This window comes from Patella vulgata, chromosome 6 (assembly GCF_932274485.2).
Source record: "Patella vulgata chromosome 6, xgPatVulg1.2, whole genome shotgun sequence".
In the NCBI taxonomy this organism is placed as follows: domain Eukaryota; kingdom Metazoa; phylum Mollusca; class Gastropoda; family Patellidae; genus Patella; species Patella vulgata.
The window spans coordinates 12,472,622-12,527,195 of record NC_065884.2 but is presented as its reverse complement, the minus strand read 5'-3'; the positions used below and the strand labels follow the sequence as shown (position 1 = coordinate 12,527,195).

Here is a 54,574-nt window from a genome sequence, read left to right as displayed (position 1 = left end):
TGATGCCTTTTTCTCATTTTATATACCCAAATACACTAAATAGGAAATAGCTTTTATCGAACACCTTTATTTCTTTTTTTTTTAAAATTAAAAATAAAAAAATAAAAAAAATAATTATAAAATTTAATTTGCAGAAAAGTTAATATTGAGTAGCTAATTAAGCGACGTCATCCCTCTCAATGTTTTCACAAATAAACTAATATTAGTATTATATTTTCACCAGAATTACTATTATTTCAATGTTGCTTTGAAATGAGTATATTATGCCGTGTGTATTTCAATCCACTGCTGTCGTGCAAAATAAAACGGGTGTGTGATTGGTTGGAATAGACTATTTTGACGAATCGCAGACTGAAACAGATATTGAAACAGTAATTTTCAGCAACAAAATATTGATGCGCATGGCTTTCAAATGAATGGGATAGTTGCTTGCTAAAAAGTCAAAATAGAAAATGGCCAATATTATTGCGAAGGCATTAATAATTGTAGACAATAAAGCATACATAATTAATACACGAGGCGCAATTATTTAAACAGCCCTTCACGAAAAAGACAGTTAAGGGGAGACAACTACATTTAAGCGCGTCACTCGACTATAATTACTAACAACAAATCTCTTTCTTTGAGTTATTCTAAAATAATTATAGCCTAACCTGCTTGCCACATTTTAGGTTTTGAGTATGATTTGCAGTTGGTAAATCATACCAATGGCTTAATTTAAATCTTAAAAAAGCCATTTATGCTTTCACAAAAACATCATTTTATATTAGACACCCCCCCCCCCCAAAAAAAAAAAAAACAAACAATATTGTACTTTGTAAAAGTTGTATAAAAAAATATTGCGTTCTTGAATGTGTCCAATTTAACAGTGAATTTATTATTATTATGTAACATACTAAGAACCTAACTACATTTTTTGGACACCAACCACCAACGCCCCCCCCCCCCCCAGTCAAAAATTTTTCCGTACGCCTATAATCAGAGATGTATTATCTCAAATTTATATGTCTAGTATGCTATTGTGAACATTGCGATAATTTTCATTCTGTCTTAAATAGATAGATGTTTAGTTGATTAACTTTATTTTCAGCTTATATTCACTTTATATTATCTGTTATCGAAACATTCCAAAGTAATATTACTTTTCAGATTTGAAATATAATATATATATGATACTTCACTATTATACTAATAAAACATGAAAATGTAACATTGATTTGTACATGTAGATATTTCCATAATAATTTTATAAAAAATACAACAATTAAGAGTAGGCTGTATCGCAGCTTCCCGGTCAAAATTTACCTCATTTCAGGCGACATGGCGAATGCCCGTCGTTATTAGCCCGACTTTGCGTTAAACCTCGTTTTAATTCATATAAATCTCGTGTATTATAAAGCAGAGATTATATGTATTTTCGCTATAAGTGACACATTTACTGGGGTTTACTGGACGTTAATACAGTTACATGTATAACTGTTAAACCATGATAAGGTCCATGGTTAAACTAGGGTTGGGGGAATCCGGGTCGACTTTAAATGCCCGATATTTTCTAATGGGGCTTGGTCCGAGAAAAACGATTTTGGACGAATATTTGACCAAAAATGTATTTTTAGGTTGGTGCGGGCCGTTTTTTTTCAAAATGGCGGCCAAAATGGGCAGAAAATCGCCTTTTTTTAGTCAAATGCGTCATAAATGCTTCTAATACCCTTTGTAATATGTCATTTCTATGGTTTTCAGGGTGGCCGATTGTGTTTCTGACCTTGAAAATCAATTTTAATTTTCCAAGATGGCGGAAATCCAAAATGGCTGTTTAAATTACCCAAAAATCGAGTTTTTCTCAATATATCTTCAGGAATACATTTAAGGCATTTTGTAATAAGTCATTTCTATGGTTTTTGGGGTCGCCGATTCCATTTCTGACCTCGAAAATCAATTTTGATATTCCAAAATGGCGGAAATCCAAGATGGCGGCTAAAATTACCTAAAAATCGAGTTTTTCTCAAGATTTCTTCGGGAAACATTTAGGGCACCTTGTAATATGTCATTTCTATGGTTTTTGGGGTATCTGAATTTCTGATCAGAAAAATCAATTCCGAAATTCCAAGATGGCGGAAATCCAAGATGGCGGTCAAAATTATATTTAAATCGATTTCTTTTCTTTTATTTCCCCAGGAATACATTCTGTATCCCTCTCTAATTATCCACAAACTATATATCTCGAAAAGTCTCTGGATTTCCGATCTGGAAACTCTATTCATTACATTTTTCTTAACCGGCCGCAATTATTATATAACCGGTAACTGCAGGAAAAAATCCACTAATGATTCGGTGCAGTCGATGTATTCCAATGTGTGGTTTCTATGTAAATTCACCGTGTTTTTTTGGGCCATAACTTTAAACACTGTGTATTACGGTGTGGTTTATATGTGTATTCATCGTGTTATATTGGGCGATAACCATAAACACAGTGTATTTCAAGGTGTGGTTTATATGTAGATTCACCGTGTTTGATTGGGCGATAACTTGTATTACAAGGTGTGTTTGAGATGCATATTCACCGTATTTTATTGGGCTATATATATAATAATATATCTAAATAGATGGGTGGAATTAATATAAAAAAATAAGTATTTTTTGTCCTCACATGTTGGTTTTTTTTTTACGGCAACAAATCTACCACAGATTAATGGAAATAAATAAATAAAATTCCAGAAAACATGAGATCTAGTGAGACAGCCTAAAATAGTTATACTTGAAAGAATTGTCTCCCCTTCCATGTATCAAAATGTCAGTCGGATAGATATTTCGTTTGTAGCAATGTACTACCAACGTTATTGATTTATTTTTTTCTCGATTGACAAGTTGTATTTTTACTGTTATAGTGCATGTAATAAAAGACTGGTAGATCAAGCCAAAAGATGCAGAATATGATGATTATGGACCAATAATATTGGCGAAACACAATAGTTATCTTGATCGAATAGAAATGGATGCTTCGCTTTAACAACATAACGATATTTTCATGGCATAAAGTAGGGTGCTTTAGATTTTTAAAGGCGCAAATATGATGAAGGAAGGCGATGCAAGATTGTTACAAGAAACAAACGAAGAAGATTTGTGCATATTCTTGGAAAAAATAATTTCCGAGGTGAGTTTTCAGTTGCGCATGATAGAAACGGTCCATCTATGACGCTAATAACGTGCAGATCTGTTCTTATTTACCGTTATTTTTTTTCGAGAACCACATTTCATCGGAGATTCCTAGGTTTCTGTTCCACCTAATTGCATTTTCTAATGGACCAGTGGTTATATAAAACTGCGTAAAAAGCAGCTATTGCTATTCTGCTGTTATTTGTAGCACCTGTATTTGGCGGTGTCAATGTGACAAGTCGGATATCTTGACAACGACTATTGGAGTATTGCAATTTACGTCATATAGAAGGTCGTCAATATGTCGCCGTAACCATGCAATGTAAAACAATAATACTCATGCTTTCATTTTCATTATCTGATTACAGATCGAATATGATGGCATTCAGTAAATATCAAGGCCATTCGTATTATTAATTAAGATGGATGGGTTATTTGTATAAATATGACATAATAACAAACATGTCATGTCTATCCACAATATGCATTCTTTCTTATAGAGAATAACATTTTAAGAACTGTTTAAACCTATAATTTTCCTTATGACTTATAAAATATAGAATATATATCATGTATATGATCAGTAATTTAAAATAGATGCATTATGAACAATGAACATATTACTAATATTTTAATAGTATATTGATATAATACATGTAATATAAAACGTACATAAACATATTAATATTATTTTAATAGTACAGTCAATGTACTACAGTGTAATCATATAAAGCATAGACATATTATTGATGTTATTTTAATAGTACAGTATACATGTAATAGTTTAAAACATTGATTCTATTTAAAAAAAAAAAAACCCAAAAAAACCAAGCCAGACATGTACATGTAAAATGTTGATAACAATGTTTTAAGCTGTAACACATGCTTGTGTAAGAACAGTTTTTAATTTGATTTAAGCAATGTTACTCTATCTATGATTATTGTCCTTACAATGGGTTTTTTTTTTTAACTGGGGGGTGGATAGTCGAATGGTTAGCATGTGCACGCTGTATCATACAGTCTGTCATTGAGTCATCAAGGAGTAGGGTCACCTGTTTAACCTTGTGGGTTTTCTTTGGGTCCTCCAGTTTCCTCCCACTGCTAAAGACCCCTATGCGCAAGCGAATTATTGTAATAAAATTAAACCATATGTTAGTCCCGAAATGACCTAGTTTGTGTCGAGTGGACGTTAAACCCCATTTCTCTCTCTCACTCTTTTTTTCACTAAAAGCATTGAATAAAGAAAACAGATGATCTGGATATAAAACTACACTATCAGTAATTGATATTATACAAATATCAAACAGTAATTGATATTATACAAATATCAAACAGTAATTTCAATATACAATTGCCCAGTTCTATAACACATCCCGGGTTGTATGTGACAAGGAATAGGGTCGCCTGTCCAACCTAGTGGGTTTTCTACGGGTCCTTCGGTTTCCTCTGACTGTTAAAGATACCTATGTGCAAGTGAATTATTGAAATAAAATTGAACCATGTCTTAGTCCTGAAATGAAATAATTTGTGTAGGGTGGACATTAACCCATCTCTCTTCCCCCCCCCTCTCTCTCTCTCTCTCTCTCTCTCTCTAGCCATATAATTAATATTTCCCAAGTATGGTATAATTGACTATGTATTTTACTGCACACTGGATTTGCCGATATTCAAGGACAGTTTGTTACTTCTTAAAGTAACATTGCATCTTTATATTTTTTGCTAAAATCTAACAACTTAATCCACGCTAATATGTACTCAGATTGATTATTTAACAAAATTAAGCTACAAACACTAGATATCTACCAGCTTGGATGCAATCAGATTTAAGCTATGCCCATTAGGTTTCTTGGCTACCAATAAATGATACCAGCATCTTGTTACCCTCAAGCAGCTATTCCACTTACTCAGACTCCTCCCAATCGCCCACTCTTATGACTAAAGGAAGATAAAAGTTTTTTTTTTTAAACACTATTGAGCAGCAGGGGGTTTGGGATGGCCTAGTGGTCTAGAGTGTCGCGCTTCAACCTCTAGCTGGTTGGTCACCTCTGGCTTGCGGTTGTGGTTTTCATCCCCGGTGTGAGTGTATGTGGCTTGGAGATTGGGGCGCCCTCTCAACCTCATGGGTTTACTCGGGGTACTCCGGTTTCCTCCCATAGGAAAGACGCATGCGCTAAGATAATGAAAACGACAAAAAAAAAATAACTTGTCTGCAATATCACCTTTGGTGGAAGCGAACGTTAAACACTAGGAACAACTACAACAACTGAGCAAAGTTGGGGATAATGACGCATGTTTAAGGCTACATGTACAGTGCTTGAAAGAAGACTTATGATAACATGTACTGTCAAAAATACTACCCACCTTGGCCAGATAGGTAAATCCGGCACTGAGCTTTTCCAAATTTAGATTAATCCTAAACTTGATGTTTTTAGTAGTTTACTGCGTTAACTGTTTTAAAAAAGAAGCCAGTTGACTGTTAAAGTGTCATAGGTCAAGGACATTGTTTTATTTAATTAACATATTGGATATTGTCTATAAATAAAATATAAGAATGCTATTAAAATATAATGTCAGCCTCCTGAAATATAGATAATCTGATAATTGAATAACGATGAAACATAATAAGAGATAATATGGAAGCCAGTAATATTTAATGAGTTCTCGCTGCAAGCTACAAATGTCAGCAGATAATGAGCAAAAACTAATCCATGTTCATGTAGTTGGTGTATGTATATATGTATTGGAATAAAAATTATGATAATTGGAAATTGGACAATCAGTATTCAGTATTTGAAAAAGGTGGTAATTTAATTTGTTGATCAATTTATCAAAATGTTATAGAAACAAATAGTTAATTAACACATGTGGGAGGTTGGATGGCTGAATGGTTTGCATGTGTGCGCTGTATCATAAGGTCTATTGTTAAATCAACTGACGTGGTTTCGATTCGCCGGTTGTACTTGTACGTGACAAGGAGGGGTGCCTGTCCATTGTCCAACTTCGTGGGTTATCTCCTGGTCTTCCGGGTTTCCTCCCACTGCTAAAGACGCCTATGCGCAGGTGAATTATTGAAATAGAATTCAAACATATATTAGTCTTGAAATGACCTAGTTTGGTTCGAGTGGACATTAAACCCCATTTGTCTCTCTCTTTATAACACACGTAATCTACATGTATGAACATGGTGATTGGGTTGAAGGGACAATGTGATGCAACTCTGTTTCCCAGTGGTAATGTGAAAGCCTTCTTTTAACTCTGTACAAGATGATTGACCTTTAAGGTCATGGCAGTATTGGTCGAAGTTTGAAGTCAAATCATACGGCTTCGATAGCTCGTGCGTTGTTTACATCAGACGTAGTAACACAAACTGGTCCTGGCAGAATTGGTGCCTTTTACTCATTTTACTATTTTATATAGGCTACATGTATATAAGAAGGGGGGGTTGGATGGCCGAATGAGTCTATCATTAAGTCAACTGGCGGGGTTTCGATTCCCCGTTTGTACGTGACAAGGGGTAGGGTCGCCTGTCCAACCTTGTGGGTTTTCTCCGGGTCCTCTGGTTTCCTTTCACTGCTAAAGACCCCTACGCGCAAGCGAATTATGGAAATAAAGTTGAACTATATGTTAGTCCCGAAATGACCTAGTTTGTGTCGAGTGGACGTTAAACCCGATTTTTCTCTCCCTCTCTCTGTATATAAGAAATTGACTGTCACTACTTAGAAGAGAAAACGAAAAAAAATAGAAAAAGTCTGTGCATTACCATGTTTTTATGTACAGCCTATTTCTATTTCTCTCGTGTTCTCTTACCTAGTGACATTCAATTACTTTTTTGAAATGTCAGATATCCTCTCATAGTCTCACATAACAACTTTTGGTCTTCGAAGAAATTATGAGTGAGCAGAAATTTGCCCGTGTATCTGTTATCACTCGTCACTTCAGTCACCTACATAGATTGATAACTCTTGTTTTCCTTTTGCGTTCGTCACTTCCGTTTGTTGAACCCTTCATTACTCATCTATCGTAGCAATGATGTTAAAATAATAATTGGAACATGTTTAACCAGTTCTATAACATACATGTATGTGATAATGACTGACACCAATATTGTCCTTGTAGGAAATATTTTGTTATCCAGATATACGTCCAACACCATTATTATTTTTCTTAATAATTTAGAAAAATGTTTTAGAAATTAATTTGCAGAATAAAAAGAGTTATTATTGATAGCTAATTAACTCACGACGATGTCATCCGTCTCAGTGATAGTAGTGGCCAGGCGAATATTTACTGCTGATCAGTTTGGGGTTTTGCAACTGTCTATTACCTCCCTTGTGTTAGGTTGTTCTACAGTAGTGGGAGGGTTGGATGACTGAATGGTTAGCGTGTGCGCTGGCGCTGTATCATACGGTCTGTTATTAAGTCCACTGGCGGGGTTTCGATTCCCCTGTTGTACGTGACAAGGAATAGGGTCGCCTGTCCAACCTCGTGGGTTTTCCCCATGTCCTTTTGTTTCCTTCCACTGCTAAAGACTCCTACGAGCAAGCCAATTATTGAAATAAAATTGAACCGTGTGTTAGTCCCGAAATGACCTAGTTTGTGTGGAGTTGACACTATTTTCCAAACGTCCTAAATTGTCCGACCAGGAACATGCCTAATCAGACTTCAAGACATGGTGAATAATATTCAAATTTCCAAAATTGATATAGTGTACTGAGTGCATATCTACCACTCAACCGAATTATCATTGATAATAGGATGAATTGATTCAGTAATTAAGTGATCTACATATTTACCTTGTGATACCGTCTTTACACCTACATGTACATACTAAACTTACGCTGTCTGTCTACAATTAGCTTCGCTTAATAACAAGCACTAAGCTAGTTGTCCTAAATCGACGATTTTACTTAGTTTAGTTCAAGAATTTTGAGAAGTATATATTCTTTAATAAAATTGAAAAGGTATAATAAATCGTTCTGTGTATAACCGGTGTAGGGCCGCATTACAAAACAATATACTAATTGTTGGATATGGCAGCCATTTAGGGTAGAGATCTATTCTCAAAGTAGAGTAGAGTAGACAGTTAGCGCAGGACTAAACAGTTAATACCCAGGCGTGTATGTCCTGTACTTGAAAATTGCAAAGCCATATTTTCAGATTCCTTGAGAACGAGTATGGACTTGAATGAACGGTTCTGTGTACATGTAATATGATATATGCACATTGGTATTAGTCATAGTATAACATGATAGTTCATTAGTCAAATGTAATTGGTTGACAAATGATAATCAAACCAATCAGATTAATTATATATTCGATCACATGGTTAATTAACCCAATACACAAATTGTATTGGTTGACGTGGTGGTTTAAGGGTGAAACTGGATGTTTAATTTTTTTGGGTTTCTTTAGTAGGGGAATGGGGGAGATTCTAGTGGTCTAGAGTGTCGCACTTCGAGATCTAGTTAGCCGATCTCCCCTGGTTTTTGGTCGTGATTTTGATCCCGTGTGTAAGCAGATGTGGCTTGGAGATAGAGATACTTCTCAACCTCGTGGACTTACTATGGGTACTCTGAAAGATCCCTACTCATGCACTGAATATAATAAAATAAGACAACTTATCTGTGATAACACCCTCAGTGGAAGTGGATGTTATACCCTAAGAACAACAACATTGAATTTACTATATCTTCGGTTAGTCTTAACCCTATGTGGGTGCTCAGTGTCTTACAGTTCACATCAATTTTTATCCCAACCATTAAAACATAATGGAGTGAATGCAGATGATAAGTGAGATGCGATTTTGAACTAAATACATGTATACTCATTTGTGGCAAATTTAAAATGAAACTACATGTAGAATGGATATGAATTTTATATCAAAGTTATTGTTTTTTTTCATTAAAATTGTCTAATGCATGCATATGTTGTTTTTTTTCTTCAGAATGCACAAGTATTTACATTTCTGGATCTAACCACCGAAGTTAAAAAGGTACGTTAATGGTAGTTTTTGTTATTATAGCCTATGTTACCCAGACTATATTTATAATCTGGGCTAGTATTCAAGAAAGCTAACACAACATATATATAGAAATTTGTGCCACCTTAAATGTTCAGCTCAACTCTCTATTGTCCATGGGGCTGAGGGGGGTTGGATGGCCGAATGTTCAGCGTGTGCGTGTTATATCATAAGGTCTGTTATTGAGTCAACTGGTGTGGTTTTAATTCCTCAGTTGTATGTGACAAGGAGTAGGGTCGCCTGTCCAACCTCATGGGTTTTTTCTGGGTTCTGCGGTTTCCTCCCACTGCTAAAGATCCCAATGCTCAAGCGAATTATTGAAATAAAATTGAACCATATGTTAGTCCTGAAATGAAGTAGTTTGAGTCAAGTGGATGTTAAACCCCATATCTCTCTCTCTCTCTCTCTCCCTCTCCATGGCACTGAAATGAAATTTATATTTCTGTTAGGTACCAATGCAAATCGTTCCTACCGTCTTACATTACCGTTATTACTAGATCACCATGATAGCACCTTGAATAACATACATTGTATACAGTGAGTTAATGTCTTACGAAATGTTTCAAAGGTTAATATGACCCGTTTGCTATTTTATGTCTGGCAGAAAATTTATTTTTGCTCTTCTGTAATGAAATCAATGAAAGATTAGATATGTAATGAATCTAAATTGTAGATTTAACTATATATTAAGTCCATCTGGTTAAAACACAGATCCTATTTTGTTTCGTTTTTATAGTTCAAAATTTCGTTTTACTTGTCTTTACTACACTAGGATCTGGAACTCCCACTATAACTTGTCAGATCTTCATATAGGTTAGGCCATCGAAAGTATAAAAAAACAAAATGAAATATACATGTATATCTGTCTTTTAATCGGGTTGATATTAAGTAACACGTTCTAGCATATGTTTTATTTTGAATAACATTATTGTTGTGGGGATCACATGGCTAAGTGGGTAAGACGCTGGCTCGCTACCCTGGAGGTCGGGTGTTCGATCCCTGCATTGGCTGAGAAAGTTCATCCAGATTTTCCGGCATGGTTCCCCCTTGTCAGGGATGCAGGATGGAGGGTCTGACAAGGACAGCTGTCTAGTCCTTCGGATGAGATGAAAAACCAAGGTCCTGTGTATACATTGGAATGCACATAAAAGATCCCTTGGCAGTTGGAATTCGATATAGGAGTAGGAGTAGGCGATAGTGCCGCTGCCCAGGCAAAATTTCCCTCATAGCACACTGTATGGTGTATGCCCGTCTTCATTAGCCCAGCATACATGTAGGAGCAGAACAGTAGGACGTTAAACCCCATTTCATTTCATTTCATTTTCATTATTGTTGTGTGCTTTCAATTCACAGAAATGTATTGAAGCTATTTTGGAGAGACTGCGAGGAAATCTTGCATCCAGATGCATAATCCTCTGTCTACAAACACTTCGAATCTTCAGTCGAGAGAAAGAGAGAATGGAGACGTTGACGTCAGATGAGAGTATTAGATTGATGATGACGTTAGCAGGTTTGAAGAAATTTACGGAAGAGGAAGAAATGTGTACGAGTACGATACAGTACCGAGATCAAGATGGTGAGAATATGTCAATTTAGTTTTTTGTGCAAATGTTTAAAATCATTATTTTCTGGCGTGGTTTCTCCATGTCAGTGGTGCAGGATGGAGGGCCTGGCAAGGGACAATGTATAGTCGTTCGGATGGTATGAAAAACCGAGGTCCCGTGTACATATTGACGTGCACGTAAAAGATCCCTTGCCAGTTGGAACTGATGTAAGAGTAGGCCGTAGTGCCGCTGTTCAGGCAAAATCTCGCCCATAGTACACTGTATGGCATATGCGCGTCGTCATTAGCCCAGTCAGAGCAGAACAGTAGAACGTTAAACATGGCCGTTGATTGTCATTTGCAATTTTGGAAAATTGTCTTTTTTCACATCTAAATCAATGCTTAAGAAAATGCACTAAAGTCTGAAGTTCAGACTTTGCTGAAAAATGTATCGACTTATGATCCGAAAAATACGGTAATTTTAGGGGAATTTGAAACCGGTACCGATGGGCATTAGTCGGCACGCTTTCATTCTATGGTATTACAATGTCATGTAATTTTATAGGAATATTATTGACATAAATTTGAATTCTGTACGGGAATTAAACATGAAAAATAACGAGGTGCACCTATTTTTTTTATTACGTATCAATTTGAATATTTTGTTGACATGTGATTCTTAATTGCGGTTTGAAAACGCCTGCTTAAATAACGATAAGAGTTATGTCCCTTTATTTTTGGGAAGAAAATGTCTGACAACTAAAATTTTGAAATCCCATCACTGGTCTGAACCTCATTTGAAGGATTGTTAATATCTTGCAAACTACAATATTGTGAAAGTTGCATCTCTAATATCAATCCAAAAATTCCAATTCCGTTCATGTTGTTTTCTTTATCAAATGTTAATTAATCAATCTGAATACATCTGAACATGGATTTAACCGTGAAAAATGAAATATTGTTCAAAAAATGAAAATGATGATCAGTGAAAACCAAACGATTAATGGTAGATCATTTTTCGGCTTGGATTCGATCAGATTAGAGAGAGGCCCATCAAAATATTTAACCCAACACTTAAGTTACTAGGGTGTTTGGTGGCCGAATGGTTAACACGTCTGTCATTGAGTGGTATGCTTTTGAATCTCCGGTTGTACGTAACAAGGAGTAGGGTCGCCTGTCCAACCTCGTGGGTTTTCTCCTGGTCCTCCGGTTTCCTGCTAAAGACCCCTATTGAAATAAAATTGAACCATATGTTAGTCCCGAAATAACCTAATTTATGTTGAATGAGTGGACATTAAATGACTTAAACCCCATCTCTCTCTCTCTGTGATGTTACTTAAAACTCATCATACAATTTCGATTGCATGCATGGCTCTTGACCTAGAATTGCTGGTTGGGTACTTCATTTGATGGGTTTAGTAGATTTTTCTGTGAAGGATATATAACAGATGTAAATATATATATAGAAGCTATCAATGTTTAAATTTGAAGTGGCTTTAGATGTTTTAATTAAACCATGAAAAGGAACAACACTCTCTACTTGAAATATGCTACTTTAGTTGATAGATTATAAACCACTCAAGTTTAGATTGTTGTACTCATATTTATAGGCCCACACTGAAATGTGATTGTAAACATGTGTTGCCATCGCCCCTCTCCGACTATATTTGCCATCTGATCTTTTTTTTATGTATACTTGTATGTGTTGTAAGGGGTGTTGGATAGCTGAATGGTTAGCGCGTTGTATCATTAGGTCTGTCATTAAGTCAACTAATGTGGTTTCGATTCCCTAGTTGTACGTGACAAGAGTAGGGGTCACCTTTCCAACCGTCGTGGATTTTCTCTGGATCCTCCTGTTTCCTTCAACTGCTAAAGACCCTACGCACAAGTGAATTATTGAAATAAAATTGAACCATATGTTAGTCCCAAAATGACCTAGTTTGTCTTGAGTGGACATAAAAACCCCATCTCTCTCTCTCTCTCTTATGATCACTTTAAGAGCAACAGTTATTATCTGATCTACTTTTTAAAAAAAAATTGTTTTTCTCAAATATTGTGATAAATATTTCTGATAATTATTCCTAGAGTGATTGCCCTTGATCACTTTTCAGAGTATTGCGAAAACTATTTATTTACCCAGAGATTTACAATGCAAAAATATTTATAAACAGCTCTGATGGCTTACCTGCTGTGGCTGTATGTTTCATTGCCTGGCAACCTATTTTTGCTCTTTAATGGAGTGTGGGTTATGATGACAAAACTGCTTATAATAATTATGCAACCACTTGAGATCTGTACTTGAGATCTATATTTATTCGTACATGTATGTAATGTTGTGTATTATATACATTAATGTGTATTAACTATTAATATGTGATGTTTGTTTTTGAACGATGGTTACATATGTGACCCATGATAGCAAAATGAGTCAAAAATCGCTTACGATATGAACAACCGAATGGTTAGCATGTGCGCGTTGTATTATAAGGTCTGTCATTGAGTCAGCTGGCATGGTTTCGATTCCTCGGTTGTACGTAACAAGGAGTAGGGTCGCCTGTCCAACCTTGAGGGTTTTCTCCGGGTCCTCCGGTTTCCTCCCGCTGCTAAAGACCCCTACGCGCAAGCAAATTATTAAAATAAAATTGAACCATGTGTTAGTCCCAAAATGACCTAGTTTGTGTCGAGTGGACGTTAACCCCTTTTCTCTCTCTCACGATATGAACAAAAATATTAAAATAAGCTCAAGATGTATTTTTAATCATATAACATAAAAGGTAAAAGTTAAGATTTGACAAATAAAGCAAGCTAAATTTTTTTAATATTTTTATTTTGACATTAAGAATGCAGGAGACTATTTATCCTTGGTTTCCCCAATGGTCACATTTCTTTTTACTCCACTATACTTTGGGTTAATACAGTCTTAAGACCAACTAGAAATCAGCCAGATTTCTTCAAGTTTGGGAATGTGACCTCAAAGATTTGTTGAAGAGAATCCTGTCATCAACCTCTCAAAGACAATAAATTGTAGCCCAATTATTATCTATTCAGATGGTGTATTGTATAAGTGTCATATTACACTGCTTTATATTTAGAATGTAACACTAAAGCTAGATGGGTTTGGAATCAGATTCTATGAAATTTGAATAAGAGAATAAGAAAAACTAATCAAATTAAACACAGAAATAAACAAATTTAATAACAATTTAATAAAATTTAAAAAAATTGATTCAAATATTACATAATGTAATAATAAGCTTATTAATTTGATGTAATATCTACAGCAGCTTGTCTAAGCCAGGGTATAAAATATCTTACATTATTTTACTCATATACTTTGATATTGACCAATTTGATGTTAACCAATTAAATGATTTTGGAACTTTTTCTTGGGGAGATAAATATTCATAAGTAAAACAAGGGTTGTTGAGCACATTACCATTGTATAACTCTTGCCAATTATATATTGATTGCTATAGAAAGGGGCCAATATCGAAATATTAATGGCCTATTGATCCATCGTACAATACTATTTACGAACTTATCAATTATCAGTAAAAGAAAATTTGATCCAAAATTATCTATTTTGGTGCAAAAATATGAACATTTACTGATTATTTACATACAGGGAAAAGGTCACCCCAAAACAATCTACATGTATTTGTTATTTAAAAGAGCTAACTCGCTAATATTTAGGACCTAGAAATTGACACAAATGGTTTGCAACACAAATAATAATGTAATATGAATGTACATAAACTGATTTAGTATTTATTGCGCATGCTCTCCAGATAGGAATATGACGTAACCGTTTGAGTTACTTGTGGAATATATCTAGCCCCATCCTTCTAGTCCCTTGTTATAAATGGTACTTAAAGGCATTCGTGAACCGATGGTAAAATGTTTATTTTGTCTTACAATCTTATGGAAGCCTATAACTACCATTTATAATTTCTACTTTTCGCCCCTTCAAAACACGAAAGTCGAAAAGTGACCTTGAAAGTAGAGACTACATCAACTTCTGAGGCGAAAAGACAACAGTACGACAGCAAGCCAAAATCAAAGGTCGCTAATATCGCCATCAATACTAGACTTTATAAACTATTTTGTTTATTGTCAATGTCAACAAAACAGTACACCTTTAATAATGTATTATAACAATATTACTTATATTCTCTGTCACCACAGGGGGATCACGTGGCTAAGTGGGTAAGACGCTAGCTCGCTAGCCTGGAGGTCGGGTGTTCGATCCCTGCATTGGCCGAGAAAGTTCATCCAGATTTTCCGGCGTGGTTCTCCCTTGTCAGTGATGCAGGACGGAGGGGCTGACAAGGAAAGCTGTCTAGTCGTTCGGATGGGACAAAAAACCGAGGTCCCGTGTACACATTGGCGTGCACGTAAAAGATCCCTTGGCAGTTGGAATTCGATATAAGAGTAGGCCGTAGTGCCGCTGTCCGGGCAAAATTTCCCTTATAGCACACTGTATGGCGTATGCCCGTCTTCATTAGCCCAGGTTAGGAGCAGAACAGTAGGACGTTAAAACTCCATTTCATTTCATTTCATTTCTGTCACCACAGAGTTCTTGATGTGGAAATTTACACGGAAATATTTATTTATGGCTAGGGATATGATATCATATCTTTCTTATCTAAATTAGATCTTGCTTATATATATATATAACCAGGATATAATATATATAACCAAGATATAATTTAGATAAGAAAGATATGATATCATATCCCTAGCCATAAATAAATATTTCCGTGTAAATTTCCACATCAAGAACTCGTAGTATTATTCTTACAATTTCTCGTACAATAGGGGCCACAAGGCAAGAAGTTAGGCCCGATATACGCGAACATCAAACCCAGATCTTTGATACATAAACATATAATATTAAGTTTTTTTCAAAACCGGATACAAATCGTTAGAGGGACCACAGCCTTCGATCCGATTATCACAAAATTCAAACCCAGGGTGTAACGGTGTATATTTAAACGGTTTTTAAAATCGGGTATAAACTGTAATTTTTGGTACACCCGGGGTCCATAATCTAGGAGGTTACGGACCGATATGTGCGAATATGGAAAAAAACAAAAATCCGTGGAATATAGACATATATTTTAAGTTTGATCAAAATCGGATAAAAAAATTGTGACTTCTACAGTGTCCACAACCTTGGTATTATATACTTTTATACTATTTGCGAACGAGGAGCGGGCAGTTTCAATCCGATTTTCATGAAATTCGAACTCAACCATCATAAGGGTGGAATGGTGATATGTTAGAACAGCTTTTAATATTGGATAAAATGCCAATATCAAAAGGAACCGCGTGTCCACAAATAAATTGTGGGCTGACAGGGGCGACTCAATACACGTCCACTTGAAAATATGGGCGTACAAAAATATCTCAGCATGATAAAACTTGGTTTTTGGAAGACTAAACAACTGATATCAAAGACTTTATATGAAATGGGATTTTTATTTTAGAAATTAAAATGTTAAGTTATTTGATACTCCCACTGGCAGGTTAATAGTTGTCAACGCTTATGTAATTTATATTAGGGCAATACTACTCAAGACGGACATGTTGTTTAGATCAGCATACCAAGCAATTAAAATCAGTGAACCGGACCAAACCCAAACATCCAAAATTTAGCACTTTTTCCTAGAAAGTCCTAGCACTGAATACATAGGTTATTCACGATTTCAAATTGTGTGCTCTGACCTTAATCGTAGCTTGAGTCTGCGAACCAATCAAAAAACAGTTTACAAACCAGTCTTACTAAGACTCTTTCGCCTCTTTTTGCAACACAATGAGAGTTATTTCCCTTCGCCAACATCCTTTGCAATTAACGATTTATGGGATTGGTTGATAAAAATAGCACAATTAACAAGGGCAGATAACTTGAATACGTGCCCTCCCCCCCCTCCCTCTAGTGGAGTAGATCGGAATAAGACCACTGGGGATACTGCTAATGGGGATCATTAAAAGGTTAATAAACAAATACGTGGCAATAAGTACAGGTAAATGATTTTTTTGGGGTGTGTGAAAGCATATAGCCAACCTGGGTAGTAAGTAAAACATTGTGTGAAAGCAACCAAGCCAACCTGGGTATTGAGTAAAAACATTGACTCCGATATGATATTAATGAATTTATTAAATGATATTTTACAGTGATTGTTGAAGCCCAGAAATGTTTGTGTAACCTGATATTTAATAGTACAGCCGTACAGAGAAATTGTTGGTGAGTTTATTATATTTTAAAGGGTTGGGTGGCCGAATGGTCTAAGGCACATGCTTTAGATCATAAGGTCTGTCATGGAGTCAAGTGGCGTGGTTTCAATTCCTGAAATGATCTACACCCCACAAGACATACAGTAATCACCGATTGTAGCAGCTATGAATTACCAGAAAGCAACCTCACCACAGAAAATGAGAAAGCACAAACCACTAGTGCTGGGTATTGCCACTGCAGTCACGATACGATACGTATTGCGATTCAGGTGCTACGATACGATTTTATCGTGTTACCAAGAAAATAACAGGTTAAATGAATAATTAATATTTTTAGTCCTGCCGATGTCGAAGAAATAAAACTGTTTTATATCACAATATTGATGTGGATCAAAATAAGGACCGAAATAATTTAAGCGCGTGTGTGTACCTATGGATAATTTGTGACATGGATAGGTTACTTACTGGAGCGACAAAAAAGTAATCACAATACATGGATGCAGCATCTCGCAGTTCAATACATGAATCGCGATAAGGTGAATCACAATACATTGATTCAATGATATATCATGTCAGCACTACCAACCACCAGCTTTTTGTGCGCTGTATCATACGGTCTGTCATTGAGTTAACTGGCTGGGTTTCGATTCTTTGGTTGTACGTGACAAGAAGTAGGGTCGCCTGTCCAACCTCATGGGTTTTCTCCGGGTCCTCCAGTTTCCTCCCACTGCTAAAGACTCCTACACGCAAGCAAATTATTGAAATAAAATTGAACCATGTATTAGTCCCGAAATGACCTAGTTTGTGCCAAGTGGAGGTTAAACCCCATTTCTCTCTTTCCCTCTCCAACCACAAGCTTTATTGATTTATGAAACTTACTAGTATTATTCACAGAAAATCTCTAAAAAATATAATCTGATGTTTTAAAAACTTTAATATACACAGCTTAATTTTTGATTTTTTTCAATTTCATTTACTCAATAATGCTTTTAATGTTACTTTTAATAGACTATAAATTTTTTTCCAAAATTATTATTATGATAATAGAAATGTACATCAACAGGATTAACGATAATCATTTTTAAAATTCATCATTTTAATGATTATTCTCACTCAAAGAAATTACTTATTACACAATCGTGTTCTATAACTAAAAAAAAAATTGTCAATCACCTGTTTTATGGAATAATTTACCATTTAGTTTAAAAGAAGAGTTTGAAATCAATCGATTAATTTCCGTCCTGTCATACTCAAGAATAAATAATGGCGTAAATGAATTAAAGTCTCCCATTAGCATAATGATCAGAGAATATATGTAGATACAGACCGATCATTAAGATGTTGTACATCTCTCTATTCTTTTAAAGAAACAACTTAATACACATTTATTTAATTAGGCTTTTAATGGACTCTGTATACAACTGTTAACATGTCCATAATCTTGTTGTTTATTTATGATACATTGTCACTTTGTAAAGTGCCCCTGAACATGTTATATGAAAGGGCGCACTGTAAATATGCTGTAATAATAATAATAATAATAATAATTAATATGTACATGCATATGTACAGTCTGTTATTCCTGAGTTCAGAGGACCCTTCACTGTTGAAATAAATGCATAAAAAAAAAAGAACAAAGAACATAAATACAGGAACACGAAAATATAAATGCGCAAAGGTCTAACACAGAGTATGTTATTCCGGAGATCAAGGGGAACCCGTCACTGTTGAGATATAAAAAAATAAAAGAAATAAGAACAAGAACATAAATGTGCAGGGATGTACTGGGTTTTATCGGCCCGGATTGGAAAAAAAATAAATTGATATAATATTTTTTGAAATAAATAAAATTCGTCTTTGCATCCTCTGAAAAATATAATTACCTAATTCCGAGGAGAAAAACTGATCTATGAATAAGTTGCTGAAATAATGTGTATTGAGCTAGTTTTGCTTTCTGAACAGGTCTCGTATTCTTTACTGCGATGGGGGGCCAAGTAAACCAGTTGGTCCAAGGGCCCAGTGCTACCTAGTTCGCCCTTGTATATGCATGTACAATTTTTACAAGATTATTGGAGTAACAGAATATTGGGAACAAGGGGCTATATATTTATAATTTAATAAAGTAGTACTCGTCCTATCAACAAATGATTTAGATGTGTTTTATAATGTGTGAACACTATATAAAGTCAATATTTATTTTAAAGCCAATGTGGTTGTGTAGAGGCTTTAGTACAAAGGTTAAAGACATATGGTGATCCAGAGTTGAGATTTGATGTAAAGGTAATGACAATTTATATAATCTTATAAAGGCATTTAGTAACTGAATGGAGAGTAATAAACTATAACACATACTTATGGAAAACTGCTACTAATATATTTGGGTGACATTTCGAAGAGTAATCACTCAACGTTATAATGATTTATATGGACGTTGATATTTAACATTAAATTTTAAGCATGAATTACCCTTCACACCATTAAGCTACACAAGTTCTGAAATTTAAATAGTGTACATGTTATCATAAAACTTTTAAGAAAAGGTTGTATTGTTGTCATATTTGTCGATGGTTTTCTAGACTGGCCAGAATAGGGTAGAAGGGGTGGGGGCAGGTGGGACCCTAGTAGAGACAGAAGTGGAAGCTTTGGTACAGATTATTGATATTGTAAAGAGAGTCATGGGGAATCCTTTATCATGGCAACCACTTGTTTTATTATAAAATTTCTCTCTTCAAGGTCAATATGTATCTTTTTTATTAATCAAAAATCACTGTCACCATGATTGTATCTAAAAAGTTCCATTGTCCATGCGTAACTGGTATTCTTTTTTTTATGTGGTTGATTATCCAGTAAATTTTGCCAAATGTTGACAAATGACTCTGACCCTCCCTATATTGGCGGTTCTGGGTGACCGAGACTATATCAAGGGTAATCTGTATCCCTGTACAACCCACCGCTGGTAAAATTTATGACCATATTAAGGTTAGTTAATGTTTTGTTTTTATTTCAGTTTTTTGACATGAGGATGTTATTTTTGTTGACTGCATTACCAAACTGTATAGAGACGAGGTAAGATAGCCATATTCTCTCTCAAATTTAATGTACAGTAGTTCACTAGTTTTTCTACGCCCATTTATGTGGAGGGGGGTTGGATGGCCGAATGGTTAGCACGTGCGCGCTGTATCATAGGCCTGTCATTGAGTCAACTGGCGTGGTTTCGAATCCCCGGTTGTACATAACAAGGAGCAGGGTCGCCTGTCCAACCTCGTGGGTATTCTCCGGGTCTTCCGGTTTCCTCCCACTGCTAAAGACCCCTACGGGCAAGCGAATTATTGATTGAAATAAAATTAAACCATATGTTAGTCCCGGAATGACCTAGTTTGTACCAAGTGGATGTTAAACCCCATTTCTCTCTCTCTCTCTCCATTCATGTGAGCGTACACTGTTGTCGCCTCTGTCTGTCCGTTCACATTTTGTTTGTGGACACTCTACAGTTCACAATCTTTATCAAATTTTGACAAAACTTGAATTGTACATACAATTTTGGTTCTTTTCGATATTGGCATGAATTGTACAGTAACTTCATGGATGAAATCATGCATGTCAACACATAAATCGCTTTGCTTTATAGGTGGCCCTTTGGCGCAATGGTAGCGCAGCTGATTCCAGATCAGAAGGTTGCTTGTTCAAATCACACCAGGGTCCTAGACATTTTTTCCTGGAAAGAATAGAAATGATTTTCTTAATAAATAGTCCAATTTATTTATAGGATAATATCACACTGTTACAGTGTATATTTCTCTGGGAATTAATTCTATTGTCAATGTCTGTTTTTCTCTGGGAAAATTACAATGAATAACTAACCTACACCTTACATTTTAGTAGGTAATTCCCCACAAAATCTATATTTAGTAACAACTCATTCATGTCTTTATATAAATTCTACTATTGTATCGGAGGCCCTATGGTAGGGTGACCCATGTACTCACAGAAATACAGTCCACCGCTGATAGTTTGAGACTACCACTGAAGCGTGCACATTCGCCGTGCCGAGACCAACTTTCTGACAGTATGATACTATAAATAGCCATGGCACGTGCAATTCTCTACAAATCTATCAACTATTACAGCCGTAAAAAATTTATTGTAGACGATTTTGAATAGCAGTAAAATTAAGCTTCTTGGTTATTACAGCAGATTTAGAAATTACTTTCGTTTCATTTTTTAAATCGCTTTATCATTAACTGTACCGTTAAGAGCGGCATCTTTTGGTTTAGTACAAATAATATCTCTGAATCACTCGGGTTAGACAGGAACATGATACTAGCAGTAGTTTCATTTACTTTTACAAGCTTCTTAAAACGATTGTTGAGCTACCTAACGTGCTTATTTCTAAATTCAATTTCTTGTTCTAGCTTTCTGTTATGTTTCGTAAAAAAGGAGTCTTGATTATCTACTCAAATTATTACTTATAATAAATATGTTTTACTGAATGTCACATTAACCTCAGTAGTATTTTCAAAAGGACTGTGGACTGGGTCATCAATAGAATTCAAAAGGTCCAGGGACCAAGTTTTTTTTTAAAAAGAAATTCACAAGGCACATGATAGGATTCGTGAATCAACATGCAATTGCAACAGGCCTGTCAATAATAGAAATTATTTTATTAATCCAAATAATATCCTTGTACTAATATTTTGCACTTTAAAAAAATCATGAAAAATGTTTCAAAGAGATGTATACCATTTTAAAAAAACCTTTAAATATATCACTGTTACATCCTAATGATGGGTTAGTTCGAATTTCGGACTGAAACTGCCAGACAAAATAAAATGGCTGCTCCTTGTATGCAAATAGTGTAAGAGTATGTAATTTGAATGTTGTGGACCCTCTAGAAATCACAATTTTTATCCGATTGTGATGAAACTTAAAATGTATGTTTATATCCGAAGGATTTCGGTTGCTTTTGATATTCATGCATATCGGACCGTAACTTCCTGGATTATGACACCTGCTTATTCTCTGTCCATCTCTTGCGAAATGTGGGCCTATCATGCATGGCAATCGCTTGTTGTCAACATGGGGACATTAACCCCATTATGTACTGTACTATAAAGTGCCCTGAGTGGTTGTCACAAGTATACTGTTATCTCATATCTTTATGGTAATTAAGAATTGTAATTAAGAATTGTAATTATATTTCAGACCTAAGATACGATATGAACTACATGGTTTTACATATTTAATGGAGGTTCTTGATTTAACTCTGCGTGCTGCTGAAGAAAGAAAGGCAGGACTTGGTGACCAAGATGTCGAACTTTGCTCAGAAATATTGAAGATTTTGTTTAATTTAACAATAGAGAAAAAATCCGCTGATGAGGTGAGAACTTATGTTGAGTTAGAAAAGAAGGTGGGGATTGGCACTGAGTCAATTTGAGTGAAATGGCTTTTTTTTTAAATAACAGTTTTAGTTTTACCTGACAAAATGTCAAGCACTACAGAACTAGTAGCAGACATTTGAAATTAGTGCTGGAAAGCTTGTTAGTAGTAATGGCTGTATGTCATGAACTTACAGGAATCCTTTGTCAATATCATCATTCTCCCAATCAGAGTTGTCTTTCACACTAAGGGGGTGGGGGTCACGGTGGCTTAATTGATAAGAATCTGGCTCGCTAGCTAGTCTGGAGATCTAGTGTTTTATTCCTGCATTGGCCGAGAAAGTTCATCCAGATTTTCCGGCATGGTTCCCCCTTGTCAGTGATGCAGGAAGGAGGACCTGACAAGGACAGTTGTCTAGTCATACGTATTGGATGGAAAACCGAAGTCCCGTGTATACATTGGCGTGCACATAAAAGATCCTTTGACCGTTGGAATTTGATGTAAGAGTAGGCCGTAGTGTCGCTGTCCAACCTTGTATGTTTTCTCTAATTCCTCTGGTTTCCTCCCACTGCTAAAGACCTCTACACACACACAAATTATTGAAATAAAATTGAATTATATGTTAGTCCTGAAATTACCTAGTTTGTGTCAAGTGAACGTTAAACCTCATTTCTATTTTTAGGAAGAGGAAGCACATTTTATGCGATTAGTGAGTATACTTCGTGATTTACTCATGTGTAAAACTTTATCTAAAGATAAACAGGAAGAACTTCACAGGTAAATATCATTTAGTATGGCTTTTAATATTTTCTCTTAAATCTGTGGGAGCTGAGCTGGCACGATAACCTGGTGGTCCCGGGTTCGCTCCAGGTGTTGGCTGATAAAGTTCCTCAGGTTTTACTGGCGCGGTTTCCTGGTGTGATTTGTGGACGGAGGGATGGCAAGGACAATGTATGATCGTTCGGATGGCACGAAAAACCATGGTCCCACGTAAAAGTAGCCTTGATATTTGGAATTTGAAAATAAGTGTTGGCTGTAGCGCTGCTCTCTAGGCAAAATTTTCCTCATAGTACACTGTATGGCATATGCCTGTCTTCATTAGCCAAGTCAGAGCAGAACAGTAGGGTGTTAAACCCAAGCCTGGACATAATAAGGCACCTGTCAACATATATATGTTGTGTGATAATTTGTACTGGACAATTGTGCTGGGTATTGCCACTCCAGTCATGGTACAATACGTAATGCGATTCAAGTGCTACGATACGATTCATATCACGAGTTATAACCAGGTCGATATTTACCAAGAAAACAATAGGTTAAATGAATAACTGATATTTTTAGTCCTGCTGATGTCGAAGAAATAAAACTTTTTTAATTTAGATCACATTATTGATGTGGATCAAAATAAGCACCGGTTAGTTACTGAAGCGACAAACATCCATAAAAATAGAATTGAGATACATCGATTCAGCATCTCGTGATTCAGTACGCGAATCGTGAGAAGGTGAATACGTCGATTCAACGAAATATTGTGCCAGCACTACTCTACAAGGTCTGTGACAGGTGCCTTAGGTCTAGTCTTGGTTAAACCCAGGGGCGTCCCCCCTCCCCTCTCAGCTACATAAAAAAATTTGTAAAACAACAATTTTATCAGAAAATGTCATGGTCGTGTGCTTTATCCTTGATCATCGGATGGTGGGATGGGATGGGCATTCAAAGTGCGAGATAATGATACTGAAATAGGCCTATGTGATATCACAATTAATGAAATTGAATCACAATGTGATCCTTTTAATTCATTATAAAAATTAACTTCAAATGAGGTGTTTGATTTCTCTCTTTAAAAAGCTCAGTGTGTATGTATGCCTACGTAATCTGGAGACGATGATAGCATCATGCATTGTCAAGTGTCCAATTTCCTAAACAGTAACCTGGCAGACCCCCTCCTGCAAAGAATTCCTGGATCCGCCCCTGAAACCCCATTTTATTTCATTTCATTTATGTTTCATTGCCTATGATTACGTTGATTTCTTTCAGTCATACTATAAATCTGTTGATCAATATACCAGTTGATTTTTATGAAGAGTTACTGACACCATTAAATGAATGTGAAGTACGAGGTATTGAAAATAAAGAAGTGGAATATGATGGTAAAAACATGGAAGCCATTATCGTATTAATTCACTTTCTTGATAGACGACTTGATCGGGTGAGTTTTACTGGTTATTAATTATATATGTGACCCATGATAACAAAATGAGTTGCAAGTTTTTATACAATTATATGAACAAAAATGTTAAAATAAGCTAAGAATAACTTTTTAATGATATAACATGAGAATTGAAATTTTTAGATTTGACAAATAAACCAAACTTTTTTTTTATACTTTTAACCTATTTCTATTTCTGACTCATTTACTTGTCACATTAACAAAAATAATCTTTTAGAGGCATATACATTAATTTAGCATTTGTTTTTATTAAAGCCTGCCAAGAATATGAAAGAGAATTTAACTCCAATTCTGCATTGTTTATGTGAAGCTTGTAGACACATCAGACCCATCCGAAAGTTCTGTAGATCAAAGGTGCTGCCCCCGTTACGAGAGGATGTTAGAAGGTTACCAGAAGAGGGAACATCATTTAGAAATAGGTATTTAATCCATTTGTTCTAACTTCCTGAGGGTGGGGGGACAGGGTGGGGGGGGGGGCGGGGTTGTTGAATGGTTTGACGTGTGAGCGTTAGATTATAAGGTCTGTCATTGAGTCAAGTGGCGTGGATTCGATACCCCAATTGTACTTGACAAGGATTAGGGTCGTCTGTCTAACCTCCGGTGTTTTTTCTCCAGGTCCTCCAATCCTCCCATAGCTAAAGACCCCTACGCGCAAACGTATTATTGAAATAAAATTGAATCATGTGTAAGTCCCAAAATGACCTGATGTTGAGTGGACATTAAACGCCATTTCTCTCTCAAACTTCTCGATTACCACGGCCTCTATTCTAGCAAATTGGGGGGTTGGATGGCTGAATGGTTAGCGTGCGCGCGCTGTATCATAAAGTCTGTCATTGAGTCGACTGGCGTGATTTCGAATCCCCGGTTGTACGTGGCAAGGAGTAGGGTCGCCTGTCCAACCTCGTGGGTTTTCTCCGGGTCCTCCGGTTTCCTCCCACTGCTAAAGACCCCTACGCGCAAGCGAATTATTGAAAAAAAATTAAACCATTTGTTAGTCCCGAAATGACCTTGTTTGTGTCGAGTGGACGTTAAACCCCATCTCTCTCTCTCTCTCTATTCTAGCAAATTAAATACTTTTATGGGATGATTTCAAATTAACATTTCCTACATTGTAATTAAGAGGTGGCCATTGTCTAAAATTATTTCTGGAATTATTTTCAGATTATGTAAATTACTAACATCACCTGTGACAGAAGTGAAAGATTTGGCGGCACATTTTCTCTTTGTTCTATGTAAAGAGAATGGTAAGTTAAATTCACTAGTCTTTATCTATCTGGCTGTTCAAAGTCTCGATTCATCATTTTAAGCAATAGGAATCCCTTGAAAACTAAAATATTGTGAACAGTGAATCTCTAATAGGACATCTCTAATAGGACTATCAGCAAAGTCCAGCTTGGGCCAAATGAGCGCTGTGGGGCCCCTGTGTTTTAGGGGGCCCAGCAGTTCATGGCAAAAAGAGAAAAAAACTATTACATTCCAGATGAAAGTTCCACTCAGAGGTCTTGCAGCGTTATGGGCGGAGACTGGACGAGTTTGGTCTAAACCTTTAACGATCGCGATAGCTTGTATGCTAATTATGAGCCGTTATAAGATATAAGGTATAAGATAATCTTTTCATAACAGTAGGGGCTCCGTCATTCTAATCTGGCCAAGGGCCCACGCTCTGGTTAAGCTGGACTTTGACTATCGGTCCAAAAATGATTCAGTTCTGTTCAGTATTTACAAAGTTACGCTGAATTGAAGTTTCTTTGATCTACGCTGCTCACTAGGCAATAATCTCTCCGCCATTTTGTTGTGGGCGAACATAAATGATAGTCATTTTTTCAATCTGTTTGAATCCATGCCAGGATGTTATCTAGGATTGGTATTTTGATTTTGTTTTCTTAATTAAATGTTAAATAATCAATCTGAGTACATATTAGTGTAGATTAAGGCGTGAGAAATTGGATATTTTACAAATAAATGTAGTTTAAAATACCATGACATTTTCCCTTTCACATATCCAGACATTTTCCCAAATCAAGGGCAAATGAGATAAAAAAAAAATTTCTTTAAATTATTTAAATAATAAGTAGCAAAATTAAAATGTGTGGAAATGCTTGGTTGATCATCCTACATTTATTCAAGGAAATTCCAATGATTGAAAGGTTTATATAAACATATAAAAAATATAGGCCTAATCTGTTTCTCAAATACTCCCATGTCACTTAGAAGAGCCACTTGACTTGCTTTTATTTTAAAAAAATAAGAAATAAAAAAACAGTTTATTTAATAACTGCAATTAAATATTTTCCGCTGGTTACAGGAAGCAAACTGATATGTTAATGTTTGTATATTCTATTTGATGGATGATACATGATATTTTGTATATTCTATTTGATAGAAGCTACATGCTAATGTTGTATATTCAATTTGATAGATGTTCTATTTGATAGCTGTCATTGAGTCAACTGGCGTGGTTTCGAATCCCCGGTTGTATGTGACAAAGAGTAGGGTCACCTGTACAACCTCATGGGTTTTCTCCCGGTCCTCCGGTTTCCTCCCACTGCTAAAGACCCCTACACGCAAGCGAATTATTGAAATAAAATTAAACCATACGATAGTCCCGAAATGACCTAGTTTTTGTCGAGTGGAAGTTAAACCCCATTTCTCTCTCTCTCTCTCTATTTGATAGATGTTACATGATAATGTTGTATATTCTATTTGATAAATACTACATGTCAATATTTTATATTTTCAGTAACAAGAATGGTGAAGTATACAGGTTATGGTAATTGTGCTGGACTATTGTCTCAATTTGGTCTGTTAAAAACAGACCCAGCTAAAATCATGGGAGACTACTCCAGTGATTCGGAAGATTCAGAGACTGAAGAATATACACAGCTTAAAGACAAGTAAGGAAGAAATCTCTTAATATAAGACAGGACTGTTGTAATCGAGAAAGTAGAGAGAGAAAGAGAAATGGGGTTTAACATCCACTTGACACAAACTAGGTCATTTTGGAATTAACATTTCATGAAAATATACGCATTGGTGTGCACCTAAAAAAAAAACAACCTTGATCATTGGAATTTGAAATAAGAGTTAGCTATAACGCTTCATGCAGGTAAAATATCCCTCACAGCACACTGGATGGTATAGGCTCCTCTTCATTAGCCCAGTCGGTGCAGAAAAGTAGGATGTTTAACCCCATTTTATTTGATTTATTAATTTGTTTTATAGAGTAAATCCTGTAACTGGATGTTATGAAGAACCACGAGCTGATCCAATGGCTGGTATGTCTGATGAACAGAAAGAATATGAAGCAATGAGGTTATTGGATGCAATGGATAAATTACAATTGTAAGTAACAACAATATGTGAGCAATGACAACAAAATGAGTCTTAAGTCGCAAGTCGACGTTTACGATAATAATAATATATGAACAAAAATAATGAAATTTAATTTGCTTTATTGACAAATCTGAACTTTTATCTTTCGTGTTATATCATTAAAAATAATTTTTATCTTATTTTATCAATTTTTTTTCATATTGTAAGACTTTCGACTCATTTTGCTATCACAGGCCACTAATATATTATATTATTAAATTTATACATTTTAACACACAGAAAATTGAAACATAGTTTCATTCTTACAAAAAAAAAAGTTTGCATTAATTTAACAACTGTTATTACTCAGGATTTAATTGTTTAAATCATGGAGATCAACTCTTGATAGACCAATGAGTAACAAAGAAATTATAATATTGGAGTTGTTTCCCTTGACTCATTATTCGCCCAAGAAATAAAATCTATTTCTCTATCTTGGTAACAAAATTGGTGATAGGTTTCTGAGAAATTAAGAAGAATTAGCTATGTCTGTGCTGCATTTCATTTCATTGTGCATGCCCAGGAATCGCAATAAGTTTGTTTCCCTTCATTAGAGGGAGCCACGAGGCTAAGTAAATAAGACGCTGGCTCGCTTTTCTGGAGGTCGCGTATTCGATCCCTGCATTGGCCGAGAAAGTTCATCAGGATTTTCTGACTTCGTTTCCGCTTGTCAGTGTTGCAGCCCGGAGGGCCTGACAAGGACAAATGTCTAGTCGTTTGGATGGGACAAAAAACTGAGGTCCTGTATATACATCCGCATGTACGTAAAAGATCCCTTGGCAGTTGGAATTTGATATAAGAGTAGGATATAGTGTCGCTGCCTGGGCAAAATTTCCCTCATAGCACACTGTATGGCATATGCTTGTCTTCATTAGCCCAGTCGGTGGAGAACAGTAGGATGTTAAATCCCATTTCATTTTATTTGTTTCAATATGGATTATCTCTCCTTTTTAATCTACCCAAAAATCCATTTCGCAATAATTTCAATTTTTACAAATTTAACTTCATTAATGTTATCATTTGTTTTGTAGACAAGGCATAATTCAACCAAGTCGTATAGGACCAGATGGTAGACCGGTTCCTATATCTCATGTACTGGAACTAACAGAAAACCAAGGTGCAGCAGCCAATAATGAGTCACAGAAGAACGATGCTGATTAATTTATACATATATATATCTATATTCTATTAACACATACATACACTTTCTGCTATTTTTAACTGAGCTATATGAGATTCATTTAATCTGTTGTCTTTAGCTGTTCGTTTGTCAACCCTACTCAACTGGACGTCATCTCCTTTAGTTATTACCAACCGGGGGAGGACTAGGCCTTGAATCGTCAGATGTGGTACTAAGGACCATAGGGGTAAGATACCCATCAGCCCTCGATTGAATATTTTTTTCTTCAAATAAATAAAATTTATCTTTCCATCCGAAGAGGAAAATGATCTTTGCATGGGGTGTGGGAAAGGTGAATCAAGCTAGTTTCTATTTCTCATCATGTCCCATATTCTTAGCCGCAGTGAGGTCCCAATTAAACCAGCTTTGATTCTGCTACCAAATAAAATAAAACTATCAATTTGTGATGAATAGATATTTGATACATGCCACTAAAAGGGGGCATGGGTGGCCAAATCGTTAATAAAAGGTCTGTCATTGAGTCAAGTGGGGTGGTTTCAATCCCCCACTTGCATGTGACAAGGAATAAGGTCATCTGTCCAACCTTAAGGATTTTCTCCAGGACCTCTGGTTTCCTCCCACTGCTAAAGACCCCTATGTGCAAGCAAATTATTGAAATAAAATTGAAATAAGTCCAAACATGACCTAGTTTGTGTCGAGTGGAGTTAGACCTCATTTCTCTCTCTTTCCCACTAAGAGAAGCTTGACATGAATTTTTAAGTTGGTTGGTATTAAGAAGATGTTGAGTTGAGTAATAAGGGACCGTTACAAAATATCCACATTTGCATCCAAATGAATAACGCAGGGATAGAATATCTCCAATCATCTACAGCACCGATGGAGGAAAAACATGTTGAAAAATATGGATTTTGATGAAAGTTTAAGACAAAATAACCAGCATTTAATTTGATCATTTTCAATCCACGGTGTTGTTCCACACACAGGTTTATTATTTAGAGGTAAATTTTGAAATTTTGCAACGGTCCATTAGATTGATATACAGCTGTTATTGTGTTATAAATTGCCATGATATAATACAGTATTTTATATTATTTATTGTTATATATAAGATAACTCTCACGATATACAATGTATAATTAAGTGTGTTATTTATTATAGAGTTAAATAACGTCTCACAATAACAATATACAGTGTATAATTAAGTGTGTTATTTATTATACAGGTTGTTATGATATATAATATATACATTATACAGGTTGCTATGGTATATAGTATATACATTATACAGGTTGCTATGGTATATAGTATATAATATACATTGTACTGGTAACTATGGTATATAGTATATACATTATACAGTGTGCTAAGATATATAGTATATACATTATTCTGGTTGCTATGGTATATAGTATATACATTATACTTGTGGCTATGGTATGTAGTATATACATCATACTTGTGGCTATGGTATATAGTATATTCATAATACAGGTTGCTATGGTATATAGTATATACGTTATACAGTTTACTATGGTATAAAGTATATGCACTATACAGGTTGCTATGGTATATACATTATTATTATTATTATAACAGATTATATACCATATATACCTACACAATTCAATGGTTCAGTCATGGATCAAGCTTATAGTATGGCTCCCACTAGACTTAAGATTATACACAGTTGAGTGGTTCAGTCGTTCTGAACCTGTATCAAACTTTATATGCCTCCTAGTAAATATTGAAATATCTTTTTCATATTAATAGCAGTAAACAGTCCAAAAAGAAAAGAAAATCTAGAATTATCATCAGCATATAAACTTAGATTTAGTTTATAAATATAGCTTTGATCTGATATAGTATCAAAATATTGTGCTTTTGAATCTCTTTATGTATGGTGTATATTGATAATAAAACATTTATTTATAATCATAATTAATATGATAATACTTAATTGAATGTTGGACATGTTGGGTCTCAGTTAATTAGGACTATATAAATAAAGAATATCAACTTCCAAATGATATACAGGGCACATGTTGGGTCTTAGTTAATTAGGACTGTATATAAAAACGTCAACTTTCAAATGATATAAGAAAAATATGTGGGTCTCAGTTTATTAGGTATTATAAAAAAAAACAACAGTTTCCAAATGATATATATATATATATATACAGAACAGATCTGTCAACATCGTGGGTTTTCTCTGGGTCTTCTGGTGTCTTCCCACTGCTAAAGACCCATATGCGCAAGCGCAATTATTGAAATATAATTGTACTATATGTTAATCCCGAAATGACCAATATTTATCTCTCTTTGTAAATGAAAATGCTTGTTTATAAATGTGGAGCTTGGGACACAACATATTTAAGCATGTTAATTAGCACACTGTGCACCGTAACTTTGATTTTCATTGACTCTCGATCTATGTCCAATATTCGAATCATCTTTAGTGTTCATATGTAGAGTATTTATTGGATGTGCACTACAAAATGTTCAAAATCATGTGTACTGAATATAAACTGCATGTATGTTCAGTTTTATATTCTATTGGCCAACATTAGTCTGGAATGTTACAAATTTAATGACTAATATAACAGTACTATAAGCATCATCTGTCGGTAGGATAACATCAAAATGTTGTTGGCCAACATTAGTCTGGAATGTTACAAAGTTTAACATGACTCATCTATCAGTACCATATGCACCATCTGTGTTACTATAACATCAAAATGTTATTGGCTAACATTAGTCTGGAATGTTACAAAGGTTAATGACAACAGTACAAAACAAATACATTGTTATTGACCAACCTTAATCTGGAATGTTACAAAGTTTAATGACTCATCTGACGGCACCACAACACAAAAACATTGTTATTGACCAAAACTGGTGTGTTACAAAGCTTAATAATTAATCTGTCAGAAGTATAACATAACAGTCAATGGTTCATTTGAATAGATACTATGTTTGTCAATTACTAAAAGCTATTAAAACAACAAAATGAATGTATTTAACACTTTATTTTGATCTAAATTAAAGAGGTTTAGCACCTTTAAACTAGTATGAGGTCATTCATTCTGTGTCTAATCAAAGAGGTTTAACTCACTTTAAATTGGTATTGGGTCATTCTGTGTCTAATCCTTTACTGTGCTACAGACAGCCAAATTTCAGATATCATATCTCAGTAACGGTTACTTCGATCACGCTGAAATTGGAATATCATATTTATCAGCCAGCATATGAGCATATAAACCAAATTTACAGGAAAATCAAAGGATGTATTATTCATTATTTTGGGGTTATTTCACCTCTTCACATTATTCAGGCTCTCAGAGTCTTCTGAATATTACTCAACTCACAACACATGGTGGAAGTAGAAATATTAGTATTGTTAATCATTTAGGGGAGGATAAGGCGCTAAATTTGTTTTAAAACAAATTGTATACAGTAATTATCTATAGCTTGTCAATACTCACGGTTGTTATTTTTTGGTGCTGGCATCTTCATTAGATATTGTATATTGTAATTTATTTAGGATACAGGGGCTTCATACTTGTGTTCACAAGCTCCTGTGATTTAGGAAACATTTCGTAGATTTAGTTAATATTTTGATCAAATTAATTTTGACCATAATTGGAGTTGGCTCTGAAATATTTCGCTATAATTATGTGTATTGTGATTATGTAAGTTTGATTTTTTTGTCAACATTGGCTCACTGTATCATTGTCAATGCAGCACCATAACCAAATCAGTTAATTTGATCAGAGTGACAAATGCAGTCTATTACGCAAGCCTGGAGATAAGGCACCGGTCACAGACTTTGTCATGTACAAATTATCACATAAATATTATTTAGAACCCTGGGCCCCATTTCTCGAAATCTTAACTAAAGATAAAATCCAAATTTTAGTAGGTACTTCAGTTTTGATTGGCTAAGCACTAAAATCAATCTGTTATCCAATCAAATTACTAAAATTTGCATTTTATCTTACTTAAAATTTCGTGAAACGGGCCCCTGGACATAAGGCACCTTGTCACAGACATTTTCAGGCACAAATTATTAGACAATGTATATGTTATAATATATACGTAGTGGGATAATTTGTGTCTGTGCGAGGTGCCGTATGTTCGGGCTTGCAGTTTCATTTTCTGGATATTATTGTCCAAACAGTTGAATCTGTAGAACAGTATGGTCAGTGCAGAGTAAGGTCACAACCATTTGATTTTTTGGTTGTCGGAAACGACTGTTTACATTTTTTTTCTTAATTTGTAAGGAAAAAAACATATTTAAATACCAAAAGTACTTGGTTGCACTATTCAAAAGCTCTTCGGTGCAAATATTGAAATTTTAAATTAAACATTTTTTTCATGCGGCTATTTGTTGATCAAGACTCTGAATAACTGAAAATTAACTTGATGTAGCCTAAAATCAAGTGAATCAATTAAGATGTTAGATATATAGTTAAATAATGATTTTCTTCTGGATTTTATGATGTTTTGTGTATAATCTTGCCAAAGAAAATTAATTAAATAAATAATTCTTAAGATTTATTGCTTCAAATCAAATAGCTTATAAAATATGTATTCATATTGTATTTAAGCTAGATTAAAATAGCATATCGGTGAACAATTGGCGCCACAGGCCTACCGTTCAAGGGGGATATTTTGAATATTATTATGGTTATAATGTTCCAACAGAAAATTGTATATGATTTGAACTGTAGGGTCTTAAAGATATTGGGAATTATTGAGCATGGCTGGGTAGTAGCAAAAGAAATAGCTAGTGGGCCCCATCTTCCTAGGGTCCACGCACCAGCTCATTCTCAGTTGCTTTTGGAATGGGATATTGTCTGGGTGTTGGTGAACCCAAAGTCACAAGAAATGGCTCCTCACCCCCTTCTCTCCCCCACTTGCTAATTCTCGGTCGCTTTTTTGCCAGTGTTAAAAATAAACTTCTTTAGATATGATATATACTGTATAGCTTTTGACCCTTTTGTGGGGAAGGAGGAAGTGTATAGGCTACTCCTTGGGGATGATACTCGATTGAACGTCTTGGAATTGAATTCTCTCAATCCTCCAAATAGTGACAATCGAGTGAAAAGGTGGATTTCGGATCACAACACATAAGAAAATATCTCAACCAACCATATTCGTTGCGTTTAATTACGTCACGATTCTACTCACACCACCTTCGTTGTCCGACTCGGAGAACTGTGACTGGGTTGAATTCGGCGTCACTCGATGGCAATTCTTCTCCCCGTTCTGGACGTTCCGGACTGACAATCGGGCATACCCCAATTGTGATTAGCATGCTGATAACCTGTCTCTAATATATCTACATAATATACTAAAAGATCAAATTTTAATGAATTGTTGTTGTATTGTATATAATGATTATGACTGTTATTATTTTATATTGTGTAATTAGCTGTGATATATTTACTGTGGTTTATGTTCATATAGTCAGTTATCTCCCTTTATTTCACCAAGCCCTGGAAGGCGTTTGATTGGACCGATTCCGAATTCTGCATTTGAGGGTTAACAGGTACGCATGTTTAAAATGCTTGGAATAAGATTTCATATTTAGACAGACAGAAGGGATAATTATAGAGGTTAGCAAAGTTTTTTCAGAACAAATCGGAATTCGGAACTGCTGCAATTAAACATCTTGATAATAATCACCTGCTCTGATATATGTTATTTCATTTTCAACTGTTCATTATTTATTTACTACTAATCAAAGTTCAGTATTTAAGTTCAGGAAAGATGTCATTGAGGGGTTGTTAGAAGATGCTCCCATTTACATTTGTGCTGTTGATCTTCTTATTAGGGATGTTTTATAAAGGTATTTGTAAGATGCTGATAAAATGGATGGGGTTAAAGATGGCAGCCACCAGTTGTTCCCCTTTTGGCATTTTCACTCTGTGTTATTAGGGATTTTTACAAAGGTATTTGTAAGATGTTGATAAAATGGATAGGGTTGGCTAAAGATAATCGCGTGTTAAACATGGCACCCACCCGTTGCTTCCCTTTTGGCATTGTCACGCTGTGTTTGTTATTTTTCTTGCCTGCATATTTCCGTAATGGTTTTATTATCCCGGCTGCCCTTACTATTTGTTTTTGATATAATCAGGCAGGTTGAACTAAGCAATAAATTGTCAAAATTATTTAACATGCTCAAATACTTCAGGCAAGTTTTAACGCATAATGTAACCGTAAGACCTATACATTAAACCAACAGGTCAACTTGGATGATCCTGTGAAAATCTAATCCCTTTAATCTGGTATTTAAAATACAATTCAGTTTTATATCCTTACATTCATAATAACACCATTTTATGGATTTACCTCTTCGTGTTCTATTACATGCAACGTTTCAACACTCTTACAGGTATCTTACTCAAGTCAGAAAAACATTGAGCTCTCTCTCTCGGTCCTCATGATACTTATTTCTGACAGATGTCGGAGATGGGAGCGTCAGATAATTGAGATATGGCTTAAGGGCGGGGCGAATGTACGCACTGTCAGGATACAGGAATTTTCGTCAATTCATGTTGATGATAAAGGGCGTAAGACACCCTGGAATAATTGTAAGAGATGGTCGTTCCCTGAAATAATTCTAAGAGGTGGTTACTACCCTGGAATGGTATAGATATACCACTATTAACAACGTCAGACCCTATCCTGGCAGACATGCCCCAAATGGCTATCACAGGCTCGATTGAGAGAGGACAGATATTTCGGACTGCTCTGAACGTAAATTTATATCACAGTACTAGTATCATGTTGACCACAATCTTTAGCTAGTCAAAGTAAATGTATCTTTTGTTGTATGTATATATACTGATGTATTAAACTGAATTTAATGGTAAAACTATTTTTTTTTGTATTCATAAAACACCCTTTTCAGTTTGGTGGCTGAACTAAAGACATGAAATGAAATGGGGTTTAACGTACTTCTTTTCTGTACCGATGGGCAATTGAAGGCGGGGTTACGCCATACAGTGTGTTATGAGACAAATTTTCCCCGTACAGCGTCGCTATGCTCTACTCTTATTTCGAATTCAAACTGTCAAGGGTTCTTTTACGTGCACACTAATATGTATACATGATTTGGTTTTTCGTCCCATCCGAACGACTAGACACTGCCATTGTCAGCCCCCCCCCCCGTCCTGCACCACTGACGGGTTTGGTCGCAGGACTGAAAACCTTTGGGAACAACGATTCAAACAGCGCCGACACTCTACAGACAGCAAGATCAAGAACGTTAAAAGATCTTTCTGTGGCTAGGGTGAAGAGTAGTAGAACTTCAGGTGCACACAAAGTTGTTTTGTCTGCATTGAGATCAACGTTCACACAGAGTTGTTTTGTCTGTATTGAGATCAACGTTCACACAATTGTTTTGTCTGCATTGAGATCAACGTTAAAACTCTGGAATTGGTGGGGCTATTATCCTTTAGATATTAAAAGGACACCCATTCAAAAAGTAGGGTTGTCAAAACACTGAGCTCAACGTTAAGCAAAAGCAGCTTGGGGGTTAGTAGGGGGATATTATCTTTTAAGACATAAAAAGGACACCGCAGCCAAAGGGTAGTGTTGTCAACATTGAGCTCAACGTTAAACTATAGAAACCTTAGAGTTAGTAGGGGAATATTACCCCTGTAAAAATCAAAATGGCACCACTGCCATTCGGTATTCCATTTATTTATTCAATTGCATGAAAGAGTATAAATTACTGTTTAAACAGCTTGGACAAAGGTTTAGTAAAACATTGCATCTAATCTAAAAATGACATCACCATTTTTAATATCCACAGTGCTCAAATGCACACACTTCGTATCAATCTTCAGTAAAGGAGGAATTTTTAAGAGATATCAATAATGCATGAGTATAATTGTTTCAAATCATTCTTCGCAATCAAATGAAATCATTAAGCAGCATTATTTTTAGCCCATTGATAAGGATCGCCTAGAGTTGCGTTCCAGATCTTTTGTTGATCGGGTGCTTCACAGGAAACCGATCTTTGCTTATTTACCGGAACACCAAACATAGCATCACCAAGATCTTCGCTGAGATCTGCCAATATAGCTGGTTCCTTGTAATGAGTAACCGCCTGAGCCATGGCCCGAGCTCGTTTGGATGGATTAGAACTCTTGAAGATTCCAGAACCGACGAAGACGCCATCCACTCCCAACTGCATTAAAAGAGAAACGTCCGCTGGTGTTGCTGAAACAGAAACGAAAATGGGATTTTGAGAAAACAATTCGGTTTGACTTAAGACAAAATGGGTTGTAACCACTTTAAATGTCTCATTGATATAATTTTAGACGTCTGGAAAGGATGGGTCGTCTAAAACCGAAAGAGCGCTGTAACGTCTTACAAATTAAAGAAACCCGACGCACTACCTACACTATCGACAAGTAATGAGGTGATTCGCCGATACTTATTCTTTCTACGTTAATTTAATTCATTGGAATAGATTACAAGGACTATAACTCTAGTAGTAATTATCGGAAAGCGTTGAAAATCAGTAGGCTACTTTGTTTCATGACTATAAACACTGAGTAGAAATTTCACTTACCAAGTCCACCAGCAGCAAAATTAACCACAGGAAGTCGTCCAAGTTCAGCAGTCTTCTTCAAGAGGTCAACTGGTACTCTAAGTTCCTTAGCATAGTTATATATCTCTATAGCATCTAGTGATTTGGCTATTTGGATCTGTTTATTGATGGTACGTGCATGTTTAACAGCTTCTGATACATCACCTGTAACATTACATACACCTGATGACAATCGTTTCGTGTTTAAGGTAATTGACTAATTATTCTTAAAAGCCCAGTGGAGGAAATAGGATATTAATTTCGTTATAGTGGGCAAAAGAATCGTGAAAATTCGGGGTATCAATGGTGACTGGACTGAAGGGAATTGAACTTTTTTCAGACTCATATTCCCTTTTTAGAGCTTCGACGATCACAATATTATATAATCCTTTAGTGGCATTTAGCAATTGGAAACATAACAAAACTGACACAGTGCTTGATAACGATAAGAGAATACTTATCGAAACGTTGTGCTTGTGTATAATAAACCAGTGATTGTTGTCCCATATAACTGTGTCAGTTTTTCACAATATTATAGTTGATGCGAGATTAACAATCCCTCAAATGCTGATCACAGACTTTAGTTTCTTCACAATGTCTGGTCCATTAATTAATAGTTGAAATCCTGCTAGAAACCGGAGAGCATTGGATGTAAACGTACCTGTTCCAGCTTCACCTTTAGTTCTAATCATAGCAGCACCTTCAGCTATTCTTCTTAAAGCTTCACCAAGATCTCTAGCACCACAGACAAACGGTACCTTGAATGGATGTTTATCAATATGATTCACTTCATCAGCCGGTGTCAGCACTGGAACAGAAATTAAAAACTGCATAGAATTGATCTGTATTTTTAATGATTTTACGAAATACAAACGTCAAACAAAAATGCGTTAGCTATGTGAACTTTTCTAATAATTTAGATTTTTTATAATCTTTTCCCAGTGCTTCGAGAACTTTAAGTTCCATGATTAGAGGTTATGGTATCAAACTCTCTACGGAATTGCAAGATCAATGGGTGGAACTCAGTTCTTTTGTATCATCCGAACGACTAGGTGCATTTTCCTGGTGGGGTCTGGTGATCGAATGGTCTAACGCTTGCGATTTTGATAATAAGGGATATTGTTGAGTCAAGTTGTTTGATCCCTTGTACGTGACAACGAATAGGGTCGCCTGCCCAACTTGGTGGGTTTTCTCGGATTTCTCCACTGCTAAAGACCTATACGTACCATCGAATTACATAATATATAAAATTGTACTATATGTTAGTCCGGAAATGACCTAGTTTCTGTCGAATGAACGTTAAACTCCATTTCGCTTTCATTCCCTCCATGTCAGCCTCGCAGGCGCTACTCTTGAACAGTGATGGCCAGTCTTTAAAACAATCCCGTAACTATTGTTAAACTCTACAAAGGAAACATACCTTCCGATTCATCAATCATATCCACTCCTAATGACTCTAATATCTGTGCTTCGGCAAAATGGCCGATTCTAGACTTGGCCATTACAGGTATTGTTACAGCTTTTATAATACCACGAATTTTCTGAAATTAGAAATAGTATGTTTTGGATATGTATTTAGCTTACTACTGAACATGCATTAGTATGATATCGTTCTTGAACGGAAATGAAATGGGGTTTAACGTCCTACATTTCGTCACCTACTGTGCTAATAAAGATGGACATGTGCTATAGCCTACGATGTTCTATAGGGGAAATTCCGTGTGGACAGCGACGCCCTGCTCTTATTTCGAATTCCAACTTCAAGGGTTCTTTTACGTGCACGCACATGTGGAATCGAAACTCCGTTTTTCGCCCTCTCCCCCCTACATCACTTACATGGGGAAACCTCTCCGCAAAATCCCGAGGAACGTACTCGGCCAACACCGGTAGCAAACCTGATAACTCCAACTCATCGAGCTAGTGTCTTACTCACTGAGTCACCGCGACTCCCTTCTACAAAATAATCGAACTGATAATAACCACTGTATTGGCAGTATCACAATGTGTCATGCTTACCCTGAAAACAATGGGGTTAAACGTATACTAATGAAGACGGGGCTTACCTTTGGATCTGTCATTCTTGCTACACCACCATCTCGTCTGATATCAGCAGGTACACGCTCTAACGCCATTACTGCACATGCCTAGAAACAATACAAGACAAATTATCAAAGGGCAGATAATCCCCGGCATTAGATTCATTCAAATTAAAAAGAGTATACTCAACATTTATACGTGGCGCACGCGTATTTATAACGTTTACACCGAATGTCTAATGTGAAATTGTCAACTCTTCACATATTTGTAATTACGGAACAAAATTGAATCAGGTTCAACTTTCACAATATATCGTAGCTCACAAACGATTAACAATCCCCCAAATGGTGGCCTTTTGAATGTTAAGTGATATAAATAAAATACAGTTAGTAACCCCAAGGTGGAGAATGAAAACAATTTGGACAAGATATTTTAGTTTTCTTGCTCCATTAAAATGGAACCACCTTTCCGTGTTCATCAAAAGTGGTCCTTCTATTGACTGTTTCAAATCCAGACTTAAAACATGCATATTTAAACATGCATTATTATTTGAGCAAGAGCTTTTAGTTCCTATTATTATTATTATTAATAATCATTATAAATCCTGAGATTTTTTATAGCTAAATATAAAATAGGTACCCCAGCTTCTTCTGCTATGATAGCTTCTTCCGGTGTGGTGACGTCCATTATAATACCACCTTTCGCCATCTGAGCTAAACCAGCTTTTACTTTAAACGTTCCTGTGAAAGCCAAATAAAAAAAATAGATTTTAATAACAATATTCCTAAATGAGATAAATAGTCGCAGAAGAAATGCTATTTTGTCACATACACGCAACGCGACAATCACCAATTATAGACGCCCTTGAATACATAATTAAAATTAATTTGATTACATTCTCAGCACACTCTTTGGCTTGTACCTTTCACAGCATTTTACAGGAAGTACCTAACAGAAGATGTTATACAGATGTTATTTTATATAAACGCCACAATATAACATTATGTATTGTAAATATCTAATAACGGATGAAACCAATAGAAACGAATGCAGCAATCACCAATTTGCGAGAAATATGCATATTACTTAAATGTTCGGGTGCATTTTTCATCTTGGCATTCAGCGAACAACATTATATTATGGCGCAGCATAGATGATTGAATTGTAACCCTCGGACGAAAGAATTCACCTTTAACAGACATTGGCCCTGCTTGATTTATCCATACCGGCGCATACCGGCTGACCACAGTTCGGCAGTTTCCCCGACGAGGTCACTTGATTTAACAGGAAGTCGACAAAAATTCGGCCGCGGCGTACGCCGAATGCGCCGCTTTGTCGGCAGCGGCGATCACCGGCGCAAGATGGTGAACATGTCAACGAGATAAAAATTCACGTTAGTTGGGAATGCCATTAAACACGAATATTAAAGCGTTAAAATTAAACCAAATGCTTTAAAGTTGAATTAAGGCTTCGTAAAACCAGATGTTCATATGTCATTTATTTATTTTTTTTTCGGTAATACTACAAATAATTTTCTGTATTATTTTGTGGTCACTTACTTATAGTAATGCTTTCATGAATATTGTTTTTACATGCCCACATTGAAATGTGGTCGTATATTGTCGTCGCCCTGTCCGTCCGTCCATCCATCGGTCCGACGTCCATAATTGCTTGTGGACGCTCTAGAGGCCAAAGCTAACATCCGATTGATACACAGGGTTTATATATAAGGTCTTGAGACGAACAAGTATATTTTTCAATGAATTTTGATAACTGAACAGCTAAATCCATGATATTAAATTTTTCGTATTCTAAACGTTAGCCTTTCGGCGGACAAATCAAGCAGGCCCAATGTCTAACACAGCATTGGCCAACAATGAATAAAATTAAACAGAGTTGCTAATCGTGATGGTCATTAGAATGAGTTCTATGTCATTTCAATGACATATAAAAATCACAGTCTAAATTTAAATTTCAACGACATATAAAATGGAACAAAAGGTTACTCGCGTTAAATAACTTTAAAAAGACAATCTAAATTTAATACCTACCAGTGTTATAGTGTTAACAACTTTAAAGCTAGTGTTTTGAATATTATTAAATTAGAATGCATTGTTGATTATTTCAAACACAAATACAGATACAGGTTTGTCTCATCGGTTTGTTTGTGGGAAGCGCTGTCATCGTGTACTTACTTCTATTTAAGCATACTAAACCTAGGCACAGCTTGAGAAAGTATTAAGTAGATGGATCTATGTGTGCAGAATGCTATTTAAAGTTGCAATTTCATATTTTTACGTTATATTTTGAAAATTTATTAAAATAAAGCCTTAAAATAGATGGTATCTATAAACAGTCCTACCTTGTTAAAGAATAATCCTATTAATCCTATAATTCACTATTGCCAGTTGAGAAATTGGCAAAAATATCATTTTCCTTTTCAAATTCAAACGTTTGAGGATAACTACTCCATGGTGGAGAATAGAAAACAAGGGAGATAATTGGGAGGTAATTTTGTTATTATTTCCGGTGTAAATGAGTTTTAAGTGTGAGAATGACACCTATGATCGTATAATAGTGAGTTGACAACCTATTGAGCAAAAGACATAGAAATAATTATGTTTTGACTTTCTTAGAAAATATGAAATTGTAACTTTAAAAATACAACTCTAATACCTACCAGTCTTAACAACTGTTTCAGGGGAGGTAACCAAGTTGGTAACATTGATACCTGGAAGGGAATGAACAATGTTAACATATAATGATAGTAGTTTATCAATTGATAACATTGATACATAGAATGGAATGAACACAATTATTAACATTTAGCAAGATACTAGTTCATCAAATTGGTAACATTGATACCTAGAGTGGAATGAACAATGTTAATAATTATCAAGATACTAGTTTATCAAATAAGTAACATTGACACCTAGAATAGAATTTGAATTTGTAGCATTAATTTAATGCAAACTGACTCGGCACTCTTTGGGTCAAAAGCTGACTATTCTTGTCGTCTGATCTGTGAATGATTTAAGATATAAAATAGATGGGCGGGCCCAGAAAAATCCCCCGTTACACTTTCCTATTAAAATCTCATTGCTTGAAGCCCAAAGACTTACCATTTTCCGTGGAGCCATTCACAGTTTGTGACATTTTGGAATGCGGTAATTGCCTGTTAATGAAAAAAAAAATGATACTGCAGTATCATCAATAAGCATAATTAATTCAGGAGGGAACAACTTTGGCATTCTTTAATTAAGAGAATGATCATAAAATTACTCGATATACAACAGAGGTTGTTATAAAAGAAATGGTCTCCGAAGCCCTTAATTGTACAGTAAAGGATTTTTAAATTTGTCTGTTTCAGCTATTGACGTTATAGAGGCATTCGGAAATGATCGTCAAAGTTACAAAAGCCTCTACGTAACTTAAATAATTAAGGATTATTTAAGTTCTAATGGAGGCGTATAAGGACCAAATGTTTCTTGGATATATTATGCCAAGAGTCCAAGACATTCACTTAATGTTAATGCCGCACGGCCCCTGGAACTAACATGGAATCTATACACTGTTAAAATTATTATGTATTTTTACCCTTTTTAACTGGCAGAAATATTGCCATATTTCATGTTATTTCACAGTCTGTAATGTAACTTTACTCCTAGCTATTATCCATCCAAGGTAAAATTACATGTATGTAAATGGAGTACATGTAAACTCACCATAATGTTAATTTACATAAATTTGTACAATAACATTAAAAACAAAAAGATATTGTGTATTTTGACAGAGTTTATGTACTAATACCGCATAACTATTGTAGAATTACATATTATGTAATTTGCCATAGTAAGATTTCTAAAAGGAATATGTTTGTCCCGGCTTGGCTAAATAATCCCAGGACCGATCCTGGCGAACACAGAAAGTTTTGCGGACCTTTCAGCCGAGCATGTAAAACAACATTCGATAATGTAAAGGAATTAGTTGTTGTTCTTAGTGTTTAACGTCCGCTTCCACCGAAGGTGATATCGCAGACAAGTTGTCTTTTTTTTTTATTTTAGCGCACGCGTCTTTCCTGTGGAAGGAAACCGGAGTACCCGGAGTAAACCCACGAGGTTGAGAAGGCGCCCCTATCTCCAAGCCACATACGCTCACGCCAGGGATAGAAACCACACTCTAGACGTAAAGGAATTAAATGAAATGGGGATTTAATGTCCCTCTGCTCTGCTCCTTGCAATGGAAAGAGTAGGTGACATAACACCGTCCAAGCAAAATGTCCCACACAACCCAATCTATTGCATATGTCTGTCTTTATTAGCCAGTTCGGTGCATTCAGATTTTGAATAACCTATTTCTCTAAAATGGACTAAACTAACTGACAAAACAGTAAATATTTTGCGCAAAATTCGATATGTAGTCAAGGGGGAATAACCGATGTTACCACTATTTGACTGTAAATTTACAATTTTCTGTAAAAATAATATTTTCAACGACATTTTTGTTAATATACAGCCCATATAATGTAAACTGGCATATGGTTGTATAACTACATTCAGTTTGATGTAATTTTACATAAGCCTTGTATTTATATGCATTTACATCGTTTTAAATGTAAGTTAACAAACCATGTGATCTGACAAATCCGGCACTGTATTTTTACTATACTTATAACTGTAATTATCACCCAATAATACATTCTACAGTAGATATCGCTTGTGTGATATATTTCATAATCTACTGCGATATCTCGTTGATAAAGTAAAAAAAAAAAAAACCTCGGCAGAGCCTCGTTTTTTGTTACTTTATCAACTTGTGTTGATATTTTTTGATATCAAAAAAGACTGGTAGGAGATTCTTTATTAAACATATAATTTTAACAGTGATGGGGGAACCACGCCGGAAAATCCAGATGAATACGAAGCCTCCCGGTTAACTTACCAACGCCTCACCTACTAAGCCACCGCGGCTCCGATCGATCGAATAAGGATAATTGCACACTTTGTTTTCTATTTACCAGTAGGGGGGTTGGATGGCTGAATGGTTAGCGTATGCGCGCTGTATCGTAAAGTATTTCATTGAGTCAACTGGCGTGGTTTTGATTCCCCGGTTGTACGTGACAAGGAGTAGGGTCGCCTGTCCAACCTCGTGGGTTTTCTCCGGGTCCTCCGGTTTCCTCCCACTGCTAAAGACCCCTATGCGCAAACGAATTATTGAAATAAAATTAAACCATACGTAAACAAATAATCAAGATATTATTAATGCTAATTCATTAAAAACATCAACAACAAGCAAAAAAATAAAAAAAAATGCAAAAAGAGTCTGTATACAAAAGGAAAAAATACCCACAATCATTTGAGGACTTGAATGAATGCCATTTACTTCACAGTTTTAGTGGAAACTTTTCAGATCAAGTAACCGGGACACGTTATTTTAAATGCGCAAAAGAAATGAAGACATATTTATGGAGTCTCTATAAGTAATATCTTCATTATTATTATACCATATCATTTCAATGTGACATCTTACCTCGATTCTGGTTTGAAACAAAATGAATATTTTCTTCAAAGTTGGATTACAACACGCAGAATAACTGACCTTCACTAGCTGACCGTTCCAGTTAAAACGAGACTGATGAAATATATTTATCTGTTATGACATAAATCTATGTCGGTATTTATCTACATCATTTGATAAAATAGGACACATAGGTATGTACAGTATATATATACACCTACTTATCCACGCTGCGCTAATTTGTATTATATAATACCTGTATTGTTTTTATATAAAGCTTAGTATATTGTTATAAAACCAGCGTTTTAAATCTCTAAAAGGTAGATATAAATTTTAACACATGGTATAATATTAATGATATATAGTTATTGAATTAATTACTATGTGATGTTTCGACAAGGAAACTCTCATCTTTATCAAGTAAATGATACAGTTATATTGTTACCATACCAATGTTTTAAATCTTTAGTTTAGCCAATCTAAGTGTGTGAAATAGCTTTATTTAACGTCCGCTTCCAACGAGGTGATATTGCAGACAATAGCCAAGCTAAAGGTAGATATGTATATATATATATATATATTGTGTGGCCCAGAAAAAAAACCCGGCTTCCCTATCCGGCAAAACTTAATTGACATTCTTTTTTAAAATTCATACTAGTTTAACACTATTCGAGCAATGGACCTGCAACTTAGAGAGAAGTTGACAAACTTTCATATTGTGCATGTGAAATGTTAATGATATAGGTATGATACATTTTAATTATTCCACTTTAAATTGTGTACTAGTTTTCTTCTGGACCACCCTTTAAATGTTTTGAGAAAAGAAATATGTGACGATATAATGATATGCATCCCTGTCTGAAAAGACAAGGCAACATTTAGTTAATAAACTATAATTATATACTTGTGGAAGAAAAATTCTCTCGGCGTTTCTAGCTAGTTTAGTAATTAGGGCAATCATATATCGACAAGTTTGTGTAGTAGTTTATTGCCCTGTCTAGTTACTAGCTAAATTCCTCAAAAGGGGGGGTGGGGGTGGATGGCCGAATGGTTTGCACGGTCCGTCATTGAGTCAACTGGCCTGGTTTCGGTTTCGGTTCCCCGGTTGTACGTGACAAGAAGGAGTGTCGCCTGTCCAACCTCGTGGGTTTTCTCCGGATCCTCCGGTTTCCACCCACTGCTAAAGACCCCTACGCGCAAGCGAATTATTGAAATAAAATTGAACTATGTGTTAGTCCCGAAATGACCTAGTTTGTGTCGAGTGGACGTTAAACCCCATTTCTCGCTCTCTCTCTAAAGGATTTGGTCATTATATGTGGTTTTTTAAAAAAAAAAAAACGTATTGAGATACTAGGCCTACGAACGATATAACACGTGGACTTTTATCCACGTTGCAACATCTATATAAAACTGGTATGTATACGCTAATAGGCTTTAAAGATGCATTATGTAAGATTTAGATAAAGAGCTGGGACCGGTCGCTCAAACCACAGTTATTTTAACGATCCGTTAAACTCTAACCGATCGTTATCTTGCTAACGTGTCGTTTAATAGTCCGTTAAATTTCTGTTGCTGGAAAGTCAATTTCTTCATCCGTTTGCTAACGGACTGCTTAAAGTTAATCCAAGAGAAGACTGTTTGGTCATTGGCTGATTTTTAAATTTATAAATTCAATGTACATATATAACAACAAGAAACGACAGAAATAGGGACAACTGTGCAATCTGTACACAAACCTTCAAAACACTATAAAAACATCTATAGAATACTAAAGTATTTTCTTATAGAAATTTTAGCATAAATCTGTAGGAACAATTATAGGATTTGGACTACAGAAACTGTGGAATATCTGCGGCTGTTATTTCCTACAGCCCCCCCCCCCCCCAAAAAAAAAAAAAAAAAAAAAATTATGTAGAATACTATGGAAATTAATCCTATAGAAAATGGGATAGCCACCCACCTCAACCCTCTACAGTGTTTTATAGAATTCTATAGAAAACTACATAGGTATTCAATAGGCTTTTTTTGCTAAGAGTATGCTTCGACTGACAGCCGACTAATGCCATCGTTAAACAAATAACGGAGCCCAACACCTTCGTTAAATATAACGGCAAGTTAACGACATGTTAAAGTTAACGGGGCTTCCAGCAACAGACTTTCTCTCCTTTAAAGATTACGATCAGTGTAACAATATTGATAGGAGGTATATTATGCTCTGTATTAACAGATATTGGTTTTCGGTGAATATAAGAATAGATATTGGCAATATTATCTGCTTTGGTTAATTGCAATGTTAGTATATGTATGCGTCAAATTACTGTTTTGAGATAAATTGAGAATAACAGAAACCTATGACACTTTGATACATGAAATGTTCCATAGCTCGATAAACATGATGTTTACATCATGTTTTGATGGGTTAAAATTGTATCATGCCGTCACTTGTGTTGGAAAATTCCTATTGCATCATTTGTCTTAGTATCCAATCATATCAGTAATTGCACAGATCTGAACGTGATAGACTTCAAGGCCAATACCAATGTGGGTCATATAAAAGAGGCTGCAGTGCCCTTTAAGATCAGATATGATTAGGTTCCGGACAGATGACCATCTTAGTTCCTAGAGACTGTCGCTGAATTCTCAAAGAGGGTAGAAATGGCCCTGGTTTTTTAGATGACCATACATGTATATGATGTAGCAGTTTCCCCGAGACTAGCCATGCTGGTTAGACTTTTACAGGAGTTGGGGGTTTAGAGAAAGATGTTAATTTTAAAAAAGCTAATGTAATTTATTGTGCATTGTAACCATATATCTCCAGCTTGACATAAAAATGTAGAACTGAACTGTTGCAGTGTTATTCCTGGTAAGACAAACATCTTAATAGTTGATAATTGGCTTATCATGTAAATAAATGTCTAACATATGTGCAGATGTAGCTCTTACATAATGTACCTTTAATATTCAAGACACTGTACAACAGCTATTATCTTTTCACACAAAAATGATATTTGTATGTATACGACATTGGGTTTAATTGTGCAGTACATTATATAACATGTGAAACGTTATCTGAGTACGTATACATGTATAATATGTGGTTTGAATGTCAAACATAAAGTGCCGTAGCTATTCATTTTTCACTCAACGGTTTAGAAATATTCCTCCTTTTCTTGAATTGATTGTATAGTTTATTTTGAGTGAAGTCTGTGTTACTACAGGCCCAGGACTGTACAAGATAAACACTAGCTTGACATTCATTAGTCTGACAATTACTGTCCAGGGTCGGATTGTGAAAAAGCACAATCTATGAGGACAAATAGTTTCAAGAGATAATTAGATGATAATGTTACTTTAAATAAAGCATAAATATCAACATATTTAACTTAGCGTGCTTTTGCAGTAGTAGTAATATTTAGGCCTGTTATCAGCAAGTGTTTTAAAAATTAACTGGATCAAGTATTCTAAAATTTAGACCAAAATTTAGGCACTGATATTGTGAACTAAATTTTGACAATTTGGTAGAAGGTGATATAAATAAGTTAAATAGATTGCAAATATAATTTTAGGTAATGATCTTTGCTATATGTTTGAACGTCTATACGCAAGTTCCGGATATAACGCAAAGTAGAAATGGGAACTTTAAGATCTTGATATAATTAGACTATTTATAAACCGAATATCAACACCATGAACCGACACCATGAGAATATGTATGAAGTGGTATAAAGCATGCGCATTAGATCCTAAGGTTGTCACTGAGTTAAATGACGCGGTTTTGATCCCATGCTTGTACATGTCTGTCTGACTGGCTGATTGGCAAGGGCAAAGCAAGGCACATTTTATGCTATCCCTGTGAGCGCAATTTCAAAACGAATTAATAACTCTAGACACAGAACAGACCCTAACACATTTTAACGGTTAAATAATTACTAACTTTACTCTGGCCTTTTTTTCAGAGTAAAAGATGACTGGAACTCAGATGATTAACATTGGTGTGCTAGAGGTACAAGGTGCCTTCTTAGAACACAAGATATCCTTGGTAAGAGCAGCTCGAGAACTAAATGACGTCATCGTCAACGTCACTGAAATACGGAATCCCAGCCATATCACCAATGATCTTCATGGCATCATAATACCCGGAGGAGAAAGTACAACGATTAGTTTGTTTCTAAAGAGAAATGAAATGGAGGAACCATTAAGGTCGTGGGTAAAAGGAAATGGTCATATTACATGGGGAACATGTGCTGGAATGATCTTATTAGCTAAAGAAACAGAACATCAGAAACAAGGTGGACAAGTATCAGTAAGTTATTCAAATTCAAAATCTCAGTAAAACGAATTATAGTGGAGCTAAAATCAAGGGTTGAAATTAACTACAAGCTAATCATGTGTGAGATATCTTATCAGTCGTGGTGGCTCAGTGAGTATTACGCTGGATTGCTAACCAGGAGGTTTCGGGTTCGCCCTCGGTGGTGGCCGAGAAAGTTCTCCAGGATTGTTCCCCGTTTTCATTGGTGCAGAGCAGTCAGTTTGTAGTCGTTCGGGTTTTACAAAAAACGTGGGTGTTCACGGAAAGAACCCCTGACAGTTGGAATACGAAATAAAAGTACCACGTAGCGCCGCTGTGTTGACAAAATGTGGCTCATAGCTTAAAGCCCTGTAATGGACTTTCTCATAGCTCAATGTATGACGTAGTCTATAATGTCCATCTTCACTGTATGAATGGGGGGGGGGGCCGAATGGTTAGCGCCTGTGCATGCATTGTATCATAAGTTCTGCCATTGAGTCAACTGGCCTGGTTTCGATTCCCTGGTCTTACTTGATAAGGAGTAGGGTCGCCTGTCCACTGCTAAAGAACCCTGCGCGTAAGCGAATCTATACTAATATTTGTGACTGTCGTTTCTCTGTCTGAAATTTGGGGTATAGGGGTAGCTCGGACCGGGGAGTAACATAGGCCAGGTGGCGTTAGTCTACCACTTCCGGTTTCGGGGTTATGTCTCTCTCTCTCATAGCAGGATTGAGGCTAGTAATTATTTCCCTACGAATGTAGTTTGAGTTATACATAGACAATTTTTCCCTTTTCCTGCATTTTTTGATGACTCTTTGACCTAGATTTGAAGAAAAGGGATCAAATTTGCAATTTCATAGCAGTTTTGGGCAATACTGATGATATTACAGCTGAGGGATAGGGAGTGTAAAGTGTCTTTCTGCAGAGCAATAATTGCTTCGGAGGTGACATTTTGACCCCAGTCAGCATCAAATCCCCCTAGCAACCCCCTACAAAATTATGAGGAAGAGAGTGCCAATTGCGGTCCACTATGTGCCTATAAAGATTGGAACCACCGGAATGTTGAGCAAAAAGCTACAGCCATTGATGTTACAGTCATTTATCATTGAAGTCAATGGGCAGTCATGAGCAGAACGTTGAGCTAAAAGCCAGTTATCTCCCCTGCGCCTTTAACATGTCACGTACACGTACAAAATAAAAGAAATGAGATTTAACGTCGCCACTTCTACTGCAAATACAATAAGGATAAACCTATCTATAAAACGCTGTAGTCACTCATTAATTATTATAGAATTGCTTCTTTTTGGATAGACGATACATTTGGGACAACAGATCCCTTTACGAAACCACCTTAATAACACTCCATATTCCCGAACGCTGATGCTCGCGAAATGAAATGAAATGAAATGGGGTTTAACGTCCTACTGTTCTGCTCCTATACTGGGCTAATGAAGACGGGCTGATGCTCGAGAAACAATAATTTAGCTCTCCAGTAATACAGGGAGCCACGGTGGCTAAATGAGTAAGACGCTGTCTCGCTATCCAGGAAGTCGCGAGTTCGTTCCCGGTTTTGCGAGAAAGTTGATCGGAATTTCCCGGCGTGGTTTTCCCCTTGTCAGTGGCGGCGCAGAAATTAGGGCTGTCTAGTCCTTCGAATGGGACGAAACACCGAGTTCCTGTGTACATATTGGCGAATGGCGTGCACGTGAAAGATCCCTTGGCAGTTGGAATTCGATATAATACCCAAGAGTAGGTCAAAATTTCCCCCAAAGCACACTTCATTAGCCCAGTCGGAGCAGAACAGTAGGACGTTAAATCCCCATTTCATTTCATTTCTCGAGTAGCACAAAAGACTGAAAACCCCGATCTTACTCATCACCGGCAAGTGTGCTCTTTTGTCAATAGCGCCCAAAGTATGACAAAAAATAACCGACAAGGAAACATATAACGCAAGAAATATGTGTTATAGATATGCACATTCTAAATATTCCTATCGGTAATTAGAAGTGCCCCTGAAACCCTGGGCCCTGTTTCACAAAAACTTAAATCTCCTTAAAATCGTCTTAAACTAAAATTCCATCCTAACTTAAGATAGATGCGTTTCACAAAATGATTTTAAGCATTTTAGATAAAATCCACTAAAATAATATTGTAAGTTAAAATTTTATCTTAACTTATAATAGAGGCGTTTCATAAAGCTTTTTTAGGGACAATTTTAACTAAAATCAATTTTAACTTAGGACAGCCGTCACCCTCTCCTAACTTAAAATCACGACATTAACAAACATTGATTAGAGCTACGTTGTGGGATCTATTGCGACATATGGATATATTTGGAATAATGATAATATTGCCAATGGCTCGGGTTGTATAATTTAAACATACTATCATTCACAAAAATAATTTTCATTCATTTTTTTTCATTGCATGGGAAATATAGCTGCGGCCCACCCGTTTATTTTATTGTAAGGCAATATAAGCAATTAAATGACGCCCTAAATTAAAACTCCAAGAACAAAAAAAAAACCCTCAAGACCCCTGTAAACAAAGTTACTATTTTATATATTACTATGATTCAAGTATAAATAATATTATTTTCAAAAAATTGATAGACCAAAAAAAAAATCTAAACCCACTTCATATCTAATGTCTAAAAAAAATAATTTGTAGGCCTACAATTGTTTAAAATGAGAGAGAGGGAGAGAGAGAGAGAGAGAGAGAGAGAGAGGCGGGGCTTTTCGGGACTAACACATGGTTCAGTTTTATTTGAATAATTCGCTTGGGCGGGGAAAACCGAAGAGGTTGGACGTACAACCGGGGAATCGAAACCCCGTCAGTCCTATAATACTAGATACGCCATATGCAAAGTATTTATGGCTTTGGGGTTATGATGATTTATATAGGAGCCAAGGGTATTTTATATTGGGAAAAATCATTTTAATTTAGTAAGATAGATAGGCATTATCCAATAAGGAGTATGGCACTTTGGCATTTTCAAATTATTATTGAAAGTGTCAATGGGACTGACATTTCAAATCTAGGCATCGCCGGAACATTGGTTATTTCGTGTATAAGCTTAAACGTTATTAAATACTTTTAAAAATCGACAAAATTTTAGTCTAGATTAATCATTTGAGTCAGAAATATCACATGTTCGTGATAATTTCTCAGTAGTTTCTGTTATCCAAAATACCATAAAACTACGAAATCCAAGCGATTTAGTTTATCGTTACGCATTATCTCCATTGAAGCCTGCGAGTAAATCAAATGCCAAGGTCACGAAAGCGACATGCAAGTTCAAGGCCAACCAACTGATACATTTCAAAACAAAAAACACGCAATTAACTTATTTATTTCATCTCTCTACGATTGACTGACCATGTTGTTACAACGTATGAAACCCTCCTCATTGGTATTGTAACGGTTAGTTCAACCTGGCAACAGTTTTCAGTTCCGAAGCGTGTACGCTCACACCCTATGTGCCCTCAACGGAATTATGCACTGCGCGAGCGCAAGCAATTTTAACTAAAATCTATTAAAATTGCATTTTAAGTTACAATCGATCTTCGTGAAACGCTTAAAATTTAAAATTTAAGTTTGATTTTAGTTAAAATCTATTTTAGTGATTTTAGTTTAAGTTTTTGTGAAACAGGGCCCTGATTAGCTTTAAGCAAGCTACAGCATGCAATATCACCCAATATTATCATGTGCTTAGTTTGATAATTTTAGCTGAATATTTCTTATTAGTAATCTATATTAGATTAGGCTAGATGGGACTAAGAAAGTTCTTGCCTACACGGGCAATCAGCTGTGAATCCAGATCAACTCTCACACGCGTTTAACGGAACTAATTAAATTATGATTTATTTTTTTTATTTAATCTATTTTAGCTGAGATGCATGGATACTATCGTTTCTAGGAACTATTTTGGCAGACAGATAAACAGTTTTGAAGCAGATCTGACAGTAACTGATTCAGATTTAATTTCGACACCAGGATGCATATCTGATCTGTTCCACGGAGTTTTCATCCGTGCACCTGCTATTATAAAAACAACAAGTGATGATGTTAAAGTACTAGCAACGTTACAAAGGGAAGACAGGTCTGCTGTAATCGTGGCAGCAAAACAAGGGAATCAACTCTGCACATCATTCCATCCGGAGTTAACAGAAGATACCCGGTGGCATAGATATTTTATTCAGATGGTTCTGAAAAGCTTAAATTCAATTAATACATGATGTTCTTTTATTTAGCAATCCTCGTCGGAAACCTCGAGACTGTTCTATCGAGTTTATATAATAGGCTAACTCGCGATTTATTTTTTTGCATTTCTCCACCATTTTGTTTTCTGTACAATAAAATCATTCTCTTTGCAAGAATTTTTCCGTAATCCGCAAAAAAGTGTGGCACGCCCCCTTCCAGTTATTATATTCGACGGTGCCGTGGCTGAAAGTTAACCATAAACGTCAGACAGATGTCCGCATTTTATCTAGAGCAATTTTTCGCTCCATACCTACTTAGTTGGTGTCTCCGATTGCAGTGCCGCCTAATCTAAATTCTGCTCAGACTGCGTATCCACTTTCTGTGTTCAATTTTATAGATTTTCAGATCCAAATCAGGTTTCTTGAATCTCTGAATACTTTCGTTAATGTGGTTCGCTACAACAAAACGGGATCGAGAGAGAATTGGAAAGAGAATACTCTCTTGGAATATCTGCATTCATATGCGCCTTGAACGTTACCGGGTCCAGTGTAATTGATTCAAATGGGGTTTAACGTACTAGTATTTTATGGGTGAATTATTGCCAGAACAGCGGCACGACGGCTTAATTCCAACTATCATTGGTTCTTTTACGTGCACGCCAATGTGTACACCGGACCTCGGTTTTCGTCCCATGCGAACGACTATACGTTGTCCCTTGCAGACCCCCCCCCCGTCTTACACCAACCCCAGGATCGAACACGGGACCTCCATGTGAGCGAGCCAACGTCCTACTGATTGGTTCCCCCTTTTCATTTCATCTTACTGTCTGAGCCACCGAGCCTCCTTAATTTGT

At 35.8% G+C, this 54,574-nt stretch overlaps 3 protein-coding genes across 5 annotated transcripts; 2 read left to right on the top strand and 1 right to left on the bottom strand.

Moving 5' to 3' along the window:
* Positions 1 to 2,889: 2,889 nt before the first annotated feature.
* Positions 2,890 to 35,951, top strand: LOC126825264 (synembryn-A). The gene is made up of 14 exons (XM_050554848.1): positions 2,890 to 3,151; positions 9,098 to 9,145; positions 10,526 to 10,748; positions 16,893 to 16,962; positions 19,157 to 19,232; positions 19,960 to 20,018; positions 22,155 to 22,329; positions 23,011 to 23,105; positions 24,366 to 24,537; positions 24,814 to 24,977; positions 25,720 to 25,802; positions 27,299 to 27,452; positions 27,781 to 27,900; positions 28,962 to 35,951. Exons 1-14 carry the CDS (start codon positions 3,068 to 3,070, stop codon positions 29,089 to 29,091), a joined length of 1,653 nt encoding a protein of 550 aa, XP_050410805.1. The 5' UTR covers positions 2,890 to 3,067; the 3' UTR covers positions 29,092 to 35,951.
* Positions 35,952 to 36,765: 814 nt separating this feature from the next.
* LOC126825279 (pyridoxal 5'-phosphate synthase subunit SNZERR) lies at positions 36,766 to 45,393 on the bottom strand. Its single transcript, XM_050554868.2, has 9 exons — positions 45,243 to 45,393; positions 42,836 to 42,888; positions 42,394 to 42,444; positions 40,353 to 40,453; positions 39,740 to 39,820; positions 39,097 to 39,217; positions 38,338 to 38,484; positions 37,659 to 37,841; positions 36,766 to 37,303 (listed from the first exon to the last, which is right to left on the bottom strand). Exons 2-9 carry the CDS (start codon positions 42,867 to 42,869, stop codon positions 37,008 to 37,010), a joined length of 1,014 nt encoding a protein of 337 aa, XP_050410825.1. The 5' UTR covers positions 42,870 to 42,888; positions 45,243 to 45,393; the 3' UTR covers positions 36,766 to 37,007.
* Positions 45,280 to 53,863, top strand: LOC126825283 (pyridoxal 5'-phosphate synthase subunit PdxT). 3 transcript variants are annotated; one of them, XM_050554875.2, is made up of 3 exons: positions 45,280 to 45,424; positions 49,187 to 49,533; positions 53,409 to 53,863. In XM_050554875.2, the coding sequence occupies exons 2-3, from the start codon at positions 49,195 to 49,197 to the stop codon at positions 53,754 to 53,756; spliced, it is 687 nt and encodes a 228-aa protein (XP_050410832.1). In that variant the 5' UTR covers positions 45,280 to 45,424; positions 49,187 to 49,194; the 3' UTR covers positions 53,757 to 53,863. The 3 variants fall into 3 exon arrangements, with proteins under 3 accessions (XP_050410832.1, XP_050410834.1, XP_050410833.1); XM_050554877.1 differs by lacking the exon at positions 45,280 to 45,424 and adding an exon at positions 45,431 to 45,550; XM_050554876.1 differs by lacking the exon at positions 45,280 to 45,424 and adding an exon at positions 47,834 to 48,093.
* The last annotated feature ends 711 nt before the right edge of the window (positions 53,864 to 54,574 follow it).

Bases quoted from the DNA above. Each gene is read 5' to 3' on its own strand.
- LOC126825264 (XM_050554848.1), top strand. From the start codon at position 3,068: ATGATGAAGGAAGGCGATGCAAGATTGTTACAAGAAACAAACGAAGAA. The intron at 9,146-10,525 runs GTACGTTAATGG...TTCAATTCACAG, and splicing joins TAACCACCGAAGTTAAAAAG to AAATGTATTGAAGCTATTTT. The intron at 16,963-19,156 runs GTGAGTTTATTA...TTTATTTTAAAG, and splicing joins GCCGTACAGAGAAATTGTTG to CCAATGTGGTTGTGTAGAGG.
- LOC126825279 (XM_050554868.2), bottom strand. From the start codon at position 42,869: ATGTCACAAACTGTGAATGGCTCCACGGAAAATG. The intron at 39,821-40,352 runs GTACCTATTTTA...TATTGTTTCTAG, and splicing joins TCATAGCAGAAGAAGCTGGG to GCATGTGCAGTAATGGCGTT. The intron at 38,485-39,096 runs GTATGTTTCCTT...TTTCTGTTCCAG, and splicing joins TATGATTGATGAATCGGAAG to TGCTGACACCGGCTGATGAA.
- LOC126825283 (XM_050554875.2), top strand. From the start codon at position 49,195: ATGACTGGAACTCAGATGATTAACATTGGTGTGCTAGAGGTACAAGGT. The intron at 49,534-53,408 runs GTAAGTTATTCA...AATCTATTTTAG, and splicing joins AACAAGGTGGACAAGTATCA to CTGAGATGCATGGATACTAT.